The 72,089-nt window shown below is 38.5% G+C and overlaps 2 protein-coding genes across 4 annotated transcripts in view; both read right to left on the bottom strand.

Annotated features, from left to right (window-relative positions):
* The window catches only part of APBA1 (amyloid beta precursor protein binding family A member 1), a 77,105-nt gene extending 72,155 nt beyond the window's left edge, over positions 1–4,950 (bottom strand). For both annotated transcript variants that reach the window (XM_039710060.1, XM_039710061.1), the window contains exon 1: positions 4,800–4,950. The gene's annotated coding sequence lies outside the window, so the exon portion shown is untranslated. The remainder of the gene's footprint in view (positions 1–4,799) is intronic.
* An 11,500-nt stretch (positions 4,951–16,450) lies between these two features.
* PTAR1 (protein prenyltransferase alpha subunit repeat containing 1) lies at positions 16,451–52,280 on the bottom strand. 2 transcript variants are annotated; one of them, XM_039710059.1, is made up of 7 exons: positions 50,631–52,280; positions 48,354–48,523; positions 41,565–41,631; positions 36,578–36,682; positions 32,614–32,827; positions 26,067–26,383; positions 16,451–25,518 (listed from the first exon to the last, which is right to left on the bottom strand). In XM_039710059.1, exons 1-7 carry the CDS (start codon positions 50,936–50,938, stop codon positions 25,173–25,175), a joined length of 1,527 nt encoding a protein of 508 aa, XP_039565993.1. In that variant the 5' UTR covers positions 50,939–52,280; the 3' UTR covers positions 16,451–25,172. The 2 variants fall into 2 exon arrangements, with proteins under 2 accessions (XP_039565993.1, XP_039565992.1); XM_039710058.1 differs by having other exon boundaries at positions 16,451–25,521; positions 50,631–52,251.
* Positions 52,281–72,089: the final 19,809 nt, after the last annotated feature.

Below are 72,089 nucleotides of genomic sequence, written 5' to 3'. Positions count from 1 at the left end.
AAGAATGATCAGAAAGCTTATGTCTTATCAGAAAGTCTTATGTACAGAAAATTCTTGCAGAGAAATAAAAATATTTAATCAAATCAATATAATCCACCAAACCAATAAATACTAGATATTGAACGAACATCTTAACCACATACATACAGAAAGACATTTCTCACCCCTGACATGCATCCCCAAAATGGAAAAAATAAACCAAAAGTGAGTCAGTGTAGGGTAGTCACTCAAATGACCTCTGCCAAAATGGGCAAGTTTTGTAGTCTTTGTGGTTCTGCTGTTTTTCTGATCTGTGTTCAATTTCTATTTCAATTGTTTCAATTGAAACACTTTCAATTGTTTGAAAACTAAATTCAGCAGCATGTTTCTGATATACAAAAATGGTTCAGAAGAGTTTAACTAGTTGAAAAAACAAACTACCAGTAAAAGGATTCAGCCTAAATTCCAGATGTGTTGCTCGGTTGTGACAAACTCACAGACTTTTAATGAAGTCTCTCATTCCCTACAATTACATTCTTCTCAGATGGGTGACAAGGTGGTCATCTTCTTAAGGAAAGCAGCATTTATGGAAGTGCTCATGAGAAAGAAAAGATGCAATAATTCTTAATTGCTGGCTTGGGAACAAGATCTGATGGATGAAACAGCCAAGAACAGGCTGGAAAACACAAAGGGAAGGTATATGGCTAAAAAAAATAATACTTAAACATTCTGAATTTTTGGTTTTAATTGGAGAACATCAAAGGACATCTCCTTCTTTTGCTAAGCAATAGGAAAAATACATGCTCCCAGTGTGGTTTACCTCATACAGACTGGTTTTTTGTTTAAAATACTTCTAATACATTTATTTCAGCTTCCTCAATGATGTTCAAAACCCCAAGGCTTATCCACAGACAGCTACTTACACAGGCTCATGGGTGATAGAAACATCTCCCAGTACATATTTTTAATTAGACAGCAATCACCACAGGAGACACGACAGACCAGGTGAGAGGCCACCTGCCTAGCAGCATCTCCGTAGAAACAGAACTCCCTAGAAACAGAACTGCATTTTCATTCCTCCTCTCACATCAGCATGGATGGTTTCTAGCAGAAAAGGTTTACTGTGGAAACACACAGTTCTTATGGTTCTGGAGTATCTTCAGCTAAGTCCTCTGCCATCCACAGCTGTCACGTATCCATTGTACTGCTTTTGTATTTATTTCTTCAGAATTAGGACAGACATTATCATCACGTGCCTGCATATGTGAAAGCAGCAAATAAAGATGTTCCCCTAGGCCCCTCCAGTAAAGCAACAAAGATGCAGATTTTTGGCAGAACATTGATGCATGCAGAGGAAACAGAAAATTACCACCATACTGCTCTTAGTAGCTGACTTACCAAAGCAATCATTATTGTGAAGAAAAACCAATCAATCTGTTTCTCAGAAACCTTTAACCCCTATGCAATAGGGCATATGGGTTAATAGGCAATCTATTGGAAATAAATAAGCAGAGGGCTGTTTGCTAGAACTCTCATTAAGAAGGAATCTTCACCTTCTAGGAAACCAGAAAAACACATTTAAAAATGCATTTATCAAGGCTTCACATAAGCCTATGGTAATAAGATCTTGTTCAAAGTTAAGATTTAATTAATCAAGCTGCATTGCCTATGTACAACATATATTAAACTATCTGAAGCACCTCTAATATTTTAATAACCTTTTTTTAGATCTTAAGAAATAAGGTCTGAATCTTTAAATTCATAATCTCATGTAAATCCAGAGCAGCTATGATCAACAACGGACAATTCATGTACAAAGGGAAAAAATGCTGAATTTTAAGTATCTAGGCCATGAGATACAAGTGAAAAGTTTTAGCTCTCAGCTTGATTTCTCCTGCATTTTGTCTATTTGAAGATTCTGAACTTTATAATATAATCCTTTTTTTGGCTTTTTTTAGCACGTTCATTAGTTTTGTTACTAACCCTGAATTCACATACATGTAGCAACATGGTGTTTATTTTCCCAGCCACCTTTTCTGGACTTGTGATTAGTTTTTCCTGCTTTTGCTTGCCATAAATATTATCACACATTGACACAATCTAAAGCCAAGCAACAAAACCACTGCAAATGAATGGCCACACTGGCCTGTTAAAAATACAAAACAAGCAGCTAAACAGGAGATTCCATTTTGTTTTACCCTCATGACTTTTCTGCTGGCTGTAGTGCTGATAAGCACTGCTTATAAAAAGAAATATTATCTACATTTCAAAGATGCACACCGTCCTCATATTGAAGGCTTTTTAAATTTAAGAACATAAGCATTGCATCTGACTGTGCCTTAAAATGGTATCAAAGAAGTCAGAAGCCAGCTCCTGGTCCAATTAAAATCCATTCAAATCTCATATGCAAAGAGTTCAGGATTCTCATTTGTAATCCCATTTAGATAGATGACACAAACTTTAGCCTCAAAATTAATACTCCCTTTATTCAAAGTGTTATGGATTACTTACATTACCACAAAGCAAACAAAATCTTCAGATTTATAAGATCCTCAAAATAATAAGGGCACGGTGGACTAAAAGATTCTCACCTTCATCCACAATGCCACCACATCTCATATTACAAAATCCCTTCTAAAGCATTAGCTCCTATGTTTTAAATACATGGAGGCAATTCTATTTTAACACAACAAAACAACAACAACAAAAAAAAAATTACCAGAATGCAATGCACTCCCTTCCCAACAGATATGAAATTGCAAACTTGTCATAAACAAAGGATTGAGAATTAAATTGACAACTCAAGAAAACTGTGAAAGGGATTTCATATTAAGTAACCAAACAGGGTTACACTAAAATGCTTTGGCATGTCTCCCTCTTAACACACCAAAACTATCTTTTCTATCTACCCAGATCTACCAAATCACCTTCCCAGCATTCTTACATTTTTTAGCTGAAGAGCTAATCAGTAAATACTTCTGATAGCCTTTCAATAGGCTGGAGTTCCATCTGTTAAAAGACAGCGCAGTAACCAGAAAGTTTGCTATTTTAAGGGAAGATAATGCACTAATGTAAAATAGAAGTATCATTTTAAGCTACAACTAGAAATGTCCAAAACTCAGAGCAATAAATTACATTATTCACAGTACCCAGCCAACCTTGAACCACCATTACTTTGTAGAAATCAGTTTGGCCTAAAATTGATATATCAAAATCTCAGACCACATTTTCCAAGGAAGACAAGCTGTCTTTCACTAAGGTTTACATTTCACTCATTAAACATCCAAAATACTCACCTAAGGTGCACTACAACACTAGATGTTCTGCTTTTTCAGAGTTCCTTGTGGTCACCCATTATTATTCACCTGACACTTAATTCTTCTGTACAAACACACACACATGCAGAGAATTCAACAGCAACTGTTCTCCTTCCCTCTTGAACAGCACTTCTGGGCAGCCTATCCTGCTCCTTTCTCCCACAGCATTAGAGACAAACGCAAACATGCACCTCACTTTTGATCTGGCAGCACATGGAGAATGAACATTTTCTATGTCACCACCACCTTTTGGGAAGAATTAGACATCACGTGCTTGTTCCTGATATGAGCTGCAAAGGAAGATGCAGGTGGTCCAGATTTAACAGCAATGCAGCAGAACCTGGAATACTGTGACTGGAATATTGGCAAGTTATTCGGGACCCCATGGGCCACAGCTGCAGAGCAGACACAAAACTGCAGCCACCTGGGTGTACTCTTATCAGCTGGTGTAACGTGACGCATGTCAAAGACAAGAAAAACGCTACATGGCTGATCTGCCCTACACCCACATTAGCTCACTCTTAATGTATGCAGAGTCAGGCAAACATCTCTGCCTTCTAGTTCCTCAGCAGTATGAAAACCGCCAGATCTGCAATGCACTCTCTAAACCAAACTGCAATTCCACAGCCCAAAAAATCTACAACAGGACAAAGCAAAAAGATGTAGTTTTCCATCCAAGACCCACAGCTCCATCTCTCTTAAAGAGATTTATGATGGCAGTAAAACAAGTCTTGGTAGACTGCTCCTATTGATTCTGATCCTTACAGAAAGCAGATGTAATGCATACGGCAGCACTGACCACGACTGTGATTCAGGCATTTATTGTTATCAAACTGCTTCTCCGGGAAAAAAAAAAAAAAAAAAAAAAAAAAGATTTAAAAATCAAGACGCCTTTCTGCCGTTCTTTTCCTGAAACCAGAACGTGATGGTATCAGATTTCACCTTCCCCCAGCCCAGGGGTGGAGAGCACGCTCCACAGGGAGGACGGAGAGATCCAGGCCCCTTTGGGTTCCCTGCTGCAAACCGGGACGCGGCCGCAGCCCCCGGCAGCACCTCCCGAGGCTGCCGAGTCCGTCCTGCTGCGACGGCGACCATTCGACCGCCGGATGCGAAATCCCCACATGGCCCCCTCCCCCGCCCCGTCCCCCTCCCATTTCTCCTTTCCACCACAGAAAAGGTGCGCGTGGGAAGAAAACACCTAAAAAATAAAAAACAGCAAACCAGCGCACCGGGGTATGCACGGCTCCACACAACATTATCCTACACACATCCCATCCCCACCAAAAAAAATAATGGAATTAAATAATCGGAGGGAAAGCACGCAATGCCTCGCCGCAGGCCGGGATGGAGGCGGTCATGGCCGCGTTGGCGCCGCTGCCCGCAGCCCGGGGCAGGTGCAGAGCTGCCCCGCTGGCTCGGAGATGCGCGCACGCCCACGCAGCCGGACCGAGGCCGCCGCAGGGCCGGACCCCCCTCCCGCTCCCGGCCGCGACTCCTCCGCACCTGGTGCGGATCCGCGCCGCCTCCTCAGCAGGCAGGGCGGCTCCGGCGGGGGCGGCGATGGAGCGCAGGGCGGAAAGCCCAGCAGCCGGCCGCTCCTCCCGCAGCCACCATCTTCCTCCTCCTCCTCCTCCTGCCGCCGCCAGCACCGCCCGGGCCGGCCCCTCCTGCCGCACCGCCCTCACGCGTCAGCGCGCCCGCCCGCTACCCCCCTCCCTCCCGCTCTCCCTCCCGCTGCCTCCCGGCGGGAGCCGGGCCCGACGGGCGTGGGCCGTGCCGCCCTGCCGGCGCGGCCGAGTTGGGGTCGGCGCGGCTTGGCTGCTCCCAGCGCGGCCCCGGCCGCTCCCGGGCACAGCCCGGCGCAATCCGGAGTGGCTGCCAGCGCCTGGGCAGCCCGGAGCGAGGGAGGGGCACCGACCTGTCCGTCTCACCTTCCCTAGACACGGGCCCCGCAGCCTCGGTGGCCCAGGAGGAGGGAAGGAGCTGTGAGGGTGGGTGTGCCAAGGCGCCGCATCCGCATCGCAGCTGCGAGCGGGCCCTGGCCGTACTGCTCACCTGGGGAGAGGCTGCCAAAAGCGAGGTGCTGCACAGGTAACCAGATTGTGCACGCAGCCTGCAGGGAGGCTTGCTGCTGCGCTAGAAAGGGCTTGGCAGTGCCTCTTTCCCAAAATACCTACGCCCGTGTTCACATACGCAAACAGCGTTGGACCTTAGGTTGCATCTGTAGCCCAGCTGTAAAATATCTTGTATCTTCTCCAAGCTCCTGCATCCTGTACTTAACTGCCCCAGTGATTCCACACACGCAAACAAAATCCTAAAGTCCTCAAGATAGTGTCTTGCATTTTATGGTATTTAAACAAAATAGATTTTCAGAAGAAATGCACCATTTCTTTTTCACAGCCAGATTGATACCCAACCAATTTCATTTTTAAAAAGCCAGGGGACTTTAAAAAAACCTAACAACTGATGAAAAGTTGTAGTATTAGCAACCTAAATTGCTACATTTTGACAGTATTGTTAATTTATCTCTTCAGGGAACGCGTTGTGTTAAACATCTGTGTTTAGGCAGACCCCACTGCAAACTATCATAAGTAATCTACAGATAAAGGCTCCTAACTAACTACTATGATAACTTGGTATTAGCTTGGATTTAAATTCTATTTTCCCCTTTCTAGAAGTCTAGAGACTTTTTGGTTCTTGGTAACACCACCTATTCCCCTGTTACGATATAGTTCAGTCACTCTGTATTGCATAGCTGCATCTTTAAATGCCCAATGCCAAAATGCTACAGTATTCTCCAAATGAAGACTTCAAAAATGAGAGTATGAAAAAATGGCAGTAAAACAAGAAGAATGAGACGAATGAAGGAAACACATTTATTCTTCAGACAACTGCTACCAAAGTCCCTTCCTCTGTTTTTAATATATTGTTACACTTCATTTCTTTCCCTCCTATCCTAATAGTTTCTATTCATCACTGCTTTTCTACCCTGGAGGAAGCTAACATTTGTAGGAAAAAAAAAAAAAAAAAGAAGCCTGGAGGCCATGTCTGTTCCCTTCCTCTTTGCTATGTCCTACATATATAGCCCTGGAATAGCCCTGAGTTACCACAATTTAAGGTGTATAGAATATACATGACAGATTTCCAAAACCATCAATTCTTGGAGAGTTTCCTTAAATAAAGCACTTCACTTGCAATCCAGCTCCTTCCCCGTGTCCTTCCTTTCAAAATAATGGAGAAGTTGGTCCCGAATGTGATCCTTGTCCTTCTCCAAGAGGGACGTTTGCCCAGGTGACCTCTAGGTGTCTCCCCCAACCTACGTTTTTCTGTTACATTTATATCCTTTAAAAAGATTAACAATAGCAGTCTCAATGACTGCTAAATTATATCCTAGAGAAGTTTCATGTCCTAAACGCATTTTTCTCACAGAGCTCCAATTACCGCATGTGTTTCACAGCCCATGATGGCAGGTCTCCTAGCACATAAGTTGTCTGTGAACCTCAAGTGACAGACACTGCTAGAATGAAACAGTATTAGTATTCCTAATGCTGCATTAGCATTGACCTTCAGGCTCTTTTTTCATTATCATCCTCATTTAGTGAAATTTCAATACAGAAAATTAAAACCAACTGAAAAATCTGTAGGAAAAGCACCAAGACTAATCTGTAACTTTTATAAAATCAAGTAGCGCTGCAGATAAATCAATACTGTCTGCTGGACATTAAATTATAACCTTCTAAGGGTGACAGTTTTGTAAGTAGCTGTGATAATCAGTGACAAATATGTATCAGCCAGCTTCTGACATATTCAGACAACCTTGCTACGTAAAAAGTGCTATTTACACTGAACTAATTTTTTCATTGTATGGGGGGTGGGGGAGGGGGGTAGGGAAGGAAGAGGAAGGGGGTGTTGCTATTTATATACCCATTAGCCTAGAAAAAAGCTTTGGCTCCAACAGCTCAGAAACATTTTTCCTGCATTACTCTACTAATCTAGTCAGCTTCTATGCGCTTTCAGGAACTGGACATTGCAATGATCTTAGGTGTGTGTGATGTTATTTTCAGACTTGGGCCAAAAGCAAAACAGCTCTCACAGGTTAAAAGATAAGTGCAAGCTTGATATTTTTAAGGTCATATAGCTCAAGACCCAGAAATGAATGCTTTCTACTGCCCAAAAGCTTAGGATTACAGCTTTCATATCTCAAAAAGCATTAATCACTCACTGTAGTGGTGTGTGCATTGCCTGTTGCTAGAAAAGAGTAGGATGTTTCAGGGGTGCTTGCTGGCACTGAAACAGTGGGTTTCAGAAATCAAAATGTTTTCAAATTGTGGTACTGGACCAATGAACTAAAGGAAGGCAGTTTTATTAATATCTTCCAGATTCAACCATCTTATCTTCTTTACTAGCTTCTTAGTCTGAAATAACTAAGTCAATAGCATGGGATCAGATCTATGGTTTTCAAGCATAAAAATCCAATTTTGTCAACTATTCTGACTTCCCATATAAAATTTCACTGTGCATTTATCCAATCTGTCTGTAACTCCTTAGCAGCACAAAAAACACTTAGGTTCCACAGGCAGGGATTTTCCATGTCAGGGAATGATAACTTAACATAACCTCTAAGCACTCCTGTAATCTCCACATGCACAAGAAGGATGCTCTTGTTTATCACTTAGGTAGGTGTAGTCTTTAAGGTAGTTTTGGAAGAAATCAAACACTTTATTCTGTAAATGCTGCTTCTGTCTTATCTTTGATTATATTTTATGGCACATGAGTAATATAGCCTCTAATCAATTGGGATTCAACACCACTTTAAGCCTTCTAGTGCTGTTTCAAAAATTAGTCACTGTTCCCAAAAAGTTGGGGTGCTTGCTTTACAGAATATAAAAAAAATCCAAGTTAATTCTATGGTTAATGAAGTGACTAGATTTTTTTTTTTTCTGGTAAGGATTTCTTCAGCAACAAGCCAAATGATGTGCTCACTGGTGGGCTGGTTCCTGGAGTCAGGTACTTCTGAATGCAGTGCCATACAAATCAATCATAGGATTAGCCCAACTGCTTGGCAAAACCAATCCAGAAGTAGGCTCAGGTCCAGTTTTTTAACCCACAGTGTCATAGTTTAGGAAGGTATTCCCCAGTTTAGTGTTGGCACTGAAACATTACAAACCATGAACCACCCATTCATTTCCCTGCCCCCTCTCTTCCCCTCATCTCTGCAGAAGGCTAGAGAGAACTGGAGGTACAAAAGGCTAGGATCACAGGTTGAGATAGGAACAATTTACCGGAAGCAGCAATGAGATAATAAATGAACAGTAAAAGCAACTGAAGGATTCACATGTGCTCACCATGCAGACACCCTTTACCACTTGCATCCCACTACCTGACTGGAAGAGATGCCTTCCTCCTGCCCCTGTGCACAGCATCAGGTAGTATAGAATATCCTATAGATCCTGGTCCATGCCCCTCCTGGTTACTGCAGAAATTAACCCTGTCTTGCCTGGAACACAGGGCCTTCTGCCTGTAATTTCACATTTATAGCAACGATTTGGCACTACTGTCCTTCTGATTTTGGATTTCAGCAAGTTTTCAGCCTCAGTTGAGGCACTTCCAGTATTGACCCCAAGAGGTCCAAGAGAGAGCAAAAGGAGATACACCCAGCTAAGGATAAGCTCCCTTCTGCTAACAGAGAATCCAGCATTGCTTGTATATGGGACTTTCAGAAAGTGCTACAAGTCTTGTTATTTCAAGATGATGTTTGTGACAGGTATCAGGTGCAATCTTGTACCACTTGCTCTTTGAAGCACCTAAATGTCACAGCTATATTATGCAAAAATATATCCATTATGTCAGACCTGCTGTTTGAATACTTTGTGCCTTAAGCCTCGCCACACTGCCTGGCAGTAGGGAAGTGCTCCTTTCAAAATCATTTGAAAGAGTGCCAGTAAAACTAATTTCTAAAAAAAACTTTATTTTCTAGTGGACAGTAACTGTACGTGATCCCTTTTCATGTGTCAGTCTCATAATACTGTGATACCTTGCTGATGAGAATGCTGTAGGAATGCAGCACAAGTCTGATGTAGTCAGTGTCTTGGTCAAAGCTCAATGAATACAAAAAAAAAAAAAAAAAACAGAACAAAAAACCCAACCCAGCTTAATTTACTCCAAATTAATGAGAAAATCATTCAGCTAGCAGGTTGTATTCAGACCAAGGGAGCAAATGAATAAGAATAAAAAACGCCAAGCATTTCTACTCAAATAAAAAGCAAGTGAAATAAACAAGGTGTAGCAGAGCCAACACAAAAGACACTGTCATAGCAGCCATGGATATTTGTGTGGTTTGAATTATGAGTAAAACTGGATAATAAAGCCTTGTGGAAAATTGAAATAACCTTCATATGCTCTGAAGAAACAAGAGGAACAGACTAAATTAAAACAATGATCTGTCTAGTCTTGCGTATACACTTGTATTTACTTTCAAATAATAGGAGCTATTAATATATCTGAAGTCTGGTTTTTAAGGTGATGATGAAGTATAGCAATAAATGGACTTCTGTATGTTAAATGTGACTTTAGGCTGAAAATACAGCCTCCTCTTTGTCAAATTAGCCCAGAAGGCTGGCTTTTTTAGACCAAGTTCAGATATATCTGTTATGTTCACTATAGAAAGACTCTTTTACACCCTCCATTTTGAAAAGCTTTACTTATTGGAGAGCTAACATTGGTCACTATATGATAGATGGCAGCAAAAAATGAGGTGCAAAGTGAATTTGAAGGAAGATGTATTTCATGCACTAACATCTTTTACTCTTGCTAAGTAAGATTGCTGGGTCAGGTTGAATAATGACTGTCATTTTGAGAGATGAAAAGACTGGGCAGAGCACATGATTGAAAGGTGTCAGTGGATGGTTAGGTGAGAAATGTTTCAGCCTGAGCATATGAACCAAGTTAAGGCGAAAGGCAGCTTTTGCCAGAGAAATGGGATTGATTATCTTGCCAAGGAAATTTCAGCCTTGCTCGAAGTATGTATACAGGTGTGTTCATATACAACTATTTTGTCTTCAAAGAAGAAAAACAGAAGAAAGAGCAAATCCTAGGTCTACATATTTATCAGTCTTAGGAGAGTTGTGGGAGTGCAGACAAATTTAAATTGTTGACAGCACAGTTCCTTTAAATAGTCTGCTAGTTATGCTGTAAAGATGTAGCAAACTACTATGATTACAAGCAATCCCTTAATTTTTCTTCAGCCTAATTTTAGAGGAAGGTAGTCTGATATTTTATGATTTGTCTCTTGAGATATTTTTGTTGCCATGGTTTTACTACATATCACAATTAGAATAAATTGAAGTATGTTAACAGAGTGAAGGAAGTGCACTTTTTTTTGTATTAACTTTTATTAAAATGTAGCCTGGATTTATTTATAGTTCTATTTCTTTATATTGATCTGTACTGAAGATCATGCTTCATAGATACTTAATGCATTTCAAAACAGCACTAATTGAAAACCATTTGCATTTTAATTGTTACGAAGTCACTAATGGCATGAAAAGGGAAACGGTCAGAAACTGCAATGTTAGAGACCTTCCTGAGCAATGGCTTCAGTGAAAACACATGTGCAGAAATTAGTTTCAGTAGCAGCTTTTAAAATGAATTGTAGGAGGCAGGAGTATAAACAGTTAACCTGTGATTTTTTTCTTTTTTGTATTAAATATGTTCACTCAAAAGTTATCAACAGTAAGACCAAATACTGTAGCTCATATGTGGTATATCACAAAAATGCCACAGATTCTTTGCTGCAGTTACAACATTGCAGTATTAGTAAATATTAGGTCTACTATTCATTAAGCAAATACTTTCCAGCTACTGGTTTTGTGGAATTTAGAAATTGCAATCACAAAATACACATATGTACGTGCATATATATATACCAGCATTGTTGAAAAACACATAAGTAAAAGTGTTCAAAGTGCAATAAAAAATTTCCACGCAGACTAAACTTCTCTCCCTTGAGTGCATGACCAATATCCTATGGAGGCCAAGAGCCAGACCAGAGAGCCACGTCCCTGACCCTCCACAACCGGATTCATATATGACAATGCATTAGCCAATTAGCATGTTGGTAAATACATGCACACCAACTGTTCCTTGTTTTTTGGAGGACCCATGGTGCACCGAGCAGTGCAGAAAGGGAAATCGTCTGCTTTAGTAGAGCTAACGAGCACTTTCACCACACGTGACATGACTTAAACCCCTCCAGAACAAGTCACAGCAATCACGAGCTAAACACAAAAGCACAGCTAAATCCTGTCCTGCTCCTACAGATTCATCAAAACAAAACAAATCACTCCTGTTTTGTGCCACACCATGCTGCTTAGCATATTTAATAATGTTATAAGCATGTTTAATAATGTTAATTAATGTATCATATTCGAACACAGTTGTGTTCCTGGCCTGAGTGGGGACAAACTCCTTATTCTTCCTATCAAACCTTTAGCACCACAAAACAAAAACGCCAAATATATTCACTGACTCAGAAAATAAATAATGGAGATAAAAAGAAGTATGATAATATCTTTCAAACTATTTACCATATACACCAACCAGATGTAGGAAGGCTCAACTTCACTGATATAGACAGACTCACAAGAAGCCATAAAGTAGCTTTTATCCTTCACAAGGGACATCAGACTTGAGGTTTCCAGACAAGAAGGTCCGTCTGCCCATTCCATGCAGTGGTAAAGCAGGTCACTCATGCTCTGTGGCTACTCTCCTTCGGGGTGTGAGCCCATACTACTTTCTGTGTACATTCAGTAGTTTCTCATCCCCTTCTTTGCCCTCCAAGTTTAAAGAAAGATATATTTTATATTTCTGCTTCTCTTATGGAAACCCCTTATTAGAGAGGAATGGAAATAGGCATCTTCCCTTCTCTCCCCTCAATGTCCAGATTCATCAACAGGTTTTTCCAGTGCTACTTTGTGTTCCAGTGTGATCTGACAGTTTAACCCATAAGCCAGTAAGTTTGCAGTGGTTAGTTCTGCTAGCAGGGATAGCAAAGAATTTACATTTTCCCAATCAATTTTCATTTTCCTAATTACGACTCAGTGCAGCCAGTTTTGACTCACTGTGTATCAACAAGCATTTAAGTCTGCATCCCTATTTTTAACCCAGTGGACCCACTTAATTAATGCAAGTATGTTCTCTTCATCAGTTGAAGACCAACTGCTGACCAAGACAACCCAAAGTCCTTTTAGACAGAAGGGGATTTAGCTCTTTGTATTTCATGTTGAAACACCTCATTATGGTCACTTAGAAACTAATTCTCAGCCCTGCCACCCTCTCTTCCAATTACTCAGTTCAAGCAATAGTTGCAGTTTTCCTTTGTTTTGTCATGACACTATCTTACAGGGAAAACTGGAACTATTGCTTGAATCTCATGAGCAGATGGAAAGCAAATTTTAATTTCTGTATTAATTTAATTCAAGCACTACCCAACTGAATAGCCTGTTTCATGGGACTGTAGGAACCAATAAAGCTATTCAATTTGAGGACTTCTGGAAAGCTTTTACTTTTCCAGTCAAAGTGAAAAGGCTTTTAGAAAATAAAGAAAAAAGCTGTCATGGGATAAAAAAATACCTACACTAAAGCAAGGTTTTCAGTTTTCCTGGAAACAGGCAAACCTGTTTGTGCAAGGGTATGTAAAGGGAGAGAGTCTCTGCTCCCTTAGAGATATCTGATTAGGGACCTTTCCAATACCAAAGGGCATAACAAATAAAGGGGGAGCCACAAACACAGCAAAGAGAGACACTAACAGATGAACTAACAGAAGCAAAGACAAGAAACAAACCTAAATGACGGGTTATCAAAAAAACCAAAGGCAAACTGGAAAAGCTGCAACTAATGAGGATGCAGATCTGAGGGTCTAGGGTGTCCAAGGCGATTGGTGTACTTGTATGGACACATGAAGGATTACCAGGAGTGGGGATGGGGAGGTAGTGGACAGTGGTAGACAGCAAGGGGTACAAAGGGGACTTGTTACTCATAAAACACAGCCAGACAGCACCTTGTAAAGACAGGAGTTATGCACAAAGAGATTCTTCTTCCCCTTTCCCTAAGAAAAAGCCCTATTGTCCTTCAATAGTGAAGACACCTCAATGAGGAAAGAAATTAAGATCAATAGATTATCAGTGGCTACTAAATTTTCATGGCTTCACCAACTTGTTTGAAGTGTTGAAAACTCACTGGCTTAAAGCAGCCAAGTCCCATACAGCTAAAGATGCATACCCACACATGCCAACCTGGCGTGATACTACAGAACTTGGTTACCTTTTAGTTTTTCTTTGCTTCATGCCTGTATGTGTTAAAAGCTTTTAGTTTTAGAGTAGATAATGATAATGCCCAGACTGATCTTTCTCTTCCTGTCTTCTGTTTGACTCCACTTGGTAATCACTAACTGCCATGGAAACCACTACGTGCAACTCCTATTATGTCACTTTTCCCAGACTGAGGTGTCAGGCAGATTAATACCTCTGTTTAAACAAGCAACCTTATATGGTTAAAGGAAGCAAGTCCTTTAAAACTTCACAGGTTCCACAGCTAAAAATCTCTGGTATGCTCATCTTTTGAGCTATAATAAGACAGCAAAAGATACCTCAGCATAACAAAAAAAATCATACTAGAGGGTTTGCCAGAGTTGAGAACATATTCAAGATTAAAAGGAAAAAAAAAAACCACCAGCTGTTTCATATTAAATAGAAAACTTCCCACTTCCCTTGTGAACACTCCAGAATCTGAAAAACACTTGTCCTTTGTATTGGTTTTGCATGGCCTGGTTTTTGGTAGGGGCGGCAGGGCACAAAGATGGCTCCCATGAGAAGCTGCTGGAAGCTTCCACCATGTCCAGCAGTGCCAGGCCCGGATGGCTCTGACAATGGACATGCTGCTGGCCAAGGCTGGGCCAATGAGAGAGGTTGGTAACGCCTCTGTGATGACATATTTAAGAAGAAAATCAGAACAAAGTGCACACAGTTTTACTTCTAGTCAGAGAAGAGGAGCAGGTGAGAACATGTGAGGGAAACAACATGGAGACACCAGGGTCAGTGGAGAAGGAGGGGCAGGAGGTGCTCCAGGGGCCAGAGCCAAGATTCCTCTGCAGGCTGTGGTGAGACCATGGTGAGGCAGCTGTGCCCCTGCAGCCCATGGGATCCATGGGGGATGCAGAGATCCACCCACAGCTCATGGGGATCCATGCCCACAGCCACTCTGCTGCCCAGCTGTAGCAGGAGAGGGTGAGCAAGCCACTCTCGCCAGCAAGGCTGGTGTTGAGCCAGTGTCAAATCATGACACCCTCCAAAGGCTGTCACCTTCCCCCAGGAACTGGTTTCCTAGCTCGTCAGACATAGCTCATTCAGGTAATAGCAAGACTCAGAGAAAAACAAAAAAAACCTGCTTCTGTTGTGCTTTTTTCCATTCTGTGCCCCCAAAACTTACCACTATCCACTGATACTTCTCGACATAACGTTTCCACTTCTTTTTTTACCTCTTTACCAGACACTGCAAAAAACTAGTTCTCTAAATGCTTCAAATGTTTGGTTACAAAGGAAGTGGTGAATCCATGGTTTGAGTTCACAGGTGCAAAATCCCAAACAGACTAGAGTTAACAGCCAGATATTCCACACTTCAGGAAAAGCAGATACCACCTTCCAGTATCCAGCAAAGGAGTTCTAAAGAGATATTAGTACCTCTGGAAGATTTAGACTTACTGGAACCAGAAAACAGTAGAAGGCTTGAAGCCCTGTGTCAGAGAACAAATAATTATTACGAAGTGCAAGCAGAAGAGAATGACCACGAAGACATATTTTTAACTTCTTTCCCTATATATCTGAACAAGATACCAAGATGACAAGACAATCCTAGAAACCCTTAAGTAAATTTGAGAAACGCTGGACCTACAGTTCCAGTCACACTTTACAATATACATGAAATACAAAATCCTCTAAGTTTAAAGAGCTTTTTCATATGTCATTACCTTGAAATATCCCAGTGTCACTGCTTAACGAAATAAAAACCCAATCCCAACCACACATTCTGATAGTTCAACATTCTTTTATATTAATATTTAGTCATTACATACATTATTTAAATGAACCTTGGAATTATTTGGATTACAACTGGAATGAAAGCTCTTTATAGAGCTACTGATTGCCCTGAAATACAAGGACTAGAAGCAAATTTACTGCAGCATTCACTCAAGTCTATTAAAGAGATCTAAAGATCTAAGTCCATTTTGCACAAAAATTAACAAGCTTTAATAAATGAAATCATATATATACATATATGTGTGTGTGTGTATATGTATATATATATATATGAAGTAAAATACTATTTGAAGAGCTTAACTGCAGATCGACACTATGGATCCAGCTGTTAATGTATTTGTATGTGCATAATTATAGTTTACAAAAATAATAAGCATACCTCAAATATCTTTTCATCCACTTCAGATCAGGGGGCAGACTAGGGACAGCTGTTCTTCAGGTAGTCTTATAAAATTCATACAGCAGAATTTCTGTTCTAAAGGCAGTCAACTGGAATTAAAGTACCATGTATAGTAGTACATCGATATTACATTTACCTTTAATATGAATCCAAGAATCAATTGACCTCTTAACACAAGAGGTCAATTACCTGCTTTTAATATCTGGGAAATGATTTCCCTTCAATTATAACAGCACAGAAATTGTATGGAACCTAGAAAGACTGACACAAGTTCTTCTGGTTGCTTCCAGATTTTAAAAAAGGCAAGCACATCACAGAACATCATGCTGAAATTTTAAAAAGTTGGAAAAACATAAGCAGCAACCAGCTGTCCAAGTTCTGCAACTCTATCAGCTGTATATTGCCAGAAAGAAGAATCTTAGAAAGAACTAACTCCTGTTCATCTCTCTCCTTTTATTAAACAAAGGCCTAGGAAAGCTTCTGAAAAAGGCCTAAGTGTCAGTGTTTAAAAGAACCAAAAGTAAGTTTGCTATCATCACTTAATTCACAAGAGAAGATGAAGCTCCTGTCAAAGGAAGATTAGCAGAGATTAGCAGTAATTACAAGGGGTGTCTGTTGCACAATGAATGAAAATGGAGTTCAGTGTTGTCACAAAACAAAGGTTTTTTAGGAGATGAAAAGTTTATTTATAAACTGCCAACATTTAACAAAAACAATATTACACTATTTTCCATTTTCTACAGAAATACAATAGCTTATAGCGGTGCTTAGTCCATTTCATCACTAACACATATAAAAACAAGTCTGCTGATAAATAAGTGAAAAAAATCTGTTAACCAACCATCAAAATTGTACCTGTAAATTTTGGAAGACATCTGCATAGAATAGTTAGAATTGTAAGGGTGCTCTTTTTTATTTTGTAAGTAATTTTGTACTACTAGGATATGCAAAAATTTAATTAACATGCAATACAAAATACTTGAGATAAACAAGGTAAAACTCAGTGTGCACAAATGGAAAACAGTGCTAAGATGCCCTTCTATGTTTCTAACTAGACATCAGGAAAATGCATGTTTTATATGGTGGATTTTCAAATATCCTTCACAGCAAAACCAGTTTATAACAATGAAAATCTATACTTGGCCAGGCTCCACTGAAGGAGGACTAAAGTCATGGTGGAAGTTATCTAATTCTAGATAACAACAAATAATTGTAGAACATCTCAAATCAACATTATGTAGATGCATTTTACAAAGCAGATTAGCTATTAACTAGTGATAAGCATTTGTGGAGATGGAAGGGTGACAAATGTGCAATTTATTGTTGACCATAATACAGAGAGCACGCCTGGAGAACAACTGAGCAACACTCAGGCCATCCACTGTTCATTAAGACATTCCTGTTCAATATTGCATCAGTTATCACCTAGCACTTAAAAGCTCACCAGTCATCCCTAAATATCTTGCACAAACCTCAAGCACTGATATCTATCTGCTATTGATATGCAATACTTCCAAAACTAAAGTGTTATCCTGGTTTGCACACAGGCACATTGTATGAAACTTTTTGCCACTAGCAAAGATGAAAAATCGTGGAGGTAGGGAGGAGAATGGGGAGTTTTGAGCGGGGGCAGGAGGTGGAGGAAACTGGGAGAGAGAAGGAAAGGAGAGAACAGAGGGGAAGAAAAAAACAGAGGGGAAAAGGAAGCTTCCTTAGCTACTGATACCCTGTAGTACCCCTAGTATTTCTCTAGCTGCCCTGTTAAACCACTAACATTCCAGAACCATAATGGTTCCTTTTCCACAGTGCTAATGAGTATATACTACACAAACTGGTTTTTTAATTGAAGCCATAAATACAACCATTTGTGACAGACAAACAAGTCCCTTATAATTCATCACACTAAATACGTCATGGCTATCAGGTAGAGGCTGGTACTCTCTCCACAGCATGGCCTGATCTGAAGTCAATGAAGTTGGTAGGAATTTCAAAACTGATTTCAATAGATGTAAAAATAAAGCATTCAGATCATAAACAAATAACCAGATCCTGTAAATTACTTCTATACAAGGACTCTGGTGGGTTTATTACTTACTTCTTTCTGAAATAATGAACACCCAAATTAAGTAAACCAAGACTGCTCATACTTACTCTTTCTGTCTAGCAGCTAGTAAGAAAAAATGAAAGAAAAAAAAAAAGAAAACTAAGTATATGAGAGAAGCTTTTTTAAGCTTTGCATTTAGGATAATAAACAATACTTTCAGTAATGCCCTGTAATTTCAGGTGCTCATTTCAGGACACTTGGAATGAATCACATTGTCTAAGAGGAAACAGGAAAGATGCTAGCATTTCCCAGTAAAATTGCTTCATTTAAGGAGAGGTCTCAAATCAAATAATTCAAAATCAGAAGACACTCAAAATTAAGAGTAATTCTGAGAATATTTTATGTGATTTATTTTAACAAAATAACGTGAGAAAAATACTGAAAACAAAGTACCAAAAAGACTACTTGTTTGTTTTTAAACACCAATTTAAGTCATTAGTTATACTTTTCTTAAGTCTCCTATGATGCTAAAGCACTCATGCAAAACATACATGTGCATTTCCTTTCTTGAGAACTCATGAAAAGTATCCCCTGGGTATTGACTGAGCACCCCCAAATTTTCCCCACTTGCAAGACCTGACAAACTCTTTCACAATCTCAAATACTCTCTACAAGCACTTGGAATAACACCACCACTAATGATTTGGTTGGTGTGTGCAGGCATTTGCCCAAGTATAACAATAATCAGGCAGATTAAGACAGAGAGGAGAAGCAATGGATCTCACTGCTTTCACCAGACAACCTGGCACTGACCCTGCTAAACTCAGACTCAGACTCAGGACTGATCATCCATGGAGGGGTCTGTCAGCAGGTAGCCAAAGGTGGATGATTTTTGCAGTGTTCACAGGACATAAATACAGTTCCGCCATCCATCCATTCACACATACATGCACACTTACTGTGGGAGAATAAATATAGATAATTTATTCACAGATAAATTCTCTACTGATTACCCCCCCCCCAAAAAAAAAAAAAAAGACAATAATCCCCATCTGACAGGAATTCATCCTATGACAAAGTAAGGCCAGTGAAAAACAAACAATGCTTTACATTCACTATCCTGTATAACACTGGTCATTTAGCAGATTACTTTTCAGTGTCTTACTGTCCTGTCATAATTTTACTCTTTCTGCTACAAAATTTATGATTTATCTAATTCATCTTGAAAATCTACATAAAATTTACAATGGTCACAACTGTGCATCTGAGAAATTTTCATAGAAAAAATATTGCAAAATATTATGTTCAAAACTAGTTGTATATCCCCCTAATTAAAAAGCTATGAGAATTAAATATTTTTGCACAAATCTTGATAAAATAAACATTTCCCTACATAGAATAGTACTTTGATGAACACAATGATATTACAAAATTAGAGTTTATTGGCTCACTTGAACACTGTAGTGCTGTCACTACCTTGGATCTTAATGCTACTTCAAAACATTTAATAAGACCTCTATTGATTATATGAAAGTAACAAGATTATATGAAGTTAAGTGTGTTCCCAAGTACACCTTTCAGTTTTAAATGTAGCTACTTCAAAAAAGAAAAACTGATACAAAAGGGAATGAACACAGTAGGTACATTTTGCTTTCTAAGAACAAATTCTGGTACCTCTTATCATTTATGTGATTTTTTTAACAGCAGATTAAAAAAACACATTCCTTTTACCTACTCATTACATGCAGCCATTCAGCAAATCTTACCATATTAATGATGTACCAATTTAATAACTTTATTCACAATGAACAGACAGGTGTACCTCATCCATCTTTGTTTAACCATAATTATATGCCATTCAGAAAATATCTCATGAAGAGAACACGCACCTCACTGTGGGTTCTCCCCACCTCTGTCTATACAGTAGCATGTACAGCAGGTTCCAGATGGTGCAGATAAAGATATTTAACAAACCAGACTTCACTTAAGAATTCTGTTTTCCAGAATAATTCTGTTGCATGTAAGAGTTTGACAGCTATCAAAAAAGATTTAGAATCCTAATAAAAGGTTTTTAAATACTGAATCTAAGACCTATGGTGCATCAACACAGATGCTGTAAAAAGCTTCCCCATCATTACAACATACTTTGAGATATAACTACTTTACTGAATATTACTAGGAAACTCAGAGAATAAATCAAACACTGTCAGGAGCTTCTTGCAAGACTGCAACAGCAATTCAACAGAATAACAGTATGAAGCAGATGAGATGGTGAGGTCTACTGTATATTACTGGGTACAGTGTTGGTATGTGGGTAGATTATAAAATACTATGCTAGACAAAAAAATAGTAATTAAAAGCCAGTTACATGTTTAGCTCTTTTTCCTTTTTAATCAATAATTATAAACTGTAAAAATGCACCCTAATTCACTATAATAGACTATGCCCTGAGAAGTAACATTACAAGCTAAGCAAAAGCCACTAGGAAGTGTCAGATCTGCAGTTCAAAAGCGTAATATATGGAATTCCCTGGAAGCATAATTCCTCCATTTTTGAGCACCAGAGTTGCTTCTTCAGAGGAAAAGACAAATGAAAATTTATGCTAATTCTAGTTTTTCCAACTTTAACTACAGTATTTTTTCTGTTCTCTTCAAACTGTCCCTGGAAAACTTGATAGATTGACAAAGCTCTTGTTTTTCACATCTGAAAGAGGACATAGGCCTAGCATGAGGTTCTGAAATAACTGAGCCTGATGAACTCCACTAACGGTCATCAGTCAAAGTACTTTTTGGGAGGTAGTCAAGAGTTACTCAAACATGAAATTAGGCCACCTCACCAATGTTTTGCTACATTCTTCTTTGCTGGTTGGAAGAATAGAGAAGAGGCTGAAAAGAAACATACCTCTGACTACACAAGGAAAATTATCATAGACAGGGACACTGAACTTCCTTCGAAACTAACTTGAATGTTAAGTGCATTTGAGAATTGGTGAGTTACACCCTATTTTTTGTACCTGACACTAATGAAATAGTAAGATCTAATTACACATATCTCTCATCATCCAATGAGTGCAAAGTTGCATTTGAAGTGACATCTATGTTTCAGTGTCAGTTCATTGCTTTTTCCAAAATTGCTCTATGAGACACAATTCAGCAGTTATGAGTTTTTCTCTCCATATTGTAAGTGCAATGGTTCACCTCCTACTAGATTAAAAAAAAAACAAAACAAACAAAAAGCACTCTTCCCTTATAGAAGGCAAAACAAAACTAAGCAAACAACAACTTGTCCAAAAATTTAATCATCAAATCTCTAATGACTCACAACCTAAATTATTCTCTGGTACTCATATTTTGCTCAATGTATTATATGTTCTTGAAAAAAGTATGCTTTTTGAGTCTGGTTATGCAGACAAACCTTCCAAAACTCTTTCTTTCTGTTCATCAATATTATACAGTACTGTTTTAAAAATTCATTAACTATCTACTTAGGAAAAAAATCATTCCCATCCATAAAGTCTAGCTACACATTCTAATTAAGCAGCACTAGAATAAAACTAGAAATGCCAGAAATTTTCATTATAAGACAAAAATCTAAGGTTTCTCACTATATTATCACTTTGCTTATTTGTCTTAAAGCATATTACATACAAGGTAATTAATCAAATAGCATAAACTGACAAGTTGCTTTATCCCCTATTTAAATGACACATGGATTTTGTATAAAGAATATGTAAGCGGTCAATAAAACACAAATATGCACACATGAGTACATTAAGAATATTAATCAGAGCAGCTGTAACAATGCATTCCAATGACTTCATACAAGTTCATTATTGTAGCTGTCTTTAATGCTGCATGTTTCTCCAGTGACTGTAACACACAAGACAAAAAAAATGCCAGTGAAATAACAGTAACTGTATTTAGCAGCTGAGAATTTACCACGTTAAAATGTGGTTCCTTCTGTTCCAAATTCTGTAGTTTCAAATTACATTTGTTCCTCGAAACCCTTTGTTTCCAGTACAAACAAATTTCCATAAAGACTAATCCAGTGAACAAAAAGAATCAATTCAAATGACACATACTACAGCAGAAGACAAAATCAGGAAAGATGCTGTACTTTACATTAAGATGTTTAAAGATGTACAAAGTTTGATTTTGTATTTGAAGAAACTTCAGAGAGAGAGCTTTGAATTCTGCAGCTTTTGCTGGACATTTTCTCTGCAGGAATGCTCACTGACTAAATTATTAGTCTCTGATCTCTGAAACACAAAACAGCTGAAATGCCTTATGCAAAGTAGCCGTGCTCATTAACTACCAATGGCCTAAAGCCACTTTCTATTTTTCAAGCAGTGCCCAAATGGGACTCTGCAGTAACACCAAGTGGTTGACAGGTATGCTGCAAAGATCATAGTTCCAGAACTTCACATCAGTTTTGAGCTTAATGCAATATGTTAGAAGTACCTCTTCAATAGTTTCATGCATGAGGCTTCAGGACAGGTCGAAGCAATTTAGATATTATTTTCCTTTATATAATTTATATTGTTACTGTTAAAAAATTAAAGCTCAAATTTAACAACTTGCTTTTTGCATTTCCTTCAAACAGAAAGATAGGACTTGTTTCAATTTCACTATTTAGGTTTTCAGGTCTGCAAACATTTCTAAATGTAACTATTCCAACTGGATTTAAAAAATAGAGTGCAGGGGAATATTTCCATCGGGTGCACTTTAAAAACCCACACTCATGGGTTAACTACAGCCATCACTGTTTTACAAAAGCAGTAAGAATATCAGCATCATCTCTAATCAGAGTTCTCAGAACATTTTCAAGTACTAAAATTCAATGCAACTCTATTCAGTTACATAGGACCAAATCTTGTCATCCTACAAGAATGCATCACTTGTGCTGACATGAATAGGAACTATACACATGTATATGAGGGCACCTGCTTAAATGTTTATGATGTCAAGTACAAAAGAACAGAACTTCCACAGTACAGCTGTGAGAATGCTAAGACTCCAGATTATAGCCTGGAAGAACTATATAATGAGTTTCAAGTCGGATTCTAATATTAGTATTTTCTTCTGAAAGCCAGTCTTTCCAGTGCAAGAAGAGATAATCTCTTCCCTTCCACAGTTCAAGAAATGTGTCTTATCATGCTCCCACTTCCAAGATTGCTCCTATCACTAATATTTTTCTCATAAACATGTACATTTTGCCAAGGTAAACAGAACACACAAATACATTACAAAGTAATCTAAGACCAAGAACCTGATCTTTAATACACTGCCCCCTTGACTTCAGACTTTCCAGGTTCATACGAGTCATTAATGTTAATCAAGCTGACCCAGGCTACTACACATAATTTAACATATCATCCACCTTCACTAAATATCAGGTCTCCTGGGATGTGTAAAAGCTCTTGCTCAAGTTAAGTTCTTAAGTTCAGACTCCTGTTTGTACTTGAACCTACCCATTTGTCAGTGATCATTGAGGCAACATCCTATGACAAAACCGGGCTCTCAAGCCAATCCCACACCTCCTTCAGACAACAATTGTTTTCTGCAACTAAAACCATCAACCAAACCACCACAGCATCCTACAGCACCTCAAAGCTAACGTATGCATATAATACGTGCATACATATGGAGAGGCAGGTGTAGATGCCCTCTGAAACAAAGCTTTGACATGGAGATGCTCAAGCCTGGATCAGTCTTATTTATGTACTGTAAACAGTATAGTGTACATTTAGAAATGACATTTTTTGCTACTTTTGTGCCTGAAATGAATCATGAACATACTCTCAAAGACTGGAGATGGTCTGTTTTCATTTTGAAATGCAAGAGCAAACTCCATTCATCAAACTATATAGAAGTGCAGGAACTTCACATTTTGAGTGCTTTTTTGATTCAAAGTGACATCTTTTGAGCAGGCCACCTGTGCTTCTTCCTCCCTCATTGTTTCTCTCTCTGCCCAACAAAAACAGCATCATGAAACTTATGGTCAAGAGACATATGGGGCAGAAGATAAATAAAGCAATTATGGCAAGGACACTAACTTGAAAATCTAATCCCCCCAGAGAATAGTCTGCATTTAAGAGAGGCAATGTTGCAATTGTATGGACTTCAACAGTTATAGAATATTTTCCCTGGGTCTGTGTACCAGCACAATTCTACTAGTGTAAAAAATCCCTTTTACAGCAAATTCTAAGGAAATGACAAAATACACCATTCATAATTGATTTCAAACTCCCTTAAAATTTACAGTCACGTAAACAGAGATGTATGGTTGGAGTTGGGCTCTTCTTCAAGAGTAAAAATAGAAAACCAAAACAACAAAGACTGAAGCTCTTCAAAAAACAGAAGGGAAGGGTTAACTCCTCCTTGCTGTCACTCATTTTTTTAACTGTATAGTCTCAATCATCAGTTGGAAGAGCTACTTTTTACTCCATCCAATATTGGACTTGTAGGGTCTTGATTAAGCTCAAGTTATCAATGTGTGATTTGGCAGGGTGAGAATCTGTAGTGTAAAAAAGACATTCAGAAATGTGTATCAAATGTGATTAAATCTAGATTGTTGAGATAAAATAAATAAATAAACACCAAGTAAGAAATTAAGGTAGTCTGTTTTAAGAAAATGATTCACAAATACAGCCATGGCTGTGGGTGAACATGTGTTTGAACTATTTTCTGCCACATTTTCCTGTATCTGCTTATCAAGACTTCAACCTTACAGACTTTCCTATCAAGCTAACATGACAATTTATAAGCAAACAAAAACCATGTTAAAATATTAAAAGGCATCACAGCTCCAAAACTGTTACTGAAGCCTTCAGAAACAAACACTGTATTCTGGTGTTCTACCAAAGACTGCTATACAAAAACAATAGCACTCATCAAATATAGTCTGGATCCCGTAAGGTATGATGCCATACAAGAACAAAGTGGGAACAGGTTTAGCTGATACTGACAGATTCTCCCATTTTCTCAGACACTCTGTTTCACAAGCATTTCAATTTTTTTTCTTTTACCTCTTTTTTTTTTTTTATAGTCAAATGATTCAGAGTCCACCTTAATGCAGAAGTTAAAAAAAACGAAAACGTCATGGTAGGAAGCTGGTAAGAGTGATTTCTTTGAGAGATTAAGTAACAAACTGCATTTGCTTACTAAAAACATATGCCAGTTCTTTAATAAAGTGACAGATGTCTGAAATTTAGCTTTATGACTGACGATTAAAAGAGAGAGAAACACAGTTAGCTAATACTTGCAACCAAGACATGCATTTGTGTCTGAAAAGAGAATATTGCACTAAGAGAAGAACCCTGAAAGCTTTTGACATTTCCTTCACTGACCTAAAAAAGTAACTAACCATTTTCTATAGGCCGTAGCAAACCTGGCTTGGTCTACATCCCTACAAGTTGATAATACTTTATCAACAAACCGGAATTCCATTTCTGGACCAAGAGAGTCCTGCACAGGAGCACGCTTCAGGCGTTTTGTTTCTTGGGTATAACCTTGTTTGCTGCTGGGTTCATTCAAACCATCAACATCCATAGCTTGTGCCATGTGACTTTTTGCAGGACTGTGGTGGGAATTATTCAGACTTTCATCACTGCTGTCCACAGATGATAGCACTCCACTCACGAGAGGAAGTTTGTTGCTTAAGTGCTGCTGAAGGTAGAATACACACCTTCTTCAAAGGAAAAGAAAAGAAGAAAAAAAAAAGTCATGCATTGAAAATAACCTGCTGCTGAACTGTTTCAATTCATTTACCATCCCACCAGATTTCCCTCATAGATACAAAATCTGCTGTCTCTGCACACACTGTACTAGAAAGGGCTCCATGTCACTTTGGCAAATCTCTTGTTACTTACTCAGGAACTTGCACCCAGCTAGTAAAACAAACATTTTCTGCACCCAATCTTCTGTTGACGTTTTGTTCATTTTTTGGTGTTTAAACATTTAAAGTGTGAGAAGGCTAATTACCAGCATCTTGTGTCTCTTGCACAAATTACAAGGTCAAGTGGAGCTTACACCACAAAATATTTAAGCCAAATCAAATTTCCCACACAATAGCTCTGATTATGCTCTTGAACATTTTCCAAATGCTTAATACATAGTAGCTTAAAAACCTTTTATTGAGTGGTACTTCCTAAAACCAGAACAATTTGTTTGGAAATACCATGTGAAAAATCATCCACAAACCAGAAGGAAATTATTTTGACCAAGTCCTCTTACCTGTGACACCACAATGTTTCATGCCCTGGGTAACTATCAATCAGTTCACTGCAGAGTTCCATCTCTTCATCTAAATGGCGGGCGAGATCCGCACTTTGCTCCTCTGCACAGGCAGCTTCTGTCCCTTCACTCTCTTCCTCCTTCTGAACGCTAGGGTTTTGTTCATTTACCGCTTGATTTTGTACCAGAATGTTTTTGTCAGTCACCGTTCTACGTAGCAAGGAACTGAGTAAAAACTGGCGGTAATGAAATCCACTATGGTCTGAGACGTGCATGGATACCCAGTATTTAGTGGATGAAAGTTCATCGAGGAGAACCTGAAACAAAATGCAGGGACAGTTACCAACCAGTATAATGGAGGAACTTACCACTATGGCTTCTGCATTAAGGTAATCTCTTCTTTGGGGATTTCAGCCACTGTGGTAAAGTTTAAGAATACACAGAAAAAAGAACTATCACTGAGCCCTTTCTACTATGTGTTGAAAAGTGTCTTGGCATCCCTGCAGAAAACCAATTAATACTTCTTCCAAACTGAGAAAAGATAGGTTTTTCAGAAACCTACCCACAAGCTGAGTGGGAAAAAAATCCAAACCACTTCTGAAATAAGCAGTGGTTTAAGAATCTCAAAACGGTTAGCAATAAATACTATTTAGAGGAGGCACAAACTACACTGCTATTAGCTTTAAGAATTTTACCAGTGAATCTAGAAATCTACCCAGTGGATTGTGTGTGTCAGAAGGTAGATGAGTTGCTTAAAAGGAAAAAAACCCAAACTTAATTTGCCCCTGATTTTCCATGAGAGAATGTCAACCATAACATTATGTTTAAAGCCCTAGAGCTGGTGAAATACAAAGTACTTGTCCATAATCAGGTTTCTTGATTTTAATACTGAAGAACCTCAAGAAAGGCTTTCACAACAATTCTGGTAAATACTTAAATTGCCAACTGTAGCTCTGTTTTGAACACTTCTGGCTCCTGTGAATTGTCTCTTGATTCTGAGTGCTTTTAAACTTTCAAAATTCATTGCTGGGGAGAAATGCAAGTTTGGCTCCCAAACAAAGCTTTTACTATGCTTTGCTTTCTCTATTAGAGCCAGTGGTTTGTTCTTTTTTCACAGGCCTTAACTTCTTTCCTCACACTGCTTCTCCACTGGAGCTTAAACTCCAAAGAGATTTCCAAAGAGATCAAAACTACCATTTTCATTTACTTAATTTACTTCTACTTTTGGAAGTAATCTTAATAATCTTATGTTATACTCTTGCTTTTAACCTCTTCTCCTAAGCCACCTACACCACTTAACAGGACCAGCTGATGCAAAACAACTTTCATAAGTAGAAGTCCTTCTTTCAGATACTGCAGCACAAAAGCCACAGCCTCCCACAAAGAAAACCACAGGAACACACAAGGCTAGCTATATAGCTTTTTAGGGGCATCTGTTCTAAAAGAAATTGGAGCAAATACAATGCAAACAGTGTCTTCTACCCAAGATAGTCATCATGTTTTTCTAAATCTTGCCAAAAGATGCATCACCATCCTTTTGGAGATCAGCAAACTGAAGTGCAGTATTAAGTAACAGTCCACACACAGGGTTCTTAAGGGGACTAAAACTCCATGTTCAGATCTGCAATTTAAACCGTAACATCAGCTTTTCCTTTCTTCATAGAATTGAGCTTAGTATTTTAAACTTCCGAACTTCAAAATTTATAAGTCTAAGAACATAAGGCTCAGAAAAAGCAGATCAGCCTTTATTCAGCTGTGATTGGTACTACACACATTTATGCTCAACTGAGACCTTGGAAGAATCCAATTCATTTATTGGAAATATTTATAAGCTACAAATTTACAGGGGAACATCTTAATTACGCATTTTAACTCTCTGTACAAAGGGAACAAAATTACTCCCAGCCTTACTCCTTACCTGAACCAGAACATCTCTTTTAAAAAAGCAACACAGAAGACTGCCATGAAAACTTCTTCAGATCTATAAAAAACAGCCTCCTACCTAGGAACCTCAGATTACCAGTGGAAGGTGCTTCTAACAACTGGAAGTAAAAGACAGCTGATGTCTGAATTCTGAGAGGTTCTTTCATACAAAGCCAGCTTTCTCCATTTCTATCTCTACCAGTACAAGCCCTTGTACAAGACCTTTGCCACTGTTCTGTGAAGAAAGAGGAAACTATATGAAAATAACTCCCTCCCCACTCTTGACAACCTCTTTTCTACCTCTGGTGGTCAGCTGGCTACCATGGAACTGGCAGCCTTCCCCAGAACATGACATGTGTGCTCAGTGATCTTCGTCTCCACCTCTGGGTCTGCACTCCCTCTTACACCCTTCCTGACCGTGTGTTTGCTTGTTTTAGAGCACTTTTCCAACCATAAACTGCAGACCTGAACTTCCTCCTTGGTCTGGGACACTGGGGAAATGAAAAGAACTGGGGAAACAAGCTTTTAAGGATAACTAGATAAATATAGCAATGTCCACTCACAGAAACTAGCACTTTTGTAGAACCAGTCATCTAAGAAAAAGCCAAGGCATTACTGGGGATGGATACAAGAAAAACTACTTTGTGTCTCATGAACATGCTGTCTTCTGGGCATCACACAAGAGAGGTGTTGTGTGACAATGACAATTACCCCACTACTTGTTAGCTTGCTTGTTTTATTGTAGGGTCTGATCAGTCAATCTCCATACTGTAACTATGAAATTGAGTATTCCGATCTAAAGAAAACAAAAAAGTTTGTCAATCCTTGCTGAACTACACCCTATTTTTCTATCTGCATAATTTCACTGAAGCATGGTGTGTATGAATTTTCAGTCTGTACCCCTACTACTTTTACCCCAGTTCTCTAACTAATTATCAATTACACCCACCTTTTAGTAGGTATCTGGAGCCCATGATCTAACCCCACTAACTCTACAGCCATGTGAGAAATCTGAAATTGGGCTTTCCAAGGCAAGTACTCCAATACCAGAAATATTAGACTAATTTCAAACAATCTATTCTTGACAAATTCTTGATTTATATTAATGAACACTATTTAAAGACTATGTAAACTTGCTAATGCCATTTAAATTCTGCAGTTAGAACAAACTGAAATTTCTATATTGAAAGAAGATAATGTTTTTGACTGTCTAGTGCAAGAAAGCAGAACCATCTATATCCTTTGAGTAAATTTTCCTACTGGGCCACAACTTTCTTCTCTAGCATTTTAAATCTTTTTCCCAGAGCTTGAGATGAGATTCAGTATGCAGCAGCATTAGGATTATCAAACCAAAGGGAAAAGAATAACCAAAATCCTATTACACAGCCTACCTCTTGAAATCCTCCAAAGCAGGTCAACAGCTTTGTTAATGATAAACCTGTTTTGAGAAGTCATATTTAAATGACAGTACAACATACAATTTATATTTCTGGGCCTCTGCTTCCTTGTACACTTCAAACTACAGGCAAAGTTTGTATTACAGCAGAAATACCACTCCAATTAATATACGTACACCTTAATTTCAGGCAACCTTGCAAGAACTAAATGGCTATAGAATCGGTGACTGTTTTATCTGTCAATTTTTCAGCATGTTCTAGTCTTGCATCTTGTTGAAATTTATCATACATTTCAGATATTCAAACACAGAAATTGCTGAAGGTGTTACATGAGACACTGTGCCAGTAAAAAACCTCTAAAGAACAGAAAAGCCAAGGCAAAGCCAGACAGGCCTTGGCATGAGGTGCAAAGAATAACAAGAGGGACTGTGTAAGTAGACATGTCACAAAAAAAGACCAAGGAGAGTGAATGCTCCCTAATAAACAAGAATTGGTGGCAACTGATATGGAAAAGGATGAAGTACTGCATTTGTTGTCTCAGTCTTCACTGGTAGTCAGGCCTCCCTCCCACTTCTCTCTATTTCCTGATCCACTACATTCTTGTGTGGGAAAGCAAACTCCCTCCCAGCATAAGCAAAGAGCAGGTTCACAACTAGAGAAAGCTGAACAGCCACAAGTCTATGGCATCTGAAGATCCACATTACAGAGTCCTGAGACAACCGGCTCATGTTGCCAAACCACTGTCCACCGGATCTGAAGTCATGGCAGCTAGGGGAAGTCCCCACTGACTGGAAAAAGGGAAACACTGCCCCTATTTTCAAAAAGGGGAGAAAGGAAGACCCAGGGAACTGGAGACCAGGAAACCCCACCTCTGTGGCTGGCAAGATCATGGTGCAGATCCTTCCAGAAGAAATACTAAGGCACCTATGAGACAAGGAGGTGACACAAGGCAGCCAGCAATCATGCCTGACCAATCTGGCAGCCTTCTACGACAGAGTGACAGCAGTAGTCAACGAGGCACCTATGAGACAAGGAGGTGACACAAGGCAGCCAGCAATCATGCCTGACCAATCTGTCGTAGACGACAGAGTGACAGCAGTAGTCAACAAGACAACCAGAGAAGACTAATAGATGTCATCAATCTGTGGAAGGCATTCAATATGGGTTCTACATGACATCCTTATCTCCAAATTCGAGACAGATGGACTTGACGGAAGGTCCATTCAGTGGGTAAGGAACTGGCTGGATGGATGCAGCCAGACAGGAGAGGTCAACAGCTCTATGTCCAGACAGAGACTGGCGATGAGCCCCTCAGCGCTCTGTCTTGGGACTGCTCCACTGCCCCCTCCACTGAAGTATTCAAGACTGGGCTGGATGGGGTCCCGAGCAGCCTGATCTAATGAGTGGCATCCTTACACGTTGCAGAGTGGTTGGAATGAGATGGAGATCCCTCCCAAGCCAAACCATTCTGTGATTCTATGATCCTGCACATTTTTATGAAAATCTGCAATGCCTGCTTTCTCCTTGTTCTCCTTCTTATTTGCTTTTTTCTCTGCATCATATCTTGCAAATATTCTTGCAAATTCTGCCTCTTAAAGTTACCTAGACAAATTTTATCACAAGTTGCTCACTGTCTTTTATGTTCCACACTTTTTCCTAATTTTCCTGTATCCCAAACAACTTCTACTAGGCTTCTGACGAGATGCATTGGTGGTGTCCTGAAAAAAACCTAGAGCCACCACAGATACTTCCCAACAGGTTTAACACATCTGTGGAGGAATAACAGAAACCAGATGGACAACTCTAGACAAAAGTGTCACTTCCACAGTTTTCATTCTAAAAAAAGTAGATCAGATGGGGATGGGATCAGTGGGATGGCAGGCAAGATAAACAGACTTTGGAATGGTCAAACAAATTTAAAATACTTCCTTCACTGGCACGGTTGTGATTTGTCACAAAAAGAACACAACCTGACAATGAATAAACTCACCAGAATAACTCCAGTTCCACAAAGAGTTATTTCTATTACAATGTAATTATTTTTCTTTAATTAAATCAGTAAGGAATAGTGAGTGCAAAAAGCACTCAAGGTGCAATCCTGATCCTCAGACTACTGCTATCAGTATAATGGACACAGACCTGTTTAGAAGTTGTTTTAAGGCATAAAACGACTTGAATTTTCTTTAACAGTGCTAATTCCATTCACTTTTTAATAAGCTCTTGAAGACATTAAAGTTCCTGTTTTCTGTTGATATACACTTCTAACTCTTAACTTCTAACCTCCAATCTATGAATCCTGCAATTCCGAGTTTTCTGAAAACTACCTTTTCATATTTTCATACCGTTGCTAGGCAGACAAGTCCAAATTCTGCCCTGTCTCTGCAACGGACATAAAAATAATGGCTGTATTGACTCAACAATGTTCAGTAAATTCCTCCCTTAAGCCCTATGAGGCAAAATTCAGAAGCTGCTGTTAAAAGTGAGCAATGTGTCACTGTATCAACCCAATACAAAGAATTCACCTAATCACTGAGAAAACATGGTATTACAAAACTGCCTAGACCATGTCACATTAACTAATTTAATTTGTTGCAGGTCTTGATGTTATAGATGCAAAACATTCAACACTGCATAAAGTGTCCCTGCTGTCCCTGAAACAGTTTAATCAGCTCCCAGTGTAAATGCTATCAGAAAATACTGCTAGAACTGAAAGAATTAGTCACAAGCACCACTATGCTTTCTCCAAAATTCCTGCTGTCTCTACTTGGTCCTTCAAAATTCTGAAACCACAGGTAAGCTGAGTAAGGGCATCGAAACACTGATATTACTTTATTAAAACAACATCTGTTATGTATTATCTTTCTCCTCTACTAGGAATTTCAAGACTAGTGCTGGAAGAATTACTTAAGAGTTGTCCATTCCTGACTTCGACTCATATAGTCCCATCTACACACTTCCCAAATATACATTAGCACCAAGTACTAAGAGAGAAACAGAACTCTGTATACAGGCAAGAAAAATGTTATTTCTGCTGAGAAGAACCTGCTTACATGAACAAGAAAAATGCAAAACATACTCACTGCAAGATTTTTCCCCTTTTCTTAAAACATTCTTAGCTACAACTTCACTTGATACTCTTAATTCATGTTACACAATCGGCTTTGAAAACCAGTATTTGGGTTTTTTTGAGAAGAAAATTTAAGAATTTATTCACTATTGTATTATACCTTGACAGTGAGCTTTGCCAAATGCTGTAAAACCCAGATGCGATGGGACCAGGCATTGTAGTTGCTTGGATATCTCCCAGCAGCTTCAGAGCAGACATTCATTTCCTCCTGCACTAGTCGATGAATCCTCTCCACAGGTGCTGCTCCCAAGTTTCCTTTTGTTGCAAGACTGGGCAAGGAGTTTTCCTGAATTAGTTGTTGCAGCACCCATCGTCTGGTTAAACGACGTAAAGTGTTAATGGTCAGAGAGCAGTTTTAAGAGAAAAAGATGGTTTTTCATGTGCATCAATCAAACCTTTCCAGTATTTCTATTCTCTGAACTATACTGTAGCTAGGTAATGAGTGAGTGAGTGGTAAAAAAACATCTGAATGCTTGCCATGCTATAAACTACAACACCACCATCACACTCCCAACACAGCTGCATCAGTCTGCTTACTCTAAGTGACCATGGCTACTTACAGCATCATAAAAATGAAACAGAAGGAAACAGCAAATTTGTGAAAGAGTGCAAGCAGCGTGTGCATGAAATTTCTAATGTGCTCCTTTTTCAAAGACTTGCATAGCACTAAAAATGAAGTAGCCAAAGTGAGACAGAAAGAAGTGATGTAATAAAAAATTAATTCTGCTTAGTATCTTTTATGTCTGCATGCTGCAATTCAAACTGGTTTCTGTACACCACCAGCAGTAACAAAGCCCAAAAAGCTTATGGTTTCAAGGGCTATAGGTATGAGCAAAACAAATGTTTCTACTGATGAATTACATGTATTTAATTTCACATGTCTGAGATAACCACAGATGCCTAGATGTTCTCCTTTTTTATTTCACTTTGGACAAAATTTTAGTAGTATTTTCAGAGGCAACCTCAATGCTGCATCTGCAGCGCCAACATAAAAGGGTTCTAAAAAAACAGATTATGGATGTGTAAATTTTCACAGAGCACCCCATGTCAATGGAATTGCTATGGTCCAGTGTGGAATGCTCTGGAGAGAGTGACATCCTCTAATGTGCAACATGGAGGTTATCCTGCTTTGTACTAGCCCACACTGGTTCCAAAACCAATTAATTGCTTCTTTCAAAGGTGTCAAAATATCTTTTAACTCCAAGTTAAAAGAAATCAATAAACAAAATAAAGTAATAAATTAACTTTTTTGAAAGAGAGAATTCTATTTTGCAAGCCATGTGTAAAATTATATATCTACATATATATACATATATAAAAAAGGTAAGTTAACCATGTATTAAAAAAAATTGTTAACTGATCTGCTTTATGTCTCATTTGAAGACATCCACAATATGCTTGTTCACTCATGGATTTTATCTACATTGTTATCTTTTCCACTCAGTTATCAAAAAAGAACAAAGTATTGGAAGACAATTTATAAGATATTTATAAGATATATTTATAAAGATAATTTATAAGAAGGCAATTTTAAACTGACTGTGTTTCTCAGCAGAAAGTTACAAGCAGTGTATGAACACTTTCTTCCTATACACCATTTGTTCTAAATAAAGATGTATAGCTAAGCAAACCATGTTCTGACTGTTCTGTAACAGTATTTTATGAAATGTGATAATTTTAAAGACTTAACTTTTAATTTTTAAAAATATCTTTGATCCAAACATCACCTTTTGTAATTTTTTATTTCAGTCCACAGCTATGCAAGAAATGGAAAATTCAAAAATAGTCTAGGCAAAAAAAATCAATGAGCATGTCACTCCTTTAACAAAAGACATGTATTATTTCATTAACATCAGCATCTGAGTAAAGCCATAAATTATTTCAAATCTGTAAATCTGTAATTATGTCAGTTTCTTGAAACGAGCATGCTTTTTAAGCCAAGGAAATCTGATAAATTACAGATCCAGGAGAGAGTTACAAAATGCAGACTTTATGGTCTCTGTGGCTCCAGCATCAAAAAACCCATAAAATTAAATTAGAGCTACTTTCTAGACAGTGCAATCACAACCTCAGAAGATTTAAAATATATTTCTGGAAACGGTTGAATATGGTATTATTTGTTTTTTATGCAAAATTTCCTGCATTGATTTTACTCCAATTAATCTGGAGTCACTTTCACTTTTGCATGTTACTATTGCTCTTAAAATTCCTGGAATGACAACAAACAAAAGAAGGATTAATAAGTGACAAATACACAATAAATAGATATACTGACTGTATATGCACAAGATACATCTGAACCTCCAAAATATAAAGCAGGAGGTCATCTGAAAAAAATTAATGACAGGTATTTGACATTTTCAGTGAGTGTATCTCTCATGCACAAGAAAAAACAATTTGGCTATGTTTTACTGAATTTTATTCATAGCCCCATTAAAGGTTTTTGCATCTTTTGTCTGAGATTTAATACTATGGGGGAACAGGAAACCCAAAATTAATCATTATGTTGATGCAGAGAAGTATTTTTGAGAATCTTATTTTCTAACATGTATCAATCATGGTCAGCATATTCAAATCCAAGCCAAACATTTGTGTAGTCATCCTCAAATACACTTTTCTGATGTAGGCAAGTAAGAGAAAGAAAAACAAATTATGACACTATCAAAATACTCCTAATTTACATTTGCATGGAAATTATAGTCGGAATATTTTATTATTTCTAAAATGTAAATAAATATAAAGAACCTAACATTCTGACTTATTTGATAAAAACATATTGATCATCATAATGATACAGATGGCATCAGGTTCAGAAGTATTAACACACAAAAAAAGTCCTATTTTTCTGGTGTCAGCTACCATGTAGAAAAAGGTAAACTATGACAAAGTCCAAGATTTTTTCCCATTATAGCTACACGCTTTTGCTTCAAAGCCATCAAGCAGCACAAGTCAGTAGCATGAGGATGACAAAAAGAAGTTGGACATCAAAATTAAAAATTGATGCTGCAGAAATTAATTGTTGTTGCTTTATCAATGAAACACCTTGCAACATTCCAGGCATTGCTTACTAGGTTTAACTTGAGACTTTTAAGTTCATGTATGCACTGACAAACAAGAGTTTGCCAACAACTTCCACTTCCAAAAATTCTCATGTAGTCAGTAAGTTTTATGTTCTTTATAGAGTATTGAGTCCCTAATGCAGTACCAACTTTTCAGCTGCCCTAATGCTGGACATGTTAAACACAAACATCGCAAACTGCTTCCCAAGGTGATATATTTAAATCTCTTCAGGGCTGTCTATAAAAGGTTGTCCTAGCTTTTTATTTCTATAATGAAAAAAGATTACACGCATACAAAGTTTTTGGGTTTTTAAGTTTTGAAGTTGAGCAATGGACCTATGCTTCACTTAGCTCTGCTACAGGTATTTTATGGTCAGTCATGACTGAGATGATTAGCTTTGTGAACTTGAGTAACTCTGGAGTTAAGTTTTCCAAACATGTGATCTGTTATTTTCATATCCAGTAGATGTGACTGAATGATTTAGTTTAAGTTAGAAATTAAAAATAAATTCATCAAACAAAAAAGATCAGTATGGAAATGGAAAAGAACCCAGCTTTATTTACAAAGGTTGGCTTTAACCTTAACTTTCTGAAATGTAGACAAAAAATACAGTAGTAAATTTGAGGGAAAGGAAAAACCTACAGTGCTCAAATAGTTGACAATTAGTTGACAAATAGTTACAATTGATGGAATCAGTATTTTCAGGTTGAGGATTTTAGGTGCTGCAAGACATGATAAGGAAACTAAGGAAATGTATCTCCCCTCCGAAGTTTACATAAAAAGTATGCAGCAGAAAAGGTACATATGACTTCAGTTCTAAGTGCAGAATATAGACAGGTAGCTTCAAAAGCCAAAGCACAGTATTCTGCAATGACTGGTTCAAAGAATCTGATATATTTCCAGTTGTCCTCCTGCATCTATGACTCGCCTTAACCTAAGAACAGGAAATAAAAAACCCCTAGGAAAATTGTTTCAGGAGTCAATAGAAGGCAAAGGAAACCAACCTATGAATCCATGTTTCTGGACTCTTTGGAAACTTGGTTAACGCCAGTTTTCCAAGATGCAAATCTTTAAGTGGATTTAAAGTGCCAGACAGTATTAATTCTTTCCTACAAAAGATAAAATAAATCTGGGTGAATAAAAGTAGTAACCTGAAAACAGAACACAAATCCCAATAACAAATTGCATGGCATTTCCTTTGTACCATAACAGAACTTCACTGTCAAACTACAAGAGTTTAAAAACCCTTTAGTGCATTAATCCATTCTACTATACATACATATGTACCATATATATGTGCACAAAGAACTTTATCTTAATGTGAACACATACAACCCATTAGTTCTCAAAACTACCCAAAAATTATTGAGCCAGCTACCTGTAGGGTTACATATATGAACAAACATCCCTTCTTGAAATTAAGCCCTTAGATCACTGTGTACATCTGGAAATACTCTTACACATAGCACTCCTCCACACTCACTTTTAGTTTTTAAATACTATTCAAAATACAGTGTCAAGGTTCCCTAAATTTATTTTTAAAAGGAAAATATTCTATGTGCGTAGAATGTTTTACAAACTCAACAAAAAGGCTGCAATTCCGCAGTTTACTTAAATGTAAAACAATCTTTGGTTAAAAAAATTGAAAATTTGCCCTGACAAAACTTTATGTTCATACAACACAACCCTTACTAGAGTACCTCCCACAGACAGAGCAAAATGAAAATCTGTACTTGGCCTTTTCACCTTCTTTGCACAGAATTTCTTACCCCTCACCCTCTTGTTTATAGCGTTATAACTCTTACTGCCTGCCCCGAGCATGTTTGTAGGCATCCCCCATCACCAGTTACTCCAAGGGCATTAGTCTTCATGCCCTACTCTCTAATCTAGTAGGTAGCAGCTCTGAAGTGAAGACACAGTAAATTCCAAAGTTACAATCTGCAGAAAGAAAAACACACATTTCCCAGAACCTGCAGAAGTCACAACTAAAAACTGAGAGTGCAAGAAGCCGAAGCAATTTTGGCATGGGTTTGGTTTTGGTTTTTCTAGTAATTTCTGATTCATCATAATGATAGGCATGACACTAGTAAGCAGATTATCAACTCTCTGACCAAAAGACCCCAGTGGGAGGGGAGGAAATAAATTCTGGAAAGATTGGCTATCAAATAAGACAAAACTCCTCTGCAGTCTGACGCAGAAAACATAATGTTGCCCTAAAGTTATGTGCAAGTCTCACAAAAAAATTGACATACTTCCTTTCTGTGACTACATATTTTCTGTCTGAGTTGGTAATTTTTAGTAGGAAACTGACTCCATATGGTACTTTGGCTTTGTGTTGCTGTAATTGAAACTCATAACCACAGTCAGAAGCTAATGGCTGCAACACTAACAGTGAGCAAATATTATTTAAAATTGAAGCAGAGTGGAGAACGTATGGAAGTTTTGCTTCCGATAGCTACTGGGGCACCTGTTTTTTATCTCAGCCAAGTTCCATCATGCTTCAGATTGGATGCTTTTAGATGGTTTTTAACAGGCAGTTCAGATAGACTGAGGAGAAGTGGCAGATTGACCAGACCATTCTGTTCTAATGCACTCAAATTTGGAAAGCAGACAAAATAAGCATTCAGGGTCAGCGCTAGGGCAGGTGGAACAACTGCCTCATTACTGCAATGCAAAAGGTGACATTTTGGTAAAAATTACTTACCATACACACACAATGAAAATACAGCTTAGATAAGTCTGATACTTAAAACAAATGCATGTACATATTTAACAAAGATTTAGATTACCAGGCCACCTACCTCCCAAAACCTAAGCTTTCAGTGAAGAAAGTGTTGCTGTATTAAAATATTCAGTCTAAGTAAACAGCCTCACATTTATACACTCTTAAACTTCCTCTTTTTGCAAAGTTGAGGAACAGTGCAGTCAAGATCCATCTTCACTGCTGTAGCAGAAAAGCTCTTTTTAGATTTGCTATGATTTTCAAATGAGAGACTCTCCCATTCGCAAAGCACCGCAAGCACTAGTATATCTGAAGTACCATACACTCCCACATAAACCTTTCTAAGCTCTTTCAGCTAACATCCAACTGGGGATATATAATTTCTAGCTTACTTTCTTGCCATGTGGATCACAGATAATGTTTCATCCTTAAGGATTATAGCTCCAATAAAAGATAATCTGGAATCATTTTTACTTGCCTTATGCTGACACCTTTGAAGACATTTATATCTGAAAGCAAAATGTGACTTTTCAGAGCATCTTGTTACCTAATGTCTTTTCATCAATTGTACATGCCAGGAAGTATAACAGGAAGAACAAAGGCGTTTATAAAAATTCCTTTACAATCACTTCCATAAAAATTTTGGTCATTTTAACTTGCAAGACTTTTCAACTTCTAAAAACACAAGCTAACTGAATTTAGGATTAACAACTGGAGAAATCTCTTATGCCAGTCAGTATAACAGGGGTTTCTCTCTCAGTTCCTAGGAAGTGACACATCTACTCTTTAGCAAGACTTTCTCTGCCATCTCTGCCTGACCCTCTGGCTCAGGGTCTCAGGGTTGAGGTTATAGTCCCTGCTCTTCTGTAACTTTTGAGTCACTTCTAATTTAAATAAATAAATAAACAACAGATGTATGTAGTAGGTACATTGCAGCTGTTCAGAATAGCTACAAAACCAAGGCAGACCATCTAGTCCTAGCTGACCTAGATAACATGCCTAAAGTTCTGTGTTCTCCTGTGCTTTATTAATCAGATACAACTTTCTATGATTGTCACCTGAGCTGAAATGCCCACTTGTCTTCCACAACACCACTCAAGTCTTCTGACTTGGCTCTGCCAAGTCCTGTATCCTTTCCTAAGAAGTGATTTCCTTTTCTCTCCCTGTATATTCAACTTCAGTGCTACTAAGTCAACCACTATCTCTGAAGCTTTCAGTAGAATTCAACATATTGAAAAGGGATTATCCCAGCCTACAGTGAAAAAGTCAATAAATTACAAGAAACACACTGTGTGCAGGGCTGCTATTCAGTCAACAACTAGAACACTTTTTATTTTTTAGGCTACTTAAGAGTGTACAATGCTTTTTTCCCCCTTCAAAATAAAGCAGTGAATTAGTGTATAGGGAATGCAAGACGAACCTGTCATGACAAACACTGTCTGAGCAACAAAAAACCAATCATCCCACAACAGATCCATCATGTTCTACAAGCAGAGTGCAAGTCTCATACAATTAGTTCTGAGCGTGGACTACCTCAGGATAAGCATTTATCACCAGCATCTGTACAGAACACAGTCAGTCCTCTACTCTGTGATATTACGCCACACGTCTGGCTAGCTTGAGCTGTAATTTCAAAGAGAAGCTGAAATACATATCAACATATATATAACTAAAGTGCCTCCCCTTCAAAAGAGCAAACTCCCAGCAGAAGCCTAGAACAATGAAGGTCAGATTTAGCAAAGCAGTTCCTTTGCTAGAATGGGCTCGCTGGTAACCTCCACAGATAATGACTGGCTTGAGTAACAAGATCTCTCTGGATGCCAAACAGAGCTTCAAAGACAGACTGACTGGTAGATCACTAGTCAACAATTTGGGGAGTAAGGCCCACTTCTGTAGTAATTTGTATGTTTTGGTAAATCATAAACATTATAAATGAGAAAACAATCCTCATCCATATTCCTTAGCATGTTTAATTCCACTTACAACTTTGAACTACTCTTCTGATGCACACAAAAGCTAACTCTTTCAGCTGTCAGGCACACAAAAGCCTGACTGATAAGGATGAATGCATGTGCAATAAAAAAAATTTCACAAAACATAAACGAAAAATCAATTGTAAGTACCCTAAAATGAGATTACTGTAGCAGCTCTAGTACTTATACAAGATCCTAATTCTTTTTTAACACTTCAAAGCTACTCAAGTTATACATTTTCATGACACTAAACCCTTTGCCATCACATTCATCCCCCTTTTTCAGACCTGAGAGATAGAAAGATACAGAACACTTCAGAACTATATCAGCAGTGAAAAAAGAAAAAAGAAAGCTGAATTTGTTTTAGGGCTGACAGCTAGATGCAGCCATCATCTTTCTAGGTCACTTTGTTAATGCACCACCTGCAAAACTGTACCGTAACTACAGAAGTCCTATCTTCCATTAATGCACTCCTAGACACTATCTTAGTTTTGTCAGCCCTCCAGCCCTCCTGAAACTATAGCTTTTATAGACTGTCTCCAGTCTTACCCTGGCAGCAGAAAGAGACTATTCCTCCAACTCTGAACTTTACAAAACAGCCATAAGATTACAAATTTGTAAGGAATTGCTGTTTCTGTACCACCTGAAGAGCAAGGAGGTAAATTCCTGCTCCTCCTCCATTATGACTCCTGGACAAGTTCTGAAGGTTGACCAGTGATGAAGCTATGCTAAACCCAAAAGGTACAAGTAGAGGGGAGGGGGGAAATGTGTTTGAAATAAAGGGTAAACACCTTCTCCTCCTCTCTTGCAGTGTATCTACTGAGCTTTGATAGCTTGCACTGGTAGTGGCAGCAAAATGAGTTGGAATCTCAAAAGAACTCAAAGAGAGGTAAAAATGAGAATAGTGAATAGACACAGCAGACATCAGCTGAGCACCACCCTCATTAACTGCAGGAGGAAAGAGGAATGGTGGTTCAGTGGGTCTTATACACCCTGAAAATGTGATGCAAACATGCCTTCATATGCAGCATTGTAATCATCAGCCCTCAATAAAAACAAACAAACAAACAAAACACCAAACAAACAAAAACTCCCAAACAAACCAACCCAACAAAAAGCTGAAAAGGGCAGTCAAACTATCTGCAACATATAGGAAAGAAGACATTTTTAACATTCCTTCAGCACTTCTTAGTTGACAAGTTCTTGCTGCATCACTAACAACCACCTGAAACAAAGCTTTCAGCTGACTCATACAAGGCCGACGTCTTTGAATAGCATTTTCTGAGTGCAACGTACCTCACATTCCAAGCAGTGGTGAAGTCTGGATTCAGCAGTAGCAGGGTACACGTGATATCTATCAACTCTGAAATGATGGAACAAGAGACATTAAGATTAGTAATGATTTGCACACAGCACTGATCTCTCTGCAATTCCTTACTCCCTCTCCTTCCTCAAAGTCTCTTTGCTACGGGCTGCTGTACCTCTGTAAAATATTGCTCTTATTCCAGAAATGACAGAGCATTAATTAATTGTTAATTTAAGAGGGAGCAAGAACTGCCATATCCTCCCTTTTAATTATTTAAATAATGAACTAAGTATGCTTTGAGCAAGGAAAAATCATAATATAAAATCCTTGAGAATTCAGTGATTTTAACCACACATACTATGTAAGAGAAGCAGAGACTTCTTCAAAGAAAATCCAAAGAGTTTTAAATACTACAGAGAAGTAAAAATATATCCTACTATTTTAGAACAAGTCTGAGCTGCAGATGGCTGCCATGTATCATACTGTTTCAAAAAATACACACACTATTAAAAAACCTGTAGCTAAAAAATGAAACACCACAGCTACGAATGGGGATTACAAAGGAGCTACATACCAAACCATATAGAAAACACTTTGAATACGTTGTCAAGCACCTCAGACTGAAATTCTAAGAATAATTCAATATAAAATGCAAAGCAAAAACCAAAACATTTGCTTGCATCCCTGCATTTAAGCACTATATACTGTAGATTTATGCATTACATTTATTTTTTAGTATGTCATAACAACTGACATGCTAAAAAATAAATGTAATAAATAATAATAAAAAAATAAAAGGTTGTATAGTCACTGAATGTGACTATACAACCTTTTACTGTAAATTAAATTTGGCTACATTCTCTCCTAATTACCCTGAATTTAACATACTAATTAGATCGTACCTCAGGTGATTTCCAGCAAATAAGAGGTACTTCATTCTTTGAAGGAAAAAGAAAAGGATGGTATCTCATGGAAAGAGATCTCTGGTCAGTGCAGTCAATATGACTGCAAAATGAACTGTTAAGAAATTCCACAGTAATGATACATAAATTAATTCCAAGCGCAAAGGGACTTGGCTTCATGTATCTTTGAAACAGGCCTAAAAGTGAAATACCTTCATATATTACCGTGTGTCTGATTGATCATTTATGTCCAACAAATAAATTCTGTGTTTTCCATTATGGTCTTCCTTATGAGGAACATGCTAAGGCACCATATAACGCAAGAGATGATGGGGGACATGGTAGAGAATTCTTTGGTGTACTGCTGACTTAGCACTAAGCTGTAATGTTTTGAAAAGCGTCTCAAGGAACGAACTTAACTTTTCTATTTTCACAAAATAAACCTCTCTTTGCTGCCAAGGAATAAATATTCTTCATACGCGCAAAGCTTCTTCCTGATTTGCTGCCTGAATGTACAAATATTATTTGTTTACCCAATTCCTGAACCAGCAAAGTATTTCAACATACATTTTAATTTTATGCAGCTGACTATCCCAATTCAAATAACCAGGATTACTCACACACACAAAATCAAACATACATAAAATTAAACATCTCCTAATTGTTTTGTGGCTACTGTTTCAATTTTACATTCAGAAATCAGGTTTTTTATAAGGAGGTATAGTTAAAATTGTGAGCTATGATTGTTTTATGTACATTTTCCATTTTACCTACAACAATGGTTTTAGCAACTATTAGGTACTACCACTGCACATGTTATATGCACATCAAACAAAAGTTTATTATAGCCTATTTCAGTTTTTTTAATACTTCTCAGAAAGGCCTTTCAAAGTCTATTTAGAACAACACAGCTTGTTTAGTCATGATTTCCAGTTAATATGACCATTCTGGTAATCTCGAAGGTCTGTCAACAGCATCAATCAAGTCCAACTTAAACAGAACTTGTTCACATTTTGTCCATTTTCCCATCACAAAGGTTCACTTCACCCTGAATATTATCAAAGAAAATATGCAGATAAAAGGAAAATCTCCAAGTGGAGCCCAGTTCTTCCATGCCAATATTCTTTGATGTAATTAACAGATGAAGATTTATGAAGTGTGGATTCTGAGCCAGAGACGCAAAATGACAAAATTTAGTAACCTCTAAGGCACTTTTCAATAGAAAAATGGCACGGTTTGTTAACCTCTGAGCCACTATTTATTAGGAAGTCTTATGATAGATCTGGCATACAATGATAGTACCTGCCAACTATCCACCCTGTGTCAGTAACAAAACCCAACACCTTTTATTTACAATTTAAAAGTACTTTCTACTAGATACATTTCAAGCAAACTGCTGCATTATAGGTGCTCACAATGAACACATCCTTTTGCATATTAAAGTCTCCCTAACTGCAAAAGGACAAATAAAACAATATCATTTTAGCACACCTTTAAATATGGCTGTATCCAGTTTTTTAGATATTCTGTGAGTAGTTTGTAAAAATTTCAGAAAACCATCTTGACATAGCATAAATAGTATGCATGCATAAATTTAAAAGATAGTGGAGAAAGAATAAAAACATATTGTAAAATTTAGATTTCTAAACTCAAATAATAGCAGGGGGAGCAGTCGTGATTCTGGATTCCAAGTATCCAAAAGAAACTGTAACTAAACACCTGTGTCACTAACCTATCAATGAATGACCACAAAGCACTTCTTTCTTCCAGGATCCTGTCAGAAAAAAATACCAGACACCACATCTAAAAGCAGACACTTGAACCAGCACCCTGTTGTTCTCCTCAGTTCTATTTTAAATGGCTTACGGCGACTCAAAACAGAAGAGGTGAGTAGAGACTACTTCTGCAATCACTGATTATAACAAGCTTCAACAGAACATACCAATTGAGTTCTGAAGAAGAAATAAACAAATCTCTTTCTTTACTAGATGCAAAACAAAACAACTAACCTGATTCCAGGCATGCACTTTCATCTACAAAAGTAATCTGGAGCAAAATCCTTGAGAATACTTAGGAGAAAACCATAACATCTCTTGATAGAATATACATACTTATGACACCTTAGAGATGAGTCTCTAAGCCCACCTGGGAAAGACTTAGAGACTTAATTCTCTCCACCACTGCAGTTCAGTGTCTGCTCAAACCTTTTGAGGCAAATGTGAAACCCAATTATGGAACAACATACTAAACTCCCTTACAAATTGGGTTTTAACATGAAGGACCTGACTGTGTTCTACAGTGGTTACAGAAAACCTCAGCAGACATGAAAATGCTGTAGGACCTCTTCTCACACATTTGAAACTGGCTTTTGTAAATGAAGAGACAAAACAGAATTGAGTTTCATTTTCAAAAGACAGCCAAACGAATTGCAGGCACTGCTTTAAAATACATGCTACTGTAGTATTCACTGACAGAGTTTTCTGAGCTGCATTTTGAGAGGAAGGGTTGTGTAAGGTTTCACCTGTGAGAGAAGCAGAAGCCTGCAGACACCATCCCTGTGGCACAGGCAGGTGTGACTGCATCACAGCAAAGCACCTGCACTGGTGTGACTGGAGCAGGGAGCTAGCACACAGGTAATGGCTACAAGCTGTCTTCAGACACCCAAAAACATGACACAGATCTCGATGTTTGTAGTTTGGCTTGAAACAAGAAGTTTTTCTCTGTGTGGAAATGTCCTTAATTAGACATTACAATAACACTTGAGACCAAAATGAAGTCTCCCTGATGAAGATCTGTAGCAAAATAATAGTATACATCACAAACTCCTACATACAACCTCCAAAGGCACTGCAATGACAACCACTGGTGTTGCAAAGATTGCCTGTGCTAGTAGGTTCAACTTTTAAAATGTTAAAGTTTATATTTAGTTATGTGTCAGTCAACATTAATTATATTCTGTGTATTAAAGTTCAGTTTATTGACTTTTGTAATCATCTGCATTACAAATTTCAAATTTGGAAGGTCACAATCGCCTGTCTCTAAGAGAACTGAATAAATCAGCAGCTGGTTGGTGGCAGTGATCAAAACCATCCTGGTCTTAACAGATCCAACCATAAACCACTAAGACCAAGAAGAAATGGAAGTTACTTATGTTAGCAATACACATCCCCTAGGAAGAGTCTTTTAAATATGTCTGTAATGAGAAAAAAAATTCAAGAAAATCAATTATGTAAAAATAAAAAAAATAAAGGGCAATGTAAAATTTTTGAAGCCACATAATGACATGACATCAACCCTCTAGGAGGAGTATGGGAAACACAATGACACAAACACAAACAATCTGTCAGACAAAAATAAAATACGATTAATGGGTCAGTCATACCTAGCAACACTTCAACTTTTTTAAGCTACTTTTCTGAAGGGTAATTAATTCTAAGGATCAAGCCAGTGCACTGTTACTCTAACATGACTCAAGGTGTACAGCTAGCACTGGAAGACTGTTGCCAGGAGAATGGGTTCCTCCTTGTCATGATCTGCCTTGTCTGCCATTTCATGCTACTCTTTCCAACATGGTTGCATTATACATCCATACGTTTGTAATAAGAAATCAAAGCATGTTTAGCAAATCTAGACCCCCACCATCAGGCAGACAAAAGCAGGCAATACTCTCTGCCTTAAGAATGCTCCCACTCCAAGATCCACTGAAGACCTCAATCTTCTTTCTCCGTATAGTCTCCAAAGGCAAAACAAGCTCAAGTGCACATTTACAGACCTGACCAACACCACCTGACTGTGCCACACACTGCACTTTAATGAACATCAGTGCACAGCTGGCTTCACCCATGAAGTGAAACAGAATACAGCAATAAAACACTGAGGAAAAGTAGATATCAAAGGAGAAATGCTACTGGCCACACATCATCTCCTGATCTACACAGACTTACTCCAAAAACTTACCTAGCAGTAACACCAAGAAGTACACCATGTTAGTTATGACTAGGTGCTAGAGTATGCACCAGATGTCTGCTAACATCCTGCTATTTAAAAATAATTCTTTAACTCTCTATTTCATAAAGCAGCCAGGGAGATTGGCTCTGCTATAGCTGCAATCAACACAACTGAATAAATGGTGTCTGTTTGGTATGCTTCAGGAGGGGAAGACAATCCCACACATGTTGAAGCAAAATGGACACAGTCAGTGCTTTATGGACAGGTTAGCTACAAGTAAACAGAAAAAACTTAAAATATGGTAACAGTCCACAACTGAAACGCAGTCGCATATGAGATACTAAAGATCTGAACTCTGTGAGTGGTCACAGAGTGCTCTTCAACAGAACAGAAATCCCTCTTTCTGAGGGATATGAAAAATACCATAGCAGATAAAACATACTAGAAAAAGTCTCTAAAAGAAAAAAAAAAAACACCAGAAATAAGACAGAGAAGCCCAGCACAAGAACATTCTTTATTCCAACTCCTAGTTAGAAGGTACTGCAACAATAAACTAGTTATTCTTTTTCATTCTTACTCTGATCAGGACACTGAATAAGCCATCAAGTACCTCTTATGTCACACCTGTTCATAATTCTTTATTTTTAATTTTTTTAAAGAACATATATAAAATATTTTTTCATGCAACTTAAACTAAAAACCAAAACAAAACAAAGAGATGAAATAAAACTTCACAATTACCAAGCTGTAGGGACTAATGATTTCTGGTACCTCTGCATCTGAAACATACTGCACTCATTTCTTACAGTAGATATATATGTCACCTCATTTTCCTTTTGACTCAGGAAAACAGGAGAAAATTCCTTCTGTACCAACTAACATCACTTCCTCAAATATCTCACTGAAGTTGTCTGTCTCTAACCTTTCCAGTTTGGGCAAGAAAGAAAGAAATTTTATTTTCAAATGACTTATGTTAAGATGCACAATCCAAAGCTTGCTCTCCTCAGTAACCACCATTTTTTCCACAACAGGTTAAACTGGCATTAGGAAGGGTAAATGACCCAGGCAAGGGCATTGAGTGTACCCTCAGTCAGTTTGGGGATTACACCACTGCGGGTGGGAGTGATCTATGGAGGGTAGAAAGGCTCTGCAGGGGGACCAGGACAAGCTGGATCAATGAGCCAAGGCCACTTGCATGAGGTTCTGACCGGTCTTGCCCCTGGGTCACAACAATGCCATGCAGCACCACAGGCTTGCGGGAAAGATGCTTGGTGGAAAAGGACCCAGGGCTGCTGGCCAGAACCAGCTGAACATGAGCCAGCAATGTCCCCCAGGTGGCCAAGAAGGCCAAGGGAATCCTGGCTTGGATCATAACAGTGTGGCCAGCAGGATCACATCAGTGACCATCTCTGTGTACTCACCGAGACATCAAGGTGCCGGAGTGAGCCCAGAGAAGGGCAACTGGAGCACAAGTCCTGTAAAGAGGAGCTGAAGGAGCTGGAGGTGATTAGCCTGGAGAAAAAGGGGCTTGGGAGAACATTACTGTTCTCTAAAACTACGTAAAAGGAGATTGTAGCCACATGAGTATCAGTCTCTCTTCACAGGTAACAAACAACAGGATGAGAGAAAATGGTCTCAGGCTGCACCAGGAGAGGTTTAGGTTGGATATGAGGAAAAGTTTCATCACAGAAAGCGTTATCCAAATTGAAACAGGCTGTCCAGGAAGTGGTAGAGTCACCATCCCTAGAGGTATTTTGGAAGACATGTAAACACAGCACTTAGGAACACGGTTTAATGTTGGACTTGGCAGTGTCAGGTTTATGGCTGGATTCAGATCTTAAAGCTCTTTTCCAATCTAAATAATTTTCCAATAAATAAAAAATGTGCACTGAAGATCACATATGTACTCTTCTCCAACTCAGAACTTACCATCCTTGTTCAGCCACTGTTTTCTCTGTCTGTAGAGGAGAAGTTTATTGTGGACATATGGCAAAAGAAACTTCACACACCAGCTCTCCACACCAAGCTTGTTTTCCACCAGGACAATAGGGCTCCGGTTATATCTGGCTTCAGGGCAGGGTATTAATCCAATTTCATCTCTTAAGAAACAGAGAGAAATGTAATTAAGCTTATTTCCAGTAGGTGACAATTATTTTTCTCAATACAGAAATGCAATGGTTGGCAATGCTTCCCAACCAAACATTCCATCATCTCTGTGAATTACCACAAGAACTTATCAACTGTAACTCACAAACAGTATACCAAAGGTAAACAGCAAGAACGGAAAAAAAACCCCCACAAAACAAACAGCCACACCTTGACTTATTACCAAATGCAAGAAGTCTGACTTGGATGAGCTAAGTTTCACACTACTGCCTTGAACATGCCAAAATGACAGATAGCTACAGTTTGCATAAAGCTGACAAGTGGGTAGGTGTACAAGCAGCCTTTGAAGAGGGTCAATAAATGCTGGAAAAGAGGTGAGTATGGGGCAAAAGTATGTTAAATGAACAGGAACATCATGCATGGTGAAGCTAGGCAGTTCCCATGTAAAATACATGGGTCTGTAACACGTTGAATTTAGGATGCCACCTGTCAGGAACGGCAGCTGGCCAGCAGCAGAAGACAAGATGCAGATACACAAAAAGACCTGGCCAGTACAGCTACAGCCTGGTGCTCCTGAGGCAGAGGCAGCACAGCAAATGGCCCACAGCCTACACTGGCCTGAAGAGTCCCATTTCAAGTAGTTTCAACCACTTCAGAAATCTAGCAGACAAGACTGCCACTTTTTCTACTTCAAGGGGTAAAGTGGCAGCAGCTTGTGCGTTTTTACTTGAAGCATGTCTCAGTGCATCAGTCTCAGCACACACAACTCTTGCAACCCACTTTCATCTTTTCATCTATGAAAGGAAATTGCAATAGCAGCAAATTCTTCAAAAACATAATCTCTAAGTTTGCTACCAATAAAGCATTCTGGCAGAAGAGTGTGAATTATTAAAAAATCAGAACATTCATTCATAAATACTGGCCGTTTACAGCGCATTATGCTTCACAACCTAAAAATGAAGCTTCAAGGCAAAACGCAGCCTTTTTTTAAACAGCATCCATATGCTGCATTTTAAAACCTGGCCGCCCACCCAAACTGCTTACTACATTTAGAGAAACATGAGGGTATTCACTGTAATCTTCTCCTGTCAAGCAAAGGGATAAATTAGGCGACATAAAAATTTCCTATGCAATTGTTTAGCTTATCACTTTCTGGAACAGATTAATAGGCCACCACCTCAGAGACTGCAGTTTCTAGCTGACACAAATACACCTCACTTAAATTAGAAAGTTGTTATTACTTATGTGCTACCTTATATGCTGTAACCAACATGGAACTTGCATATAGGTTGAAAAATACTTCCCCAGTTTGTGTCTTAAAGGCTGGGGAAATACATTCTGGGAAACAGAAGTGTGGGAGGCACTTAAAACAGGGTGTCAAGCCTGGTCAACAACACTGAAAAATAAAACAGACCATCTGCCCCCCAGATTGCTGGATAAATCTGATTCTCACAAGATAACAATTACTGCGGTTTGCAATTTCATAGTCATTCTGTCTTCCTCAAAACCACGCACAATGAAAAGCATTTCTACCAATAGATATGGATTTGAAGGTGGCATTCACCACACTGCTCTGTTGTGCCAAGGTGCAATTCAGGAGGCTTCTATCCTAAGCTTTGCTCCCACCAGCGCCAGAGCTCTGTTCCAGGCCCATTCGCGGGCAGGTTCAGCCCCATCCCGACTGCGCGAGGAGTTTAACACTGCCAAACATCGAGTTCAGAGAGAGGTCATTAGAACTTTTCTTTGAAAATGTATCTATCGCTTCCAGACCGCGGAGCCTTCGCTGGTTTCCAGGACGCGGTGCTTGTGCCCGCCGGGCTGCGGATGCCCGCCGGGCTGCGGGCGGGGCCGCACCGCTCTCCAGGGCTCCGGCTCCCGGAGCGAGGCAGGAGAAGCCGGGGCGGCACGAGAGCACCGAGGACAGGGACACGGCGCCCTGCCCCACAGGTGCCACCGCAGCCGCCCGGAGCCGCCCCTCCTGCTCGGAGGGGACCCGGCTGCTGCCCGCGGCCACTCACGGCGTGACCTTGGGCCCGGGCGCGCCCGGGCCGGAGCGCGGGCAGCGCTCCCTGCGCGCCGCCCGGCCGCGGCCGCACTCACATGTGTGGGTTCCGCTGGAAGGCGTTGCGGATGTCCTTCACGACCCGCTGCACCAGCACCGCCACCTCCTCCGGCGACTCGGCCATGTTCCCGCAGGCGGCGGCGGGAGCGCTTCCGGGGCAGCGCGGCCGCGGCGGGCGCGGGGCGGTGCCGGGGCGCGGCCGGCGGGGACGGGCGGGAGCGGCGCCTGGTGCTGCAGCCGCGGCTTTGTCGCTCCGTGCGTTTGTCGTGTCGGGAGTTGCGCTAGGCCGCGTGGCTTTAAAAGATAAGCATTGCGTGTGTAGCTTCTCTTGACTCTCAGAAGACATGGGAGCGCTTGTCTTCAAGGCGGAATGGGAAGAGGCGATTGTAATTCTGGACCTAACTTACGTATTTGCTTGTCACTAGAAATTAATGTTTTTACAAAGCATTAACCGTACGTAGTTGATTTGTCTCTAATTTGAAAACTTGCAATGTCATCATCATCTGCTTCATCATTGCCTTTCCCCCTCCCACAAGAGGCCTAGTATACCCTTTCATATATTTTTCCTAAAAATACTAATACTAATACTAAAAATAAAATAAAATGGCCTGTGGGACATTTTATGGGGCCTTCTTAATGGCCCATATATTAAGTGGAAGAATTTAGACTAAATAATGCTGGCTTCAGGGAATTGTGTTACATGTCTGTGCTGTTCAGGGTTTAATTCACTTTATAGAATGTATAGACACCGTTTTTATGATGTGTGGTGTCAAAATTGTTGAAGCAAACTGATACATTCTGCATATGAAATAAGCAAAAACACAAATATGAGGAAAGGTGTTGAAATACTTGGCGAATATTGGGAGATATTTTTAGCTGAAAAATGCAAGCTGTTTTTTCAAAATAGCTTAGGTTTCTGAGTTCAGCATAACCCTGAATTTTTAATTTATGCCTATTTGCCTTACTGGACAGGACTAAGTTAATGTTATGTAATGGACGGTATATATTTTCTGACTAACTGCTTTCTCACTTTATCCTGTGCAATTTGTTTGTGTACGAGTTTGAATCGCATTTGTGAAAAGCAGCAAATTGAAGTTCAGTCTGGGAATACAGTGACTGAAATAGTTCTAGCTATGGAGTTGGTTTGGGTTGGGTCTTTTGTTGTTGTAATTCTGTTAACAGGTTTTGGTGAATTAGATCTGAATGAAACAACTTTCAAATGTTGTTTCATTTAATGTTTCCTTGTTTCTGATGTTTCATTTCATCAAATATGACAAAAATACTCTGTGGATTAAAAGTCTAATTTTTGTGCTTGTGATGGGTTGGGCTTTTGGTGTTTTTTGGTTTTAGTGTTCGGTACAAGTGAAAATCAACTATAACAATGCAACGTTAAAGTAAAAAGTAAAGTAAAGTAAGTAAAGTCTTAAAGTACTAAAAATTGATAGAAAACTACCAATGTACTTAAAAGTTGCAAAAGTAGTTATTTAGGGCTGTGTAATCAACTGACAATACACTGACTTCATGCATACCTTTTGAAGAGAACTGAATATTAAATTTGTGTTCTTATTTAAATGTCATAATAAAATTTATTTAAATTGTACATTTTAGCAATTATATACATTGTCAAAGCTTGTAATGGGCATTGGTGTTAATACTGCACATGATGCTTCATAGTAGCTTTTGGGAGTGATTATTGAATTGTCAGCCAGGAATGCTGACTTGCTGTAATTTTGGGGAAATGATAATAATTTTATTTCAGAAAATACTCTTTCATTACATTTCACATGGAGTATAAACTGTAGAAAATACACCGTAGTTAAATAGTCAGGAATTATCTCTCTGTTACACACAGAAAATAAATTTTCCTGAGTAATCAATTTCTATGTCATCTAGGGCAGTCTCAAAAGTATTGGAAACTATTTGCATGAGGACTTCTCTCATAGGTACAGAATAATATGTCCTTCTAACTATCTAAAGTGACATAACAAACTCCTAGTGTGTTAAAATTGCCTTAATAAATGCCTAAAAGGTTAGAATATTGCAATTTACATCCAGTTCACCAGGTCTGAAATGTAGTTGTTAATTTGTTCACGGCCACCTTCGCAAAACATGTAATCTTGGCTTGTTTCTGTGCCCCCCAAACATGTTGATTTGTTTGAGATTTATGGACAAGTCCAACTGAGTTCAATTGATTTCAGTATTAATTTTTTTGTGAAAATGTCTCACAGCTGGTACTAGCTGTCTCTCCTTTATGGGGGTGGAAACAAGTGCTTGGGGAAAGGGGCACATCACTCTTAGTGATTTCCCATGGCCTAATACCACGTTGCATGCCAACACGAGTGAAAGTGCGTCATCACTATCCTTGCTTTTCTATTTATTACAAAGGTTGCTTGAAATTTTGACAGCCGTGGTACAAATGCAGGAGGTTGCAGCACATTTTTTCATATAATGAAAAGCATGAGTCTTCAGATTTTTCAGTGATAGCTCTTTCACATCAGAGGATGTGGTGGGTGCGTATAGTTTTATACTTAGTTGTGCACGTGTTTGCTTCTCGGGTTAGCGAGCAGAAAGCTGTTGCTGTTTGAGACAGGTGCACCCATGGTGACTGAGCTAACAGTGCTTTGATTCAGGCCATGCTGACAAACAGGCCTGGCTGAAATCAGCCCCTATGTGCAAACCCTGCCAGCTTGTGGGAAGTCACATCTTTTTGGGAATTAATGGTCTGAGCCAGAAGCACAGCACCTTGTGTGGTCTGGAAGTGGGTGGAAGGAAGCATTGCTACACTTCCACACCTGCACGCACACCAAAGGAGTGTCTGACTGCAGGGCTGTCACTTCTCACTACAAGGGTCTGCAGTCACCAGAGCCCACTGAGGTCTCTCAGGCAGGGATGCTTCTCAGGGTTACCTCTCAAGAGTGGCAGATTGCCTTACCCAGCATTTGATGTCTACAATGAGGGATGATCTAGAAAGGTCTGACACTATGTAGACAAACCAATTATTTGTCATGCAATAAGTAGTAGGTGGTGTGACTGCTGTTCAGTCGTTGTTTAATGCTGTATTTGGTTAAACGCACAACATTGACTCAGAGTTATGGAATCTTTGTGGTTAGAAAAGATGTTCAAAGTCACTGAGTCCAACCTCTGACCAAACACCACCATATCAAATAAACCATAGCATTAAGTGCAATCTCCTGGAGGAGTAATTTCTTGAACTCCTCCAGGAATGGTGACTCCATCACCTCCCTCAGCAGCCCATTCCAACATTTCAGCATTACTCCAGTGAAGAAATTCTTCCTGGTATCCAGGCTGACCCTCCCTGGGGTGCAGCTTTAAGGCCATTTCTTCTCATCCTTTTGCCTGGGAGAAGAGACCAACCCACCCACCTGGCTACACCCTCCTTTCAGGCAGTTGTAGAGAGCAATAAGGCGTCCCCTTCAGCCTCCTCTTCTCCAGCCTAAACACCCCCAGCTCCCTCAGCTGCTCCTCATAGAAATCATGCTCCACAGCCTTCCCCAGCTCCACTGCCCTTCTCTGAACACACTCCAGCCCCTCAATGTCCTTCCTGAAGTGAGGGGCCCAGAACTGGGCCCAGGACTTGATGTGTGGCCTCACCAAGGTAGGGAGAGCTGGCTCCTCAGGGCGCTTGTCTTGCAGCTCTCTTACAGCAGTGTTCTAACACGGTCAGGTACTTCTGGCTTTGCTCCAAGGAAGCTCCAAGGTTCATGTGAAAAATTCATTGTATATTGTTACTGCATCAAAATTTATTATCCTACTGTAATTGTTTTACTGCAATAAATTATGTTTTAGGATAAAGGTTGGTTACCAGTGTAGGGAGTGTTGTGCGGCTTTGTTCATTTTGTGGTCAATAAGCATCAGTGGGCTTGTGGAAACAGCAACATTGACAGACAGTGTAAACCTGGTCCTCCAATGGATGAAAGATAAAAGATATGGAAGCAAACCTCTCTCTAAAATATGCTGATTTTTTTTAAAATAAAACATTTCTGATAAACACTTCACATGCTTTACGCTTTGGGTATAATGGACGTCACTTGTTTGTCTGTGTTTCTCCAAATTCTTCACGCCTTATTTAGAAAGAAAATGCAGTTGAGGTGCCAAGAAGAAATAATCTCATAGACACTGAATTCCTCATTCTCTTGAATGGAAAATATGTTAAATTAATAAAAATTCTACTTTTTTAAGGAAAAAAAAATAATACTGTGAATATGTTCCCAATATGTTGTTAACTAATGTTAAAATTTTTCTTAGAAACAAACTCTATATTCATTTTCCATGAGAGCTGCATGTGACTAGGAGAAGTTCCAGCACTACTTTTATATGTATAATATCAAGTGGTTTGAGTACACCTACACAGTCTGAAGAGTGAGATGGGTTTTAAGCAGCAATTGTTGGTCATATGCTCTCAAATCGGCAAATTATGCATAACGAATTATTTTAAGTCTGACACCTAATTTTTCCTCTTTTTTTCCCATTAAAGAAGTAATTTATTTTAATTTTATTAAAAGCACTCTGAAAGGAAAAATAACTGGTTTTAATGTTAGATGCACATTGCCCGTCCAATGTTAGGTAGAATAGTGTTGAGATTTCTTTACAATTTCCATGTCAGCAAACCCATGTTGAAAGTCTTGCCCTATACAAATGTAGTTTCACAATTTTACTTACAGTCATCGAGAGATTCAGAGTAGTAATAAATTTGACTATTTCATTTTCCTTCCTATTGTTGCTGAGTGTGGGATGATTGCTTTTGTAAATGAGCATATTTTGTGTTGAGTTTAGAATATCTTCAATGTTTGTGCTTACTGCTAATTACCACCTCAGACTACTTTTGAGAATGCTTTCTCATTTTCCATTGAAGGACAAAGTTCAGTCTCAAGAGTTGTTCCTCATATATAAGAGAACTGATTTTATCTATGAAAGGATTGCTTTTTATTTACAGTAAGAATGGTAGAAAATGAAATTTTGTGACCACTTAATTTCCTTTTGATGTTTATTTACATATTCTAACTAATTCTTCTTCACAGCAGTCCTGCAATATAAAGAGTAACAGAATTTTTAAGTCCTGCCTCCCTCCCTCACTCCCTCCCTCTTCCAGGGCTGAGAGTGAAATTTTTAAAAATATATTGACTTGATAAAAGAGAACAATTTTGTTTAAGGGTAGTGCATGTGGGCCTCAATTGGTTTAGTCAAGATAGATAATGAAAAAACACTTATAATCAGCAGAAGACTATTGAGAATAACAACTCTGAAGCCTTCCGATCCTACAACACTGAGTCCTGGTATCTGTAGCTTAAGGTGCTACACATACTATGCACATAATAACATGGATGGCTAAAGAGAATCAGATGCTTGTTTGTTCCCCCATTCTGTAAATTATGAAATCACATTTTTAGTTAAGGTGATGGCAAAATACATGTAAAGCCATAGGTTGAAGTCTCATCTTTCTTTTAAAGTCTGGGAAGCAAAATAAAGGGAATCCTGGAATATGTTTGTGGTTTCAGTATCTGCAGCTGCTCATACAGTTTTCATCTTTCAGTGATATTTTTGTGGAGTTGTTGATGACTGACATTCTGAATATATCTTATTAAGATAAAATATCTTGGAGGTGGTTAATAGAAGAGGGCAGTTGTTGATCTGGAGAAGGTTTAAAGGGCTGCTGGAAAGGAACTCTACTATGTGCCCATTAAAGTAGGTAAAGAAGAGTTATGATAATTTTGGAAATGTGCTACAGCTGCATACATCTCAGCTAGTTTTGTTGCTATTTATTCTTGTATTAGTGTAGTGATCAGGAAACAAATTTGACCTTTTTTATTCTTTAATGCACAAAATACTTTGTGTCAGAAGGAAAGGTTTTTTGCCTTGAAGAGGAGGCATAGATCTTACTTGCCATCTCTCAAGTGTAATGAGATACAATTGCAAACATTATATGAATTAAAGGTGGTAGCAGCGAGGGTTGGAAAATAGTATTAAAAATAATACTGTTTTTTAGCCTTTATCCTGAAACTGGAGGATGTCTCACTCTGGCTTTCCAAAAATATGACTTGTACTTTTTTTAACCTTTCTCTTTGCCATGCCTTGGCACTAAGATGCTGTTTTCAAAAGACTAGGATATAAATTAGATTCTTTTCAATGTATTTGATACAAGGAAGTACAGAAGAAGCAACTGTGCCAACTCATTTATTATAGCTCAGAAATTTAAGTGCACATATCTGTGAGGTCTGTTTGTAGCTTTAACTAATGACACCTGCATCTTCATGTCCTTTAGGTTTAAGTTATTTAGCAAACATAACATTTAAATGTGCATTTTCCATTGAGAGGGCAAATTCACTTCAGTGAAAGTAGGTAGCTTTGCCTCTTTGTATAACAGAACTAAAGATACAGTCACTCTGTGAATAATTTTTTTGTTGTTGTTTAGGGTTTTTTGGTTTGTTTTTTTTTTGTGTACAGAAAACAAGGTTTTTCAAATCTAGTAGGTATGGCTTTTCTGGGTCAGATCTGATAGCTCATCAGAATGTCATGAAGGCAAAATGAGAAATAGGTCTGTATAATTCCAGGCTGCCCATACTTCTCTGCTTCTTCTGGAGAGAAATACAATTCAGTTTTGTTTAACAAAACCATTCATACAGAAATCTTTGTCCAAGGAACTGTAGTCAGCTGGGCTGCAGTTTCCAAGACAACGCCACCTCAAGACTATCTCTGGGCTTTTTCTTCCAAGTTACTTGGTGGATCTCCTAAGGTCAGTGAATTAAGGTATTATGTGAAAGATGGCACAGTTCTAATGGACACCTTTTTATTTATGAAACTAAACCAGTTCAACAGCCTAAGTCTAAAGCAAAACATACTTTGATTCATTATCATCTATGCATTTGACATTTGTGCTAGAAAACTTTAGATAAACTAGCTGTCATTTTTATTCAGTTGACTACAAAGGTGTGTTATGTAATGATACTATTTTTAGAAACATTTATATATTTGAAGTACAATCACTTAAAATTGTCAGGCTTCTACAATTTCTGAAGTGTTTTCTCTGAAAAACTAAGATTCAAGAGCATTTTTAGAATAGAATCAGGAAGAGACTAGACTTTAACATCAGGTGTGTGTAGGACTTCCTAACCCTTCTCCCTGCTTGTCTTCACAAACCCAGTTCCATTAATACTCACATGGATGCAAAGTTCACCCACTTGTCCTAACCCATATTTTATTTTGATGTCATGTAACTTACTGTGTTTGGGTTTGCTTATGTTTATCTGAGTGTTAAAGCTGTAACAGATTAGTAATGTAGTAAATATGAAGGGTATTAGTGAACCTGAAGTTGGTGCAAGAGGCTTCCAAAGTGACAGATTCTGTGTTGTACTGAACATATGTAATGAATATAAAACACAGGCACTGCTGCTGAACATGAAAAGCTTTCCATACATTAAAAAACAGTGCTGTAAATACGGAACAATACTTAAAAACAGTCCTTAGCAACACTGTCATTCTTTACAGAAGACAAGTGTTCAAACCAAAAAATTATGGAATTATTTTATTTTTACTTAGACTTACTGATCTGACATACTTACTGTCTCTTTATTCAATTAATACTGTGGTTCTCCATGGCTAAACTCCTTATGAAACACCTTCCTGTTCCCGAATGTTAGGAAAATGTGGCAGGAATATGTGAGTGGTGGTAAAGTGTAGTGGGGGAGCCCTTTTGTTTCATCATTAATTGGGATAATGTCACAGTTCTTTTGACTTCACTTCTCATGCAGGGCAAAGCCCCATTTCAGATTTAATCATATGACTCATAGAAAAAGCACTTAGCACTCATTGCAGAAAGGAGAGATTAGAAGTTTCTCAAGTCCAGAACAGAGATAGATAATGCATGGATTTCTGTTGTGCCTCATTCCTTTTGTGTTAAATCACAGGTAGCTCTGTTCTGCTAGAACAACAGTTATTACTGCAGTTGTGGAAAACTGATTTATACTGGAACTTAATTTTTCGAACCTTTTATGACTGGGGTTTAACCGTGTTATGAGGTTGTGGTTTTGGAGTAACTCCTCAGTGCTTACTTTGAGCAGCAGTCGCTCCAGGCTTCCATGTGACAGAGAAGGTACTAAACGATATTTTAATGTAGTCTGAAGAAAAAAAAAAAAAAAGATTAAAAATGCAAAGGCTTTTATGATGAAAATTGCTTGCACTTTACACATTTTTTTTTAACTTCCTGAGTTTGGCTGTGGCTGCTGGAAAATGATTGGATAGGAAGGCAGGTCCCGGAGCCCGGCCGGCGACAGCAGGGGGCGCGGTGACACCTTATCCTGGCGTTTTGGGGACAGAACCCAGCTGGGACGGCCGGGATCCCGGGGTGGGAGGATGGGTGGATGATTCCCTCTCTGCGGCTGTGCCAAGGAAATGCTGTGGCTGAAACACACTCATGCTGTCTAGAGTGCTACCTGTGGATTTTGAAGATAGAATGGTGTTTGAATCCTAATCCTAAAACCAAAACAACACAAAAACATGCAGTAGTTTGCATATTGCCCACATCCTGTCCTGTATTAAAAAAACCCAAAAAACATTACTCAACCTTTCTCTGCACCAAATGGATGAAGCAGTGATGAAGATGGTATTTGAAGTCCTGAAGTGTTTAGGAACTGTATGTTTGTAAGGGAATACTTAGTTAACAGTGATGAATCCCATAATGAGTGGACCTGAATCTGCCCCTTTACCTGATGGTCTTCACTTTAAGTAACAATGAAACTTGGTGTATATTATTGCACTGAGTCATTAGAAGGGAGAAGCACAATGTGTAATAGAAAGCCACATGTGGTTGTGGAGGGCTGGCCCAGAAACAGTAAGCTCACAGCAGCCACTCTAGTGTGAGAAGGCAATAAAAGAGCAATATATGGCAGAGAGGTGGGTAATGTAATTTTAGGGGCTGTTGTGGTACTGCTGCACTGGAACCTTCCAGTGGAATATTTATTTTCTAGCATTGCAGGAAGTAATAAAATAAACTCCCCATGCTTTCTTGAGTACAGAAACTTTTATTTTTGAGCTCACAGACTGACAGTTGGCTGCTCAGTGGTAAAGAATCACAGGTTGGTTGAACTTGGACAAGACCTCTGTTTGCCATCTGGTCCAACCTCCTGCTCAATCAGGGACACCCAGAGTCAGGTGCCCACGACCATGTTCAGATAACTTTTGAAAATTGACTCCAGAACCTCCCTGAGCACCCAGTGTCAATGCTGAGTCACACTCACAGTGATAAAGGGGTTTCCTGCTCTTTGTAGGGAATTGTCTGTGTTTCAGTGTGTGCCTATCACCTCTGGCCCTGTCATTGGGCTTGTCTGGAAAGAGTCTGGCTCCCTCCTCTGTGTGCACTCTGTCAGGAGTGCACTCCCTTCACCTCAGTAAGATCCCCCTAAGCCTTCTTGAAGCTCCAGGCTGAAGAGCCCCAGCTCTCTCAGACTCTCCTCAAAGGAGCAGCGCTTCATGATCTCTGCAGCCCTTGCTGGACTCTCTCCAGTATGTCCATGTCTCCAGTGACTGGGGAGCCCAGGACTGGACCAGCAGCTGGGTGTGGCATCACCCACAGAGCTGAGTAAAGGGGCAGGATCACTTCTTCCCCCCACCAGCAGCGCTGCTCCTCATGCAGCCCAGGATGCTCTTGGTGGGGATTTTTGCCACAAGGCCAGACTGCTGGCCCATGTCAGTTTGGTGTCTGGGGGGCCCCAAGTGCTTTCTCTGAAGCTGCTTCCTAGCTGGGCAGTCTCCAGAATGTGCCAGTACCAGGGGATGTTCATTCACATGGGACTGTGCACTTCTGGTTGAACCTCATGAGGTTTCTATCAGCCTTTTGCTCTGGCATTCTTTGTGAAGAATGTATAGATCTTTTCAGAAAGGGTGATTAAAAAAACCCCAGCATTTTCCATAAAAATTCCACGAGATTTGGTATCACTGTGCCAGAAGATAATTGTGAGAGGTTTTCTTTGCTTCCTTGCAGACTTGATTCATTACTTATCAAGCTCACCTTTTTCAGCCTATTATCATTATCTAATATAAGGAAATTATATTTAAGATTTCTAGAAGTCCACAGTAATGGAATGAGGATTTAATGTGTTATTTCTGGTACCATAATGAGCATTTATCTCTGTGTGTGATACAGAACTCTGAACTGGACCTCTGAAATAATAATTTGTAGCATGATGAACTGGAATAGCCCCTTCAATATGATGTTTGAAGGACTTAATTTTTAGGATTTTCCCCGGTCAACACAGGCCTTTAGTCCCTGATTTAAAGCCACACTGATGGAGGGAGTATGTAGGAAAAAAATGCATATGGCCTGAAAATATGTATAACACTATAAAATGCAAATATGGTTAAAATGTAATCTGTGTCTTTCAAATAAAAAGCTTTCTCTATATATAGAGAAGTCGAGAGGAGGGCCTGTTGCAAATTATTTAAATAGTAAATGAGATAATGCATGCTGAAGATGGTACTGCTTAATTTGCTTTGCAGATTTTTATGCCATTTTTTGGAAAGGAAAAGGAAGAGGAACAATATTTTGTGACAGATTTGTACTATTAAGTCTTCAGCAACAACCTTCCCTGAATGCAGAAATACTGTGAACCTCTAAAAAATTTCTATAAAAGTGTTTGATTCATATCAGCTTTCTGTCATTAATTGTTTACTATTTAAATATTTCTTCATAACAGATGGAATGCAGTCAGTCTGGAATCTCAAACTAATAGTGACTGATGTTCAGGAAACTGACAGAATGTCTTTTACACTCTGTAGCTGTTTTCTCAGGCTGTCATCCAAGTCACTTTAAAATATTCATGACTTTACTTTTTATTATTTCAGGTAAAAAACATTACAGATCTGTATGGTGTAATATATTCATAGCAGAGAAAATGGGAATATTGTAAGTAACTTCAACACAACGTAGTTCAGAATTGCTTTTTATTCTGCTCTTGATTGTCAGTATGTCAAGTTTGCCTTCCAGGACTGGAAATAAAGCAGTAAAAGGATGTTGACTTCCAAACTGATTTCCCCAGATATTTATCCTAGAAAAGCATAGGTGGAATGTAGAAGTGCTGCTTAAATGAAAGCTCAGATGCTAGAGGACACAGTGTAGCTAGCAGAGGGAGAGCCTGTGTATGTATTTTACTCCTTTTTTGGTTTTCTCCTCCTTTGATTATTAGTTGCAAATATAGCTGAGGATAGCCAAACTCCACAACTGGATGTAAGCCATCAGGTGCTCTGGTGCAACTCTTGACAGAGATGACTTAGTACATGCAGTGACTAATGACTTAGTGCTGCATTTTACATATAAAGGTGTGATTTATTTTTCTTGTTTGTCCTCCTATTTTGTAATTTAAAATACAGGACTTTAAAAAAGGCTGACAGAGTTGAAAACATGCAGGCTGTTGCATACTGTTGGATAAAGCAGTTCACTCTAGTAAAAGAGGTGGTGGACAATATGTGTTAGTGCCACCTAAAACAAAGAGTTTTACTCTAATTAAGAGTGAAAGCTTGTCCTCAGTAATATTCCAGAGTCACTCTTCCTGTAACTACACCCATTTCTCTGACCCGTATAAGCATTATAGCTGTCCACATTTATCAATTTTCAGCCTTTCTTGTAAATCTCTTTTCAGAATTTTAAGGGTAGGGAGCTGAACTGAGGAGTTGAATAAGTTCATACCACAGTTAAACACCAAATCCATTTCAGATTTGTTTGACATTTATATTACATTTAGATTACCAAGTTAAATTTGAGGGATACATATCTGATATGAGTATTGAAAGCTATGTCTTTAAACTATTCTGACATATTGACAGTGTGTCTTCAAATGCTTTATAAGTAATTTCACTGAAGCCAACAGAGATAAAGTGTTTCTTATTAAATGAGAATCTGCAAACATAGCCATTGTTCTTATTTGACTGTTGACAAAACTTCATGTTCTTGTTAATTTGAAGGTGGTCAAACTTGAATGTCGTGGTCATTAGAAAACTTCAGAAAACTGTAGAAAATACAAAATCTGTCTCTGTTACTTAAATGGATCATTGCCTAAATGGATACCTGAGTCTGGTGTATGCATTACCCCATCCAGCTGTAAAGGCCAACAAGAACATATCTTGTAATGTTTCTCCAGCTACAGGCAGCCACAATTCTTGACTTATTAGGAAAGAATTTTCAAAATGCATTTTTCTGAAATCATGTAGTCTTGATTTTTCTTCTTTTATTTTTCCAGTGTTTGGTTTGTTGGGTTTTTTCTTTACAGCTGTAGTCAGTATAACATCATGAAACCAGATGTGTTACCACAGCCAGATAATTTTGCCCTTTTTTTCCACTGTCTCATCTCAGAATCAAATTGAGAGTGTTGAGTCAAGGTGGTAAACAGTAAGATAATTTTCATCTGGTCCCCAGCAAATGGAATGTTCTCAGAACTTTTTGGGAAGGTATTTTCTCGGTGTTTTTAGTGGTTTTAATAAACAGATGGTTAAGCTCAATTATATGGAATTAGAATAAGTATAGCCCCCATCCCTGAAACTGTCCACTCTGAGTTACAATTTGTAGGTTTTATTTTGGGACACTGGCCCAAGCACTGACCATTCTGAGTTATAAATTGCAGGTTTTTTTGAGCATTTTAGTATAAAAAAATTATTGTGCTATTCATTATTTGGTCTCTTTCCCTGTAATTGAAACCTCAAAGAAAATAACTTATTCTGCCATTAATGATAAGGTAGAACCTATTTTTTTAATATATGTCTGGAGACATGAAAGCACTCCAAATGTTCTTTTCTTCTTTTTGTTTTCTTTGCAGTTCTTTGTATATGAAGCCATCATGTAGCAATGCATTCATATGAAACCTTGAGAGCTCTAAATGTGACTGTGTCAAGTCACTGGAGCTTTTCCAAACATGGCTTAAGTTTCCACAAGAACAGTGCAACATTTTAAGTAGAACATTTTAAATTGTTCTTCCCCCAATTGTCTGTCCAGTTACCATCAAATATTCCATATATTAAATATTTGCTTCCATTGTGTATGAACCTAGAAAAACCCAGTGTAACATTTAATTTTAAACATCTTATATTTAAAATAAAAAAGTATTAAAAAGTATTACTTTAATTAAAAATTATTCATTTGTTTGGGATTTCTTATAGTTGAATTAGTCAGAGTGGTAGTCATATTTAGTAAATCTGTGTATGGCATATGACTTTCACATGGTATTTTCTGTGTTTTAGATCTAGCCCAGTAATTAAAATAATTTGTTACTGGGGAGAAAAACCTTACAATGCACACAATAATAGATGGAACGCCTTTTACTGCTTCCTTATTTACTTGCATGCTCCTTTTGCAGTTTTAGTGAACAAGGAAAACTGATAGTATTTGAATTATCCATTCATTTTCATAGATCATCAAGCAGTCAAGTCAAGCTGTGTAAATAGCTTCTGTTGACAAATTCATGGAGTCTCAACAAAAAATTTAGAAATACTTTGCAACTATAGCTCTATAATACCCAGCTGTAGACAAAAATAAGTCTAGGTAAGCCAACACAGAGAAATACTGAACTGTTGTATACCTCCAGGTTTTTATTAAGAAGAAGTTACCATCTTAGGGAACTAAGGAATTTGAACTGTCACATATTTCCCAAGGCATACCTAGAAAATAAACTCTTATCTACAAGTAAGAGTTTTATATTTCTGTTTTCCTTTCCTGGATCCATTTGGAGGTGTATCCAGGAAGGGGAGAAAACAAGAGAAAACAAAAATTGTGTTGGACCTAGAAGCAAAGCTGCATCTGTACTCAGATTTTAGGTTTTGCAGAGGCTGTTTTGGAGACTTATGTAATAAGCCTTTCCTGCTTTCATAAATGGTTCTTGTTTCGTTACAATTGTATTAGGTTCATATTGTGGTAAAGACTATATTTTCAGGGCTATATCCTACTTCTCTGATAATTTTGTTATGTTTAAACTGGTTAAAGTCTGTTTGGCAAACAGTATAGGAAAAGAGAAAGTGCGAGTGTAAGGGTGAGTCTGCATCAAGCCTATTGTGTATGTCAAATACAGGATAGGCATCTAATTCTGTGGGAGCATCCTAGTAACAAAACTGTGTTAACAGTGACAAATCAAACACACTACAGGATAGGCATCTAATTCTGTGGGAGCATCCTAGTAACAAAACTGCTATTAACAGTGACAAATTAAACACACCAGGAGAACAGCTGATGTTTTCTTTCCTGTAAATTGTTCTCTTACAAAAAGATGAATAAGAGCCAGGTCTTACATACTCTGCTCAGCAGCGACACAGAGCATCAGGAGAAATTAGCATAGCTGATCAGGTACACCTGAAAGTTACTACCTGCCTAACTCTTACTTAGCCATTTGATTTCAACATGACTTGGGACAAAAAGCTAAGATATCTGAAGAGTTTTAGTTATGGTTTTATTTTTTCCCTAAAAATCAATGTCTCTCTAATAGATCATTGAATCACAGAATATGCTGAGTTGAAACGGGCCCATCAGGATCATTGAGTCCGATTCCTGGTCCTGTACAGGATACTCCAAGAGTCACACCCAGTGCCTGAGAATATTGTCCAAATGATTTTCAAACTCTCATCAGGCTTGGTGCTGTGACCACTTCCCTGGAAAGCCTGTTCCAGTGCCCAGCCACCCTCTGGGTGAAAAAAACATTTCCTAATGTTCAACCTAAACCTCCCCTGACTCAGGGCATTCCCTTGGGCTCTGTCACCACAGAGAAGAGATCAGTGCCTGCCCCTCCTCTTGCCCTCACAAGGATAGACAGGAGACAGAATGTACTAGTTAGACCAGGTAATTTAGCAGAAAAAATACACAAACTGTTAAGCATGTGAGCTCTTTCTTGAAATAGTTTTAAAAATAAAGGATTTAGAAGAATGGAAGCTAACTTGTAGAGGATTACATAATAGGTTAGGGTGTCAAAAGAAAGTTTTCAGGCACATAAAGTCTAAAAAAGAAGTAACAAATTCCTGGCTTAAATAATTTAGGACAGCACTTGGGATCTGTTTTCAGTATCTGATTAGACCCATTTATGACTATACATCTTCTGAGGCAGGCGTTCCTTCTGTATGTAACTATGGATTTAAATGGTGAAATTTAAGTTACTAACTATATTCATCAACTAGACAGATTTCAGTGGAAAAGTTTGAACAAAAAGAAACAGAAGTCAGCAGAGGTTTCGGAAAGACTGTAAAATAATATAAAATTCAGTCTTCTCTGTGTTGGTGTATTTGGTTTTAGCAGATGTGTGAATTTTGTTTACAGGTTCATCTTTTCTGTATGTCTTTGTTGAAAATCAAGTTGAGTCATAAAGATAGAATGCTACTTTTGAGAAAATATTGCACAGGATTAGGATATAATTTTCTTAGACTCCCTAATAAAGTTCCTAAAGATACTGTAGTTGAAAATTTCCAATCATTGTTACATCATAGGTTTAATTTCATGTAGAGCTTAATCACATCCGAATATTCTTGTCAGAATATTGGTTTATTGCTCTTTAAGTTACTGTTTTGTTAATGACAGTTAAATCACTCATGGTACAAGCTGGTATTATAAATTAGTATGTAATAGGTATAAAAATTAAGCAATGTTAAAGCTGATGAATTATAGTAATGAATACTTAAAGAGATTGATTTTCATTTAATTTCCTGAAATATTTATTATTTTTCATCTAGTAAACACAGTAAATTATTTAGTTTCTTAATCCTTTTCTGATCAACAAGGCTGCTATAAGGGTAGTTTACTACTGCCATGAAAATAAATGTATTTGTTGTTATCATACAGCATACTTTTCTAGAGTTTAGCTGTGCACTGACCACTCCTGTCCTCTGTAACTTGACAAACAAAGAACAAAATTATAATAATAGGTTGATTTAAAAAGTTTTTTCCAACCTAAATGATTCTGTGACTAAAATGAAAAGGCAACTGACAGCTGAAGTAGCTTCCTAAAATCGTATGTGTTGGGATAGAGCAACCTCCTTGTGAGGAGAAGGCGAAGCTGGTAACAGGGTACTTAACGAGTGAAAAATGAGACCCACGTGTGCATTGTTCAGATCCACACCTTCTACTCTGATCTACCTGTTCAGAACTCAAAGTCTGTCACTGACATCAAAAAATGGTGCAAAATATGTAGGATGAGGATTGCTAGAGCTCTGTGTCAGGCAGCAGATGCCATGTGAGTCTGGTGGGCAAAACCAAGGGCACAGCAGGACATTCTTATATTATGCATAGAGCACCAGAGCATTACTTGCTGAAAAGTGTATATACATATTCCCAAGGAACAGACAGTACAATTGTTACAGTTGCTTGTGGCAGTACTACTCACATTTAAGGCTTTTTTATTGTGCTGCAATACATGCTGTTCTGTTCTACCTTGGGTATATAAAAACACAAGCATCTGTGATAACTGTGTTAAGCTTCCCACAGCCTAAAAAACCTAAACAACCAATCAAAAAGCTGTATTGCTGTATTTCATACTGTGATATTCATCTGGGAGGTCTGCTGTACCAAATAAAACAGTGTTTGCAGGAGTTGTCTCTTACATGCATGGTGCTAGTGTGGTCGTCTCAGACTTTGAGGTATTTTGTGCTAGATACATATTGTTCTAATTATGCTCACTCTTTCTCCTAGGCATTGCTTTCCAATGCATCTCAGAACAGAATCCTGGTGTTGACATTACCTGTTGCTGTGAGAGAATAATAATTGTGCCTTGATTTTCATTTTAGTAATGGAGAAATTTTTTAAAAAATATTCAAAATATTGTTTGAATGTTTTAAAGTAAAAAATCAGTTTACTATTGTCATAATTTAGAATTTGTAGTACTTATACTGACCTCTCACTCTCTTTTTGCTTCCCTTCTTCTTCCCATGTCCCAAACATGTAGAGATTTAAAAGGAAAAACACAAGAGAAAACCTACATTTGACTGTAAATTTTCAGTGATTCCACAATGAACTCAAAGAATTTTTGTGTTTCAGCTAAGAAGAAGTCAGTGTAGTTATTGAAGAGGTGTTTGAGAACAGAATTTTTAAATGAGACCAAGTAAGTGCAAAAAGAAAGTGGACTGCTAAAATTGTAAGCTTTCTTTAAGTAAAATTTAGCTTTGTCTCGTCCTCTATATACATAATGACAACACTGTTAGGAAATTACTATTTTATCCAAGCTAGTCTCATATGGACAAGTTCTCCATTTGATTTAAGAATCTTGGACAAATTGTTCATTTTAGGCCTATATGTTGTGTATTTTATTTTTTTTTTCCTTGAGTTAGAAGAGTGGAAAAAAATGTTCCAAGCAAATACTCATAGAATCATAAAAGATCCTGAGTTGGAAGGGACCCACCAGGAACATCAAAGTCCAGCTCCTGGCTCTGCACAGGACAGCTCCAAAAATCCCACCATATGTCTGACAGCATTATCCACAACATCCTAGCTGAAGTTTGTAGTTTTCACTAAAAAAAATCCCCTGTAGAAAAAAGTGCTGATAATCTCTCTTAACATTTATTTTGCTTTCTTGTGCTAATTAACATGAGCTGTTAGAACCATTTCTACAAAACTAGGAAGTAGTAATTGCATTTTAGCCAGTCTAAACCGAGGTAAGATGACACAAAACATGCTTCAGGCTAGAACAGTTCTTGTTTCTCTGTTCCTTACTCTTGCAACTAGCAGAGAAGTTTTTATGTCTGTCCATCCCTGAGTCCTGGTTATGCTGGAGGAACAGCTCTTCCAAGAAAGGATGTAGGCAGAAGGAAGGTCTCAAAGACATCTCCGTGTCCAATCTCCCCATTCTGTTTTGTTTCACTGGACTCTTCCTGCTTCACATTTCATCAAGAACTAAAATATTTATGCCAATGGCACATAAAACAAAGAAGCCATGCCGGTGTAGGAGGTGAGTAGGCAGCAAAACACATTTTCTACATAAACTGAGTTTTTGCGATCTGGGAATCTTGGGGATATCAAATCCCCATCCTTCTGTTACTTTTTACTCTAGAAAGTTTAAAAACAAAAGCTTTTCTCTCAAAAGGATATGCTAACATTATTAAGCCACATTGCTTTTACACAGTATGAAAAGTGCAGATTATATCACATCAATAGTGAAAGATTTACACCCCACCTGTTTGGTTTCCTCATATCTTTTGCCCTAATTCAAGAGGTGTTGAAGGAAAATAGTTGTTACTTCAGTAAAATCTTTTTAAAACAACTGAAGAATAGGTTTTTATTTGCTGGGGAAAGTAGAACAAAGTAGCAAGCCTTAAACATATTTTTTTCAGTTTAAAGTGTGATACATCTGTAAAGGCCTTTTTATTGTTCTGATGGTTTACCAGGTATGCCTGAGCTTTTAAAGGTGTTGTAGTTATGGTCTGTTAGCTGGAGCTTCAAGTAGAATTAGAAACAAATAAACACTTACCAAATATATAGGAATTATCTGCTAATAGAACTCATCTGAAATCCCAGACTACAGGAATGTGAACTGAGACTGTGATATGGGTCGCCATAACCTTGCTGCAGGCATCTAGGTTAATAATTCCTTTGGCATCTAGCAATAATGACAAATAACACTTTCAAAATACTGATACGTGGTATTCTGAACAGCTGTGTCAATTGGTGCATTAGGGCTGGAATCTCTCTTCTGATGACTACCACGAAAAAGGAGTGGTGTAGCCTGTCTGCCTTTGTTTTGCTGGAGCCATTATTTACAAGGGTGAGGTGTTCTTATAGCTAAGGGTTCAACATGGACCTGGCTTTTTGTGCATGTTGATAATTCAGGTTTTGGTGAGGAAACTCAGGAGGAGGAACTCCCTCTGGTGGGTCTTGGGCCCACAGCATTCCCATGCCCAGCTGATGCAGGAGCAGTTTCAGCTCCACACTCTCAGACACTTTTTGGTCACGTGGGGCTGTTTCACGGAGAGCGCTTTGTGACTCCAGCAAAGAGATGTTTGGTGAGGCTGCATCTTTTGGTTTGTTTCACTGGTTTGGGCTGTAGGACCCTGCTTGTCATTCCCTGCATAGACAAAGTTTCATGTATGAAAAATATAGGGTTTGCTCCCTCTTTCTTCGTTGGTTCATTGATGTACTTTATGTCTACTGCTAAGCTGACAGCTTCAGTTTTTTAATAACATTTTTACAGAGGCTGCCCTAATATTTTCAGAGGATTTCTCATGACCTAGTAGTAACTTGCCAATGAAAAATTTTGCCAATGTCATGACCTGCTGTGTGGATAAAATCCTGTCTACTAAATCTTCACCTATTTATTTTGTAAGAATTCCTCTTCTTTTTGGGACACAGGAATCAGAATTGTCTCAATCACTGTCTGAAGAGGCAGAGTAAACCATGAGAAGCAGCTGTTCTTTGTCAGAAATAAATACATAAGTGATCCTAATTATAGTATACAACTGTGGAAGCCACCCAGCAAGAAAGACAGATGGCTCTCAAGCCTGGAGATAATAGTCTAGTGGCCACAAATTTTAGGTTTTGAGTGGAAACTTGAGCATCAAGAATAAGAAAGCCTCTTGGGGACCTAGTTACAGAGTGGACTAGTATAGGAGGAACAAAAATACATAGATGAGCTTCTTTGACATAATTTTTTTTGCCACTGGAGAATACATGGGAATAAGCACACAATTACTGTAATGACTGCTTTGCTGAAGGACCTTTTCCTATGGTTCATCACTCAGGATGTACTTGTGCTGGTGTCTCTGAGGTGGGGCAAGGGAAGCTGGGGCAGATCTGTCTGGGTGTTTAAACACACAGGCTGCACAAACACACGTTGCACTGTGTGTGGCTTTCACCACGTGCAGTCCCAGGAGATCTCTGCATTCTGCATACCCTGTGCTAGGACAGCCAAAATACATCAGTAGCATGATGTTTCATTAATACTGCGTGGCAGAGTCTCCAGTATGGCTTTTGGTTTTGTGCATAATTTGTCACTAAAAAGTCTTCAGAGCAGGGTGAGATCTCCACCTATCTCCACTTACCTTGTCTGTATGGGAGATGAAGCTGATGGTGCTGATGGTCACCTAAGGAATACAAAGAGACTAAGTGTTTGAACAGCTAATTAAAGAAATAGTATGAGCTTTCTGAATTTGTTTGTTGATATTGCTGTTAAGGAAAAAGAAAATCACAAATCTGGATGCCCTTTCAATTAATATAAACCATCTGTCTGCTTTAGTCTACTTTTCTGGCAGAACTTTTACTTTTGTGGTTCTTCTTCTTCTCTTTCTGATTATGAAAGCATCCCCAGGGGCATGTCAGAAATCACCATAATAAATGGTGACAATTGTTCTGGGGTTAGCATGAAAGCTTTCAAAACCCAAGATATGTCTGAAGCTGTGCATGTAGTCATTGGTTTCAAATGCAATTTGCCCTTAGTTGTGAACATGCTACAATTTTTTTAACAAAGATATGCTTGTCAAGTGCAAATCAGAACTTGGTCTTTGGGATACCATTCCTAAGGAGAAGGGAGGTTTGCCAAGAAATCAGTTGGATACAGTGGGATGGCTGGAGGTCCACTATCCCAGCTGGTGAAGGTAGAGAGGGGCAGAGGTTTTTTGTACCAACAAATCTTTGCCCTGAAGACAAGCAGGGACAGGAATGGTAAATAACTCTTCACAGCTGTGTACAAACTGTTTGAAAAGGAAAAAGTGTGCAAGGCTGTTTTTCAGACAGATTAGTGCTCCTGCCTAAAAGATTTGGCTTCTTCTGCATGTTATTCTTCCTGCCTTGATTTCATGGGGGTTTGCTGACTTTTATGCCTGATTGGATCAGACTAGGATTTGACTTATGGCCTCTTACGTGCACTTTTCAGTTCTGGAGAAAAGAGGGGTGCAAAGGAACAAGAAATGGGTTAAAGTCTGCCTCCAGTGAGCTAGCAGCTGCTTTGCCTACAGCTGAACTGGTATTTGAACAACAATACTTACTGTGGCAAAGGAAAGGATAAGAATATTAAATCTAGTGTTCTGGGGAGTTTTACAGTACATTATAAAATTTGAATCTCAAATATATTTAGAAAAAAAATGTGCACAGAGGCAAAGAAAATAACCTATTTATGCACTGATTAATTTGAAAAAGTACTGGTTTGTTTCTTTTCTGAAAGTAGAAATCTTGACCTTCTCCTGTGATGTGCTGGATGAGCTGAAATAAGATGCCTTTCATAACCTTTCATAATCAGACAAAAGAATTAATAAATACCTTTAATACTGTGTATGGATGCTCTAGCTTTTTGCTGCTGTTGAGAGTATCTTTCTATTTCTATGGCCAAATAACATTGAACAAAGTGAAATAAAATGTAATGTTCTTTTTGTCTCCAGTATAGTGTTCAAAGATACACATCTTTTCAATGTGCAGCATCTCTAGGTGACTGAAAATCTTTGCCTATTTCCATTAATATCAAGTGAAAGTATTTTTCTTCCTTCAGCAGGAGTACAATTGAGTCATTACATACAATTTCTTGAAAGCAATACCTGATCCTGTTTTC

This window comes from Passer montanus, unplaced genomic scaffold, assembly GCF_014805655.1.
Source record: "Passer montanus isolate IOZ18808 unplaced genomic scaffold, ASM1480565v1 scaffold222, whole genome shotgun sequence".
Classification (NCBI taxonomy): Eukaryota; Metazoa; Chordata; class Aves; order Passeriformes; family Passeridae; genus Passer; species Passer montanus.
Note: the sequence above shows the minus strand (reverse complement) of the source record. Positions and strands in the feature narration are given on the sequence as shown.

Bases quoted from the DNA above. Each gene is read 5' to 3' on its own strand.
- PTAR1 (XM_039710058.1), bottom strand. From the start codon at position 50,938: ATGTCTTCTGAGAGTCAAGAGAAGCTACACACGCAATGCTTATCTTTT. The intron at 36,683-41,564 runs GTACGTTGCACT...TATCTTTTGTAG, and splicing joins ACCACTGCTTGGAATGTGAG to GAAAGAATTAATACTGTCTG. The intron at 32,828-36,577 runs GTTGGTTTCCTT...TCGTTTAACCAG, and splicing joins CCAGAAACATGGATTCATAG to ACGATGGGTGCTGCAACAAC.